Here is a 65,095-nt window from a genome sequence, read left to right as displayed (position 1 = left end):
TTTCGTTCTGAGTGTACTGCAGTACAGAGTGCAGGAGTACAGAGTGCAGTATTTCCCTTGAGTGTACTGCTGAGTACAGAGTGCAGTATTTCCCTCAGAGTGTACTGCAGTACAGAGTGCAGTATTTCCCTCAAGAGTGTACTGCAGTACAATGTGTAGTATTTCCCTCTGAGTGTACTGCAGTACGGTGCATTATTTCATTCTGAGTGTACTGCAGTACAGTGTAGTGTACTGCAGTACAGAGTGCAGTATTTCCCTCAGAGTGTACTGCAGTACAGAGTGTAGTATTTCCCTCAGAGTGTACTGCAGTACAGAGTGCAGTATTTCCCTCCAGAGTGTACTGCAGTACAGAGTGCAGTATTTCCCTCTGAGTGTACTGCAGTACAGAGTGCAGTATTTCCTCAGAGTGTACTGCAGTACAGAGTGCAGTATTTCCCTCTGAGTGTACTGCAGTATGAGTATGAAACAGTAGCACAAAAGAAAATGAAAATACTAGAGTAGAGTACCTCAGAGTAGTACCAGAGTAAAGTACTCTGTGGTAACAGTCCTCTGAATGTGGGTTCTTTCATTTTCAGTGTATTTAAAGACGTTCTTCAGAGAACCAGAAGAACCCTCAGTCTCTCTCTCTGTCTGAGTCTATCTCGGTCGCCCCCTCAGGGCCCCGATCCTGCTGGAGCCACCGAGACGCCTCTGAGATCACTGAGTGTGTGTGTGAGTGTGTGGTGAGTGAGTGAGTGTGTGTGTGTGTGTGTGTGTGTGTGTGTGTGTGTGTGTGTGTGTTTTTACTTTAATGTGGAGCCAGAAATCAAAAAAACACCACAAACATAATTCTGTTAGTGTGTGTGTGAGTGTGTGTTTGTGTGTGTGTGTTGTGTTGCCACCTGCTCCAACAACACAAGCGAAGTGGAACGGAATCAGGGAGCCCGAGGCGGCTCACACACACACACACACACACACACACACACACGCACGAAAACACGCGAACATACACACACACACACACACACACACACACACACACACACACACACACACACACACACACACACACACACGAAAACACGCAATAACACACACATTAAAACACACAATAACACACACACATTAAAACACAATAACATACACACACACATGAAAACACACAATAACACACACACACACGAAAACACGCAATAACACACACATTAAAACACACAATAACACACACACATTAAAACACAATAACATACACACACACATGAAAACACACAATAACACACACACACACGAAAACACGCAATAACACACACATTAAAACACACAATAACACACACACATTAAAACACAATAACATACACACACACATGAAAACACACAATAACACACACACACACGAAAACACGCAATAACACACACATTAAAACACACAATAACACACACACATTAAAACACACGATAACATACACACACACACTTGAAAACACACAATAACACACACAAGAACAAAGCAGGCGAGTGACAGTGAATGGAGGCAGAGAGACGAGGAGGAGGAGAGGACACACACTGCACACATCATTATGTGTGTGTTAACAGCGTGTGTGTGTGTGCGTGTGTGTGTGTAGGTAGCAGGTGGTGTGACTCAGGAGGTCGTACACACACACCTGTGGGCGGGGTCAGAGGTCAGATGCTGTACAGCTGCTCTGTACGCTGGGCTGCTGAACTCTGTCTGCAGGAACACACACACACACACACACACACACACAGAAACAACATGGCTGCTTGTTGTCGGCAGCAGGAGAATAAAATGCTGAAAACGTGAGCAGAGTTTGGCTCAGATTTAATCTGTCGGTTTGTTTAAAGCAGAAAATATTTTCAGACCAAAAAAATCTCTTCTGTGATTATGACACTTTTATGTATTTTTACATTTCTTACAAAAATATTCTAAAACTACAAAGTTCTTGCAATTTGCAAAAATGTTTAGTTATTTTGTTCTCACTGAAAGTTGAATCACACAGTGACACACGCTTTTTAAAATTTTTATTTTTGTCATTTTACTGACGCTGCTCATCTCCATGTGAGAAAACGTTCCAGTAAAAGACGTTTTCACCGTCATTGCTTAGCCCCGCCCATGACGACTGTGATTGGTTAAAACAAATACAAACAAGCTGGAGTGTTTTTTTACCTCCAGCAGAGGGACGATGTGGACGACGTGTGAGTCCAGATGTTTCTGTAGTTTAGGCGCATTGCTGTGGAGACACACGTGACTACATACATGTTCCTACATCTCGGTCTCGGTCTCCATCTCAGTCTCCGTCTCCGTCTCCGCCTCAGCCTCCGTCTCGGTGGTGTCAGTGGTGGTCTGAGTGTTGGAGTATTTCTCGGAGCAGAGTGCAGTAATTTGCAGCAGATGCTAAGTGACAATCAGAGCTGTCACAGCGTCTCTGGAGACATCGAGACAGACAGAGACAGAGAGACACTCGAGGTGTTAAAGGACCTTCTGCCAAGTGTACAGTCGCTGGCAGCCGCCGCCGCAAACGCCTCCATCTGCAGCCTGACTGACAGGTAACGGCAATGGAAGTGACAGCTGACAGAGACAGAGACAGAGACAGAGACACAGAGAGACAGAGACAGACAGACAGAGATGAAGAGAGAGACAGAGAAAGACAGACATTTTTGTCCACAGATTTTTTTTTTGACGCCGTTTCTTTTCTCAAAAACAAACTTTATCCCTCTCTTTACTGCTGGACCACAAACATATGAAAGGGTTCGTACGGTCATGGAAAACCTGGAAAAGCCCTGGAAGAAAAAAGAAAAAATCGGTGCTAATATATAGACAAAACAGACATTTAAAGTTGCGTGCCCCTCCCCTTAAGTCAGAATAAAAACATAAGTCCATCGCTAGTGCTTTAAAAACATATATTTTTCACTCTGTGATGTCGCTCTGTGATGTCTTCTGTGACATCCCTCTATGATATAGCTCTTTGATGACCTCTGCGACGTCGCGCTATGATGTCACTCTGTGACGTCGCTCTGTGATGTCTTCTGTGATGTCGCTCTGTGATGTCGCTCTGGGATGTCTTCTGTGACGTCGCTCTGTGATGTTGCTCTGTGATGTCTTCTGTGACGTCGCTCTGTGATGTCTTCTGTGACGTCCCTCTATGATATCGCTCTTTGATGACCTCCGCGACGTCACTCTATGATGTCACTCTGTAACGTCGCTCTGTGATGTCGCTCTGTGATGTCGCTCTGTGATGTCACTCTGTGATGTCGCTCTGGGATGTCTTCTGTGACGTCGCTCTGTGATGTCTTCTGTGACGTCTCTCTGTGATGTCTTCTGTGACGTCGCTCTGTGATGTTGCTCCGTGATGTCGCTCTGTGACATCGCTCTGTGACGGCGCTCTGTGATGTCGCTCTGTGATGTCGGTTTGGTGTGTCTGGGCATTAAAGGATTTCTTTGTGATTTTGGGCGAACTGCTCCTTTAAAAGCAGCAGAAACCTTCAGTTCAGTCAGAGTCTTTGAGTTTTAGGAGCTCTGTGTTAATATCAGTTTGACATCATCTTCATCATCATTTAAACCTTCATCAGGCTTATCTTCATCACCTGACTCCTCCTCCTCCTCCTCCTCCTGCTCCTCCTGCTCCTCTTTGGCTCTCAGCAGGATTTTTTCTCTGCAGCCATAAAGACAGTTTTTACCTCTGTGCTACTTTATATGTCTCTGTCTCACTGGACACACACACACACACACACACACACACACCACACACACACACCTACACACCGGGACGCCCTCTGCCCTCGTCACGCTCTGCCCTGCAGGGTCCAGGGATTTTATGACTGGCAGAGGTGTGTGTGTGTGTGTGTGTGTGTGTGTGTGTGTGTGTGTGTGTGTGTGTGTGTGTGTGTGTGTGTGTGTGTGTGTGTGTGTGGTGGTTTAACTGCTTCAGCGCTGAGGCAGAAAATGACGCAGCGGTCGGCTGAGCTCAGTGAGGTTTTTATGGAGCCAAAGGCCGTCCGTCCTCCATCGCTTCCTCCTCCTGATCCTCTTTACTCCCTCTCTTCCTCCGTCCTCTGTCCGTCTTTTCTCCCGACTCCAACTGTCCATTTTTGTCCTCCTTTTCTGTCTCCTCCTCTTTCCTTCACCTTCATCCTTCTTTATTCTTCCTCTCCTACTTCATACTTTCCTCCTCCACTTTCCTTATTCTCCTTTCCTCTTCTCAGCTTTTGTAAATAATAATTTCCAGGCCTGGAAAAGTTTTGGAGGAGGAGGAGCAGGAGGAGATAAAGCAGAGAGGTGATGAAGGGGGAGATAAGGAGAGAGAGAGAGGAGGAGACGAGTGTTTCCAAACAGACACTTGAGATGATACGGAGGGAAAAAAACCGTTTGGGTAAAGAACGACAGCATCTCTCCGTCTCTGCGCTCTTATCTCCTCTCCACAGTCTGAGCAGGAAGCCGAGGTGACTCAAGGTGAACAGCCAGGCGGCCATATTAAACACAAACCGGGGGGAGGAGGAGAGGAGAGGAGAGGAGAGGAGAATAAAGGAGAAAATATAGGAGGAGAACGGGTGAGGGAAGCAAAAATCACCGCCACAAAAGAGCTACAGTTTCCTCTGAGTCGAGGCAAAGACACAAAATAGAAATTTAACCCTTTAACACCTGGATCCACGTCTGCTTTTATGCTGTATGCAGACGCCGTCGACAAACATTCAAACCGCTGAAACCAGAGAAAACTGAGAGAAACTTAAATCACAAAAAGTAGCAAAAGGTAACAAGGAAATGACCTGATATGTTAAAAAATAAAAAAATCAAGCCAATTTGCAGGTTTTCAAAAGTTAAAGGTACATATGAAAATATACCAGTAAAATAGTAATAATAATATAGCACAATAATGAGCACATTGGTTTGGTTTCTTCTTGAAACAAAAACAAAGACAACAAGCAACTTGGTGAGAAATGTTTTATACATTTTTTATTCAGTTTTTTCTTTTTAAAAGCAAGTAAAAATTTTTGAAAGAACTATAATTAAAGTGATCATAATTATATTTTTAGAGTTTTTTTATGGAATAATTTTATTGTTTAAGCAGGTTTTTTTTAAGTGTGTGTGCTTCTTTGTTGGTTTGTTTGTTTTTACTCAGTTTCTGGTATTTTCTTGTCCTTTTTACTAATTTCTGGGTCGTTTCTTCTTAACTTGCCCTCTGCCTCTCCATGTGTTTGAAAGAATTAAAGCCCGTTTGCTCCGGTTTCAAAGGGTTAAAACAGTCTGAGTGAAAAACATATAAATGATGCACTGTGACGCTGGTGACAGCAGCATGTTTGTGTTGATCAGCAGCGGCTTTATGACACACGTGTGTCACACGTGTCACGGTGACGTTCCAGCTGCAAACTAACAGCCAGAGTCCAACGATCGAGGTCATTAAACGCAAACTCTGTTAACCCTTCACATGACCCACTTCTCACACATGCATGAGATTAACACGTTAATAACACGCCACAGTTCATTATCATGGCTGTATGTGTGAGAAGTGGGTCATGTGAAGGGTTAACAGAGTTTGCGTTTAATGACCTCGATCGTTGGACTCTGGCTGTTAGTTTGCAGCTGGAACGTCACCGTGACACGTGTGACACACGTGTGTCATAAAGCCGCTGCTGATCAACACAAACATGCTGCTGTCACCAGCGTCACAGTGCATCATTTATATGTTTTTTTCACTCAGACTGTTTTAACCCTTTGAAACCGGAGCAAACGGGCTTTAATTCTTTCAAACACATGGAGAGGCAGAGGGCAAGTTAAGAAGAAACGACCCAGAAATTAGTAAAAAGGACAAGAAAATACCAGAAACTGAGTAAAAACAAACAAACCAACAAAGAAGCACACACACTTAAAAAAAACCTGCTTAAACAATAAAATTATTCCATAAAAAAACTCTAAAAATATAATTATGATCACTTTAATTATAGTTCTTTCAAAAATTTTTACTTGCTTTTAAAAAAAAAAACTGAATAAAAAATGTATAAAACATTTCTCACCAAGTTGCTTGTTGTCTTTGTTTTTGTTTCAAGAAGAAACCAAACCAATGTGCTCATTATTGTGCTATATTATTATTACTATTTTACTGGTATATTTTCATATGTACCTTTAACTTTTGAAAACCTGCAAATTGGCTTGATTTTTTTATTTTTTAACATATCAGGTCATTTCCTTGTTACCTTTTGCTACTTTTTGTGATTTAAGTTTCTCTCTCAGTTTTCTCTGGTTTCAGCGGTTTGAATGTTTGTCGACGGCGTCTGCATACAGCATAAAAGCAGACGTGGATCCAGGTGTTAAAGGGTTAAATTTCTATTTTGTGTCTTTGCCTCGACTCAGAGGAACTGTAGCTCTTTTGTGGCGGTGATTTTTGCTTCCCTCACCCGTTCTCCTCCTATATTTTCCTCCTTTATTCTCCTCTCCTCTCCTCTCCTCTCCTCCTCCCCCGGTTTGTGTTTAATATGGCCGCCTGGCTGTTCACCTTGAGTCACCTCGGCTTCCTGCTCAGACTGTGGAGAGGAGATAAGAGCGCAGAGACGGAGAGATGCTGTCGTTCTTTACCCAAACGTTTTTTTCCCTCCGTATCATCTCAAGTGTCTGTTTGGAAACACTCGTCTCCTCCTCTCTCTCTCCTTATCTCCCCCTTCATCACCTCTCTGCTTTATCTCCTCCTGCTCCTCCTCCTCCAAAACTTTTCCAGGCCTGGAAATTATTATTTACAAAAGCTGAGAAGGAGGAAAGGAGAATAAGGAAAGTGGAGGAGAAAGTATGAAGTAGGAGAGGAAGAATAAAGAAGGATGAAGGTGAAGGAAAGAGGAGGAGACAGAAAAGGAGGACAAAAATGGACAGTTGGAGTCGGGAGAAAAGACGGACAGAGGACGGAGGAAGAGAGGGAGTAAAGAGGATCAGGAGGAGGAAGCGATGGAGGACGGACGGCCTTTGGCTCCATAAAAACCTCACTGAGCTCAGCCGACCGCTGCGTCATTTTCTGCCTCAGCGCTGAAGCAGTTAACCACCACACACACACACACACACACACACACACACACACACACACACACACACACACACACACACACACACACACACACACACACCTCTGCCAGTCATAAAATCCCTGGACCCTGCAGGGCAGAGCGTGACGAGGGCAGAGGGCGTCCCGGTGTGTAGGTGTGTGTGTGTGTGTGTGTGTGTGTGTGTGTGTGTGTCCAGTGAGACAGAGACATATAAAGTAGCACAGAGGTAAAAACTGTCTTTATGGCTGCAGAGAAAAAATCCTGCTGAGAGCCAAAGAGGAGCAGGAGGAGCAGGAGGAGGAGGAGGAGGAGGAGTCAGGTGATGAAGATAAGCCTGATGAAGGTTTAAATGATGATGAAGATGATGTCAAACTGATATTAACACAGAGCTCCTAAAACTCAAAGACTCTGACTGAACTGAAGGTTTCTGCTGCTTTTAAAGGAGCAGTTCGCCCAAAATCACAAAGAAATCCTTTAATGCCCAGACACACCAAACCGACATCACAGAGCGACATCACAGAGCGCCGTCACAGAGCGATGTCACAGAGCGACATCACGGAGCAACATCACAGAGCGACGTCACAGAGCGATGTCACAGAAGACATCACAGAGAGACGTCACAGAAGACATCACAGAGCGACGTCACAGAAGACATCACAGAGCGACATCACAGAGCAACATCACAGAGCGACATCACAGAAGACATCACAGAGAGACGTCACAGAAGACATCACAGAGCGACGTCACAGAAGACATCACAGAGCGACATCACAGAGTGACATCACAGAGTGACGTCACAGAGTGACATCATAGAGCGATGTCGCGGAGGTCATCAAAGACGATATCATAGAGGGACGTCACAGAAGACATCACAGACGAGTCACAGAAGACATCACAGAGCGACGTCACAGAAGACATCCCAGAGCGACATCACAGAGCGACATCACAGAAGACATCACAGAGCGACGTCACAGAGTGACATCATAGAGCGACGTCGCAGAGGTCATCAAAGAGCTATATCATAGAGGGATGTCACAGAAGACATCACAGAGCGACATCACAGAGTGAAAAATATATGTTTTTAAAGCACTAGCGATGGACTTATGTTTTTATTCTGACTTAAGGGGAGGGGCACGCAACTTTAAATGTCTGTTTTGTCTATATATTAGCACCGATTTTTTCTTTTTTCTTCCAGGGCTTTTCCAGGTTTTCCATGACCGTACGAACCCTTTCATATGTTTGTGGTCCAGCAGTAAAGAGAGGGATAAAGTTTGTTTTTGAGAAAAGAAACAGCGTCAAAAAAAAAATCTGTGGACAAAAATGTCTGTCTTTCTCTGTCTCTCTCTTCATCTCTGTCTGTCTGTCTCTGTCTCTCTGTGTCTCTGTCTCTGTCTCTCTGTCTCTGTCAGCTGTCACTTCCATTGCCGTTACCTGTCAGTCAGGCTGCAGATGGAGGCGTTTGCGGCGGCGGCTGCCAGCGACTGTACACTTGGCAGAAGGTCCTTTAACACCTCGAGTGTCTCTCTGTCTCTGTCTGTCTCGATGTCTCCAGAGACGCTGTGACAGCTCTGATTGTCACTTAGCATCTGCTGCAAATTACTGCACTCTGCTCCGAGAAATACTCCAACACTCAGACCACCACTGACACCACCGAGACGGAGGCTGAGGCGGAGACGGAGACGGAGACTGAGATGGAGACCGAGACCGAGACCGAGATGTAGGAACATGTATGTAGTCACGTGTGTCTCCACAGCAATGCGCCTAAACTACAGAAACATCTGGACTCACACGTCGTCCACATCGTCCCTCTGCTGGAGGTAAAAAAACACTCCAGCTTGTTTGTATTTGTTTTAACCAATCACAGTCGTCATGGGCGGGGCTAAGCAATGACGGTGAAAACGTCTTTTACTGGAACGTTTTCTCACATGGAGATGAGCAGCGTCAGTAAAATGACAAAAATAAAAATTTTAAAAAGCGTGTGTCACTGTGTGATTCAACTTTCAGTGAGAACAAAATAACTAAACATTTTTGCAAATTGCAAGAACTTTGTAGTTTTAGAATATTTTTGTAAGAAATGTAAAAATACATAAAAGTGTCATAATCACAGAAGAGATTTTTTTGGTCTGAAAATATTTTCTGCTTTAAACAAACCGACAGATTAAATCTGAGCCAAACTCTGCTCACGTTTTCAGCATTTTATTCTCCTGCTGCCGACAACAAGCAGCCATGTTGTTTCTGTGTGTGTGTGTGTGTGTGTGTGTGTGTGTGTGTGTTCCTGCAGACAGAGTTCAGCAGCCCAGCGTACAGAGCAGCTGTACAGCATCTGACCTCTGACCCCGCCCACAGGTGTGTGTGTACGACCTCCTGAGTCACACCACCTGCTACCTACACACACACACACGCACACACACACACGCTGTTAACACACACATAATGATGTGTGCAGTGTGTGTCCTCTCCTCCTCCTCGTCTCTCTGCCTCCATTCACTGTCACTCGCCTGCTTTGTTCTTGTGTGTGTTATTGTGTGTTTTCAAGTGTGTGTGTGTATGTTATCGTGTGTTTTAAATGTGTGTGTTATTGTGTGTTTTAATGTGTGTGTGTATGTTATTGCGTGTTTTCGTGTGTGTGTGTGTTATTGTGTGTTTTCATGTGTGTGTGTATGTTATTGTGTTTTAATGTGTGTGTGTTATTGTGTGTTTTCATGTGTGTGTTATTGCATGTTTTCGTGTGTGTGTGTGTGTGTGTATGTTATTGCGTGTTTTCGTGTGTGTGTGTGTGTGTGTGTGTGTGTGTGTGTGTATGTTATTGCGTGTTTTCATGTGTGTGTGTGTGTGTGTGTGTGTGTGTGTGTGTGTGTGTGTGTGTGTGTGTGTGTGTGTGTGTGTGTGCGTGTGTATGTCGCGTGTTTTGTGTGTGTGTGTGTGTGTGTGTGTGTGAGCCGCCTCGGGCCTGATTCCGTTCCACTTCGCTTGTGTTGTTGGAGCAGGTGGCAACACAACACACACACAAACACACACTCACACACACACTAACAGAATTATGTTTGTGGTGTTTTTTGATTTCTGGCTCCACATTAAAGTAAAAAACACACACACACACACACACACACACACACACACACACACACACACACTCACACACACACACACTCACACACACACTCAGTGATCTCAGAGGCGTCTCGGTGGCTCCAGCAGGATCGGGGCCCTGAGGGGGCGACCGAGATAGACTCAGACAGAGAGAGAGACTGAGGGTTCTTCTGGTTCTCTGAAGAACGTCTTTAAATACACTGAAAATGAAAGAACCCACATTCAGAGGACTGTTACTACAGAGTACTTTACTCTGGTACTACTCTGAGGTACTCTACTCTAGTATTTTCATTTTCTTTTTGTGCTACTGTTTCATACTCATACTGCAGTACACTCAGAGGGAAATACTGCACTCTGTACTGCAGTACACTCAGAGGGAAATACTGCACTCTGTACTGCAGTACACTCTGAGGGAAATACTGCACTCTGTACTGCAGTACACTCTGAGGGAAATACTGCACTCTGTACTGCAGTACACTCAGAATGAAATACTGCACCGTACTGCAGTACACTCAGAGGGAAATACTACACTCTGTACTGCAGTACACTCTTGATACTGAAATACTGCACTCTGTACTGCAGTATGCACTACTGCAGTACACTCAGAGGGAAATACTACATTGTACTGCACTCTGTACTGCACTCTGTACTACAGTACACTCTGAGGGAAATACTGCACTCTGTACCGCAGTACACTCAAAGGGAAATACTGCACTCTGTACTCCAGTACACTCAGGGAAATACTGCACTCTGTACTGCAGTACACTCAGAAGAATGCACTGTACTGCAGTACACTCAGAGGGAAATACTACACCTTGCACTGCAGTACACTCTGAGGGAAATACTGCACTCTGTACTGCAGTACACTCAGAGGGAAATACTGCGCTCTGTACTGCAGTACACTCAGGGCCGTATCATAAATGGGCCCCGGGCACAGATACACAAAGGGCCCCTTCACGTCTCCTTCAGACGAGCAACACAGACTTTGAGGTAATTTTGTGTCCATATGTAGTTGTTTGTGTCTTTTTGTAATTATTTTATGTCTCTTTGTAGTAAGTTTGTGTCTTTCAGCTGTTGTTTTGTGTCTCTTTGTAGTTGTTGTGTCTCTGTTGTCCTTCTGTCTATGTGGCTGTTATGGGTCTTTTTGTAGTCATGATTGTGTCTTTGTGAGGTATTTCTATGTCTGTCTGTGGTCATTTCATAGTAGTTTTGTACCTATTTGAAGCTGTTTTGTGTCTCTTTGTGGTGGTTTTGTCCTCTCTTGTAGTTATCTGTGTCTCTTTGTATCTTTGTAGTGAATCTGAAACAACTTCAGTCTGATTGGAGCTCGATCATCCTGCAGCAGTAGACTTCACTCAGACATGACGGTCTCTAAACAGAGGGGGACAGCTGAACCTACGGAGAACCCGTCCCTGTCTGTTAGCACACACACACACACACACACACACACACACACACACACACACACACACACACACACACACACACACACACACACACACACACACACACACACACACACACACACACACACACACACACACACACACACACACACACACACACACACACACACACACACACACACACACACACACACACACACACACACACAGGATTAGGTGGTGCAGAGTGATGTTGGTGTTCAGGAATGTGTGTTTTAGAGGGAAATAATGAGACTGTTCAGTGGGACAAAAGGTCCTTTGTGACCAGAGACAGACACAGCTTCATGTCTCCGTCGTACCTGTTCTAACCTGTGAAAACACACACATCTGAGCGGGACAAGACACCTGAGCGGGACAGAACACGGGGACGCTGCTGCGACACCACAGCACTACCGTAAAGTCGTCTCGTGTTTTTCTGTGGACTAAATATCAAGAAACTGTTGAGATGTTTGGACAGAAAAGAGACACACAGAGCGTCCTGCTCTGCAATAAGACAAGGTGAGACTAAAAACTGTCCTCCCCATCACTCTAAATGTCTCCAGCTGCAGGAGCGTCTCAGTACAGACACATTTCACTGTTTCAGTCCGTCGTCTGAGCTGAGTCTGTCTCATGTCCGTGTGTCTCTGTGTCCTCGCTACATTTGTAGCTGCTGCAGTGAATCACTGTAATTTTCTGTGGAGGAAAAAGGCTGCTAGCGCTGCGGCTAATGGACGGACCATTACAGAGCCAGACGGCAGAGACACAGGAAGTCCAAACAACAGAGACACAAGTTTTTGGCAGTTTCTAAAGAAAAAAATAATCCAATTTATTTCATTAAATTTTTTTTTTCAATACTATTCCTGTGAAAGTTTTTATGGTAAAGATCTTTAAAAAATTAAGGTTTGAGGGGTTTTTTTTTTTTCTTTTATTAGTTTTTCTTTAAAAACAATTTGATGTTTTTACATTTAAAAAAAAAGGTTTTAAAGGGCTTTTTTTTTATGTTATTCAAATTTGGTAGTTTTTTAAAGATTTTAGCCAGAATTCTGGTGATTTTTAAAGAAAAAATATTTTTTCTTAAGCTAAGTGAAATTAAATTTCATGACTTTTTCCAAAACTTTCAGGTAAAAAGGTTCGAAAAAAAAAAAAAAACTTTAAAAAGAGAGAAGGATCAGAGAAACACTTTGACCTTTTTCTGACTGTTTACATGGAAACATGAAACTGAGTCTGCTGCACACACACACACACACACACACACACACACACACACACACACGCGCGCACACACACAAGTCTCTTCATTGAAAGGGCAGAGCTCTCCATAGAAGGAGGGATTGTCTTGGATTGGGGGGGGGGGGGGGGGGGGGGGGGGGGGGGGGGGGGGGGGGGTATGAATCAGCACACACACACATACACACACACACACACGGTGGTTGTGTTACCATAGAGACAGCCGAGTTGGTCAGCGTAAAAGCAGGAGGGAGGCTGGCGGACTGTTAATGTGGCTCCTGATGATGAAGATGAAGATGAAGATGATGACCTCATTGACCTTTGACCTCGTCAGTCTCTGGTGTTATTAACAGTTTCTGAGTGATTTCTGACCTTTGACCCCGACAGCTCAGCACCTGCTCACTGACCTCAGTGTGTGTGTGTGTGTGTGTGTGTGTGTGTGTGTGTGTGAGTTTGCAGTTTGACTTTCTCTCCTGTGGTGTCCTTTTACCTTTAATTTAATTTTTTGTCTTTTTGTCAAGAAAACTACATTCATATATTTAAAATTATATTAAATAAAAATCAAATTATATATATATATATATATATATATATATATATATATAAATATAACATATATAACATTTTCAGTACCTTTTGTTTACTTTTTAATTGCATTTATTTATTCTCAAGAATTGTTCTTGTAATTTTTCTGCAAATATCATTTGTAATTTTGGGACCATGTCTTGTTTAGCTACTTGTTTCTTTGTTCTTGTTGCAAAAACTGAAACGTATTTGCTCTGGTTTCAAAGGGTTAAAAGTCCCTCTGTGATCATTTTCAGTCCAAATAAACTAAATCCAGACATTTATAAATACGGATGTTTGAAATAAACTGAACTCACGTGCTGCCGGTCTGCTGCTGGCTTATTGTTCCTCGCCTGTTGAGTCAAAAAGTGAATTTGGGACCCCGCCCCGTGTGTGTGTGACTCCGCCCATGTGTGTGACCCCGCCCCCTTGGACCACCCAGTGAATGCACAGAGAGCGCCGTTTCAACATGGAAGCAACATGTTTATTTTCTCTGTAAAAAACAAACAAACAGTGAACACGTGTTGACATGACGTGTGAATATGAAGAGTGACGTCCGCTCCGCGGCGTCCACGGACACTTCACCATGGTGATGACCATGAACATGCAGCCCTGTGAGTGTGAGTGTGTGTGTGTGTGTGAGAGTCTTTGGTGAGTCTTTAGGGTGTGAAATGCCCTGTTAAACACACACATACACACACACACGCGCGCGCGCGGTGACACACATGAACATAAAAACAGAAATCAAACATCTCTACGATTGTCTCGGGTTCACAGTGACTTTTCACAAAAACAGCTGACGTGGCGTGAATGCTCGTCACCATCACGCTCTTAATGACCCCCCCCCCCACCCCCCCAACCACCCTTTTGTACATTAAATAGAGTAGAGCAAGGCACTCTGGGTAAAAAAAGAAGGCGAAAGCGGGCGCCTGGAAAATTACCTGCCATTAATCTGTGCAAACAATTGACTTTTAAACCCGGCTGATTGGGAACACGGCAAAATTAAAAGTGGTATTTCAGCCGAGCTGACAGGAGGTGCGGAGGTGAAGAAATGCTCGTTTTTAGTCTCAGTGTACCTTTTCCTTTTTTACAACCCCCCCCCCCCCCCGCCCCTCTGCCTGGCTCCTGCTCCGAGCCAAATTACCTCAAATTGGTCCAAACTGGTTGGAAGAGTGCAGCTGAGCCGCACAAAGAAAAGCCCAGAAACAATAAAAAAGGAAAAGCTCGCAGTCACTCGTCTTTGTCACACTTCAACATCCGAGCACAAAGAGCCGCTTTCAAGCCTCCACACTCAGACTCAAGCAGCACGTCACAGAAACAAAAACTCATAAAAACCTTCATTTGACCCACAGTGGAAAAAAAGGTGGAACAGAAAATAAACAGAGGATAGACCCATATGGGACTCACCTTCATTTAACCAAAATATGCCCAAAATGTTTCAATTTTTTCTGGAAAATATCTTGTAATATTCCAAAAATCAAATACTGTAAGAATCAATCATTTTAAGGTGGAGCAGGAACGGAATATCGTGACAGTTTGTGAAAACGCCCCCGCGGCTCGTTCTTGTCAGAGTTCGTGTCGGGGTCGTTAAATATCGTCAGCCCATATTTGGTCTATCCCGTCATGTGACCAAACAAAATAAAACTGAACATAAAGGTGAACAAAACAAACCAAAACAAAAACAGTTTGTGAATCAGTGCAGCTCTGGTGGAGGACGGCGGCGGCGTCCCGTGTGACTACCACACCCGGTTGGTCCAATAGATGTCCCTGTGGTACATGGCGGTGTTTGCGTACTCTCCTACCTGTTTGCTGCTGTATTTGGGCGGGTTGGCCTTGTAGCTGTAATCCGAATATTGGTCGGAGCCCGTGGAGTTGTTGTCGCCCGTCCCCACGAAGGTGTTGGTGGCGGGCAGGTCCTGCACGGCCTGGTGCTTCTTGGAGGCGGAGGGTGACTGCGGCTGCAGCTGGATGGAGGGGAGCGGCGAGTTGGAGCGGTAGTGGCGCCCAAGGTCGGGGCTGCCCGGCGGGTAGTTGAGGGGCAGGTGGATTCGGGGGCTGTCATTGACGTTGTCGTTGATGAGGTTGAACTTGAGGCCCTTCTGTAGGCTCGCCTCCTCGTCCTCCTCAAGCGGCTTCGCCGGTTTCGGGGCCTTCCCCTTCTTGCTCTTCTTGCCCTTGCCGTTTTTGGGGCCCTGCTTGGGCGCGTACAGGTCCTTGCTCTCCTTCTTGCCGGCCTGGTAGCCGCTCTTCGTGTCCTTCTGCAGCCGGTGTCGGATGACCACCACCGCTACAATGACCAGAATGACGCCGGCGATCCCCGCCAAGCTGCCGTACAGGATGTTGCTGCGCTGAGCGAGGGCGTAATTGGGGTCTCCAGCGATGTCGCGGTCCAGCGGCGTGTAGAGGCTGTGTCCTACCAGCGCCTCGATCAGGGACACATTAGACTTGGTGTCGTTGACGAAGACGTGGACGAGGGCGGTGGTGTGGCGGGGAGGCTTGCCCTTGTCGCTGACCTTGACCACCAGGCGGTGCAGCCCGTTGTGCTTGCCAGTGAACTCCTGCACCAGCGTGATCTCCCCGCTGCTCGGCGAGATGTGGAACAGGCCGTACGGGTTGCCGCCGGTGATGGTGTAGACCAGCTCCGCGTTGGGTCCGGAGTCGATGTCCTCGGCCTCCACCACCTCCACACTGGTGTCCGGCGGTGTGACGGGCGACATGTAAGTGTAGGAGGAGTTGGCTGGTTTGGTCACATAGGGGGCATTATCGTTCTCGTCCAGCACGTTTATGGTCACACCTACGTAGGAGGATCGAGGCGGGTCGCCGGCGTCCACGGCCTTCAGACGGAAGGTGTAGGTGCTCTCCTTCTCGCGGTCGAAGGAGATGCTGGACAGGATGGTACCCGTACCATTCTGGATCACAAACTTGCCGTTATCGGGTTCCACAAAGAGCCGCACTCTGGCGTTCTCACCCTTATCGGCATCAGTGACGGTAACCACGCCCACCGGGTTGAGTGGCGGCATGTTCTCGTTGACAGAGAAGCTGTAGCCGCTCAGCATGAACTTGGGGTCATTGTCGTTGCGGTCCAGGACGTTAATCACCACCGTGGCGGTGCCGGTTTTGCTGGGAACGCCCTTATCCGCCGCTGCCACACGGAACTCGTACCGCTCCGTCTCCTCGCGGTCCAGCAGGTTCTTCACTCGGACCTCACCGGTGTTGGTGTCAATATCAAAGAGCCGTGAGGCGGACACCTCGATGATGTTGTAGGCCAGCTCTGCGTTGGTGCCGCTGTCGGCGTCTGTCGCCATAACGTCCAGCACCTTGTCGCCCGGCTGGTTGCCCTCTGCAAAGTCCACCTCCAGCATGGCGGGGGAGAAGTTTGGCGTGTTGTCGTTCATGTCCGTAACCTGCACTTTAAGGGAGTTGGTGCTGGACAGCGCCGGGTTCCCAGAATCCACAGCTACGATTTCAATCCTGTAATCCTTCACGCGCTCGTAATCCAGCAGGGTCGTCGTCTGCAGAAAGTACTTCCTCTTGCGATCGTTGGCTGACTCGCTGGCGGGTCGGAGCTGAAATGGGACGTCACCGGCGACCACACACGTCACCACTGCATTTTCCCCCTCGTCACGGTCTGACACCTGGACCAGCGCCACTGGCGTGCCGATGGGCATGTCCTCGGAGATGTTGGCCACGCCATCCTGGTGCGTCACTAGGCCGATGCCGCGGATCTCGATGGCGGGCGCGTTATCGTTCTGGTCCTTAACGTTAATGGTCACCAGAACTTTGGCGGTCTTGGCGTTCGGTCCTCGATCTTTGGCGACCACGAAGAACTTGAGGAAGTTCTCCTCCTCGCGGTCCACCAGGCCCTTCACGTAGATGATGCCCGTAGAGCGGTCGATGCGCAGCAGCCTCTGGACCGTCTCCGATGCCTGGTGGAGGTTGTAGTCGATCTCTCCGTTGTTTCCGGTGTCGGCGTCGTTGGCTCGGACCTATGCGGACAAAAACAAGACGATTACCTTCTAACACCTTCACAGTTTAAGTCTGTCTAATTCTCTGTCCTCTTCCCTGTTTTCATGGACGCATGTGAGGCAGATTCATCATAAAAGTTTTGATTTTAGCTCCCAAATTAATTTCTGTCAGTTCATAGTTGCTCGTTATGGAATCAGTATATTTAATTTAACCTTCATTACACCTGAATGTTTATGTACTTCCTCCTGCAGAGTTGCAGTCGGTCTGTTGTGTTTTCTGATGTCGTTTTTCAGCTGAAACATAATAGACGATCAAAGCCGAGCGCCCACGCCCACACAACAACATCTAACGGCCATGCAGCGGGTCAACGGCGTCTAATGAGCAGATGAGTGAATGTTAATGTCGCTCTCATTGTCAGAGCGGCTCCTCGCGGCCCATTACGAGCTGAGAGGACGGACCGCCATCAGACTGGAGACGCCTGCGTACCGCCAGACCTAAAGCAAATGGAGGAAATTAGTCAATTAGCGGGCAGCGTATCACTCATTAGGACGTATTTCTATCTGCACATCCGATACTTCGTAATTGCATTCACTGGATGCTGTGGCGATGGTGGCGGCGGCGGCGGAGGAAAGTAGGTCGCTGTGCAGCTTTAAACGAAGGAGTTGTTGAACAGCTGATTTAAATGTCCCAGGTGCTGCTGCTTCAGCGTTTTCTGCACGCTTCACTCGGGACTTACACTAATGTAATTAGGCTTTTTAAACTTTAAGGCCATTATTCCTTTAAAGCACAACTGGGACGTGAGCCAAGCCGGCACTAAATTATCTCCTAAAAATTTAACTCCTGAAAATACTGGTTTCTTCAAAAAATAACACAGGAAGAGGAATCAGCCTGTGGAGATTTAAACAAACAATAAAACTCAAGTTTTTAGGGTCAAGGACACAAGAACCAAAATCCAGAGGAGATGCCAACTGTTTTTAAAGGTATGCTTTGACATTTTGGGAAATGCAGTCATTAATTTTCTTGCCAAAAGTTCGATAAGAAGACTGATAGAAGATTAAATTTGCGCAAGGAAGTCTAATGCTGCCTTCACATGTTCCTCCGAAATATTGTATTTATGAGTTCTGAGCACATGAACCTCAAAAGTTGTAACTCAGAGTGAGAAATTGGGAAATTTCGATGATACCTGAAGGGTTGAGTTGTGAGGTTTGTGTGACGTTTCAGCAGAAATGTCAGAAATCACGGAAACAGCATCATCGACTGACGGTAAAAATGATATATTTGGTTATTTTGTTCCTCGTAGCTCTCATTGACTTTTAGTAGAGTCACATTTGAGTTTCTGCGTCTGTTAGCTGCAGCAAACTGTGAACTCTGCAGCAGCCAGAAAACTGACACTGACAACACGCTGACTTTACAGCACGAGGCGCCGACGCCACGTCACAAACGCACAAACACGGAGGGAAATCAATGTTTGATCAAACGGGAAGAAACTTTATATTAATTCATGTATTAAATGTATCATGTATCAATTTTTGATCACATGTATGTGTAATATGGTATTAATGTTAACTGCTGTTCATGTAGAGTCACTGAGATTATATATAAAAATATATAAAAAATCAAATAATATAAAAATATAAATAAACTATAAAAAGCTGTCAGCCTCTTGTTTGAACGCTCTCAGCATTAAAATGCTTCGATAACTGCAGCAGCTGACTGCAACATACGACCTGTGCGGAGTAAATCTAATCAATTTTGATCTGGAAATAATTGTATATTAAATGAACAAGAAAATGACCTAAACAAGTTGCATTTAAAAAAAAAACAAAAAACAATATTTTTTTCCGTATCATAATTTAACATATAACATGTTCAAATTCAAAATATAGTTTTGTGGACATTTTCTCTATTTTTGAGATATCTCTCCAGCCCACTGCCCTCTTCTTTTACAGCTATTTTTTTGGGGTAATTTTCTTTCAATTTCTTGCAATTTGTGGGCCACATTTTACCAAGTTGCTCTTGAAAGAAAACTGATGGTTTCAAATATTTAGATCAACCTGAGAATTGGGGATTTAACAAAAAAAGAAAGAAAACAAAGTTTTTCCCTTTAATTGGCCATAAAGAGACGCAGCGGGCGGTTGTAACGTTTCCCTCGGTGTAATATCATTATCAACGTATGAACATTTAATGAAAGATTTAAGGAGGAGATCGGCGTTTCAGAGGTTAAAGCAGCCCACAGAGTCTCTGTGGAGGATTTTCTTTCTGACACAGACCACACATAATAAATATCTGCTTTGCTGCTCTGATCACAGACTGTGACGGGCCGGAGCCCAGACGCTGAGCGTGGAAGTCACTGACTCACGTCGCAGAGGTTAAGGTTAAAGAAAGCATGAAAGTGAAATGATAATTTCTCCCGCTCATTGATTTCCTTTCCCGCGGCGTGGCTTTAAGCGGCAGACATCACCAAACAGCGGTGAATTATTGACAGCTTCTGAGAATTGTGTATCGAACAAGAGTCGAGCCGCTGTGATGAGGCCGAGCTCAGCCGGCTGCTCTCCAAGGCCGCCGCGCTCCGTCCAGCCAAACAAAACCCGTTTATCTCCCAGTTAAACATTAACCAGCAACACCTACTGGTTTCTGACAGCGAGACGTGACTCTCTGCAGGTTTCACAGCGTTCAAAAACCTCTCATTTCTCCTGAATATTTGTTAAAAAAGGCCCTCAGATTCTGCAGTTTGTTGACTAAAACATTAAAATCAGACGGCGGTTCAGAGTTTTCTGCTGCCTCTTTTTAATGGATCTTACTGAGTGATATTTAATGTGTTTATGGTCTTCTTTTGGCTGTTAGTCATTAGAGAAAATCAATATTCTCAATGATTGTTCAGCCTCTGAGTCTGGTTTAAAAGAGCTGCTTCATGTGAGAGGAGATAATAACAATAATAGTAATAATAATAATAAAAGTAATAATAATAATAATAGTAATAATAATGCAGGAGGAAAAGTGTGACAGGTTTTCATCTAATGAATCAGTCAGAGAAATCCTCCGATTATTAGTCCATTCAACTCTGAAAACTTGATTTCTCTCTGAGTTTCTGTTGAGTTTGTTTCTCAGGAGAGATTTCGGAGACTTCTGGGTGGTTTTATCAGCTGGTCTGACGTGGGCGCTGATGTCACATGATTCTGCGCACCAATCAGGAGTAAGAGCAACATTTGAATGAAATGTGAGGAAAATTTATATTTATATATTTATAATTTTCATAATTATGTAAATATTTAACAGATTTTTTAAAAAAAGTGGGGTCACTTTCTTTGTTCTTATTTTAAGGTAATGTTTTTGTAACTTTTAACTTTTAACCTTTTTTGGGGGGGGGTCATTTCTCATTAAGTTGCTTGTTGCGCTCTTCCCAAATAATTGAAAGAAATCAAGCCAATGTTCTCAAGAAATGAAGAGTTTCAATAATTAATGTTTTTGGCTCATTAAATCTGAAACAACATGACACCTGTGGAAAGAAAATCTAAACTCTTGATTTAGAAGCAAACAGGTTAAAATTTAAAAAACGCAGCGGACGGTTGAAGCGGGTCGGCGTCGCTCCTCAAACGCACGTTAAGTGAAATGAATTCTGCGGCTCTCTGAAATGCATTGAGCCACATCCGGAGCAATAATACCAATAAGCCCTGTGGATAATCTCATGACTGACTCAGATTAAGTCATGCACGCCACGCTGAAGGCTGGTTGGTCGCACTTGGCGAGGACGAGGAGGAGGAGGATACAGAGAGGTGTATTTGTTGTTTGCTCTGACACCCCCCCCCCCCGCAGTGCAAAGGTGAAGTTGAATCCGTGTTAATATGTGACTACACACGGAGATCCCACGCCCCGCTTCACCTCCAACGCACCATCTGTCCGTACGGATAATTGAGCAGCGTGTTCTGTGCAGCCCGCCGTGTTCTCCTGCAGCGTTTCACCCACAGGGACAAAAGGTTCCCTCGCTGCCGTCAGGGTCGCTGAACGGGAAACGCTGTGGAGGAGCAGCTCCTGCATCCTGAGCTGAACTTTAATGTGAAACACAACTGAAGATTTCCCCTTCAACCCACCTTAAGGTGAAATCTGAAGGCCTTAAACATTCACCTAAATGCTCACTGATCAGGTGTTTAAAAAGAGAATAAACCCGCCAACATTCAGTCCGTTTAAACAACATTTTGAGGGAAACTTTACGTCTTGAACACTGAAACCTTCAAACTTAATTTGGTTTCTGAAAACACGGGAGCCTTTCATGGACCTCCGGCCACCACCTGACCGGCTCCATGTGATCTGACTCTGTTTGGAAAGAGAAAACATATGTGTTGGGACCATGGCTGATTTATTTTATTTTATTTTATTGCATCATATTTGATTTTATTGTATTGCATTGTACTGTATTATATTACATTATATTTCATATTATTTTATTTCATATTATCTATTCATTTCTATATAGTTAACTTTTTTTTTCATGGTTCTTATGATCACTTCAGCCATCACTGAAAAAAAGAGAATAAACAGATTTATTCACATTAAACCTGAAGTCCCTTCACAGGTCCGGTTTAAGTGAATTATCTGAGTCAGTGATCTGGAAGAAGCACCTGGAGCAGGGTCTGAATGATAAACCTGCATATGAGCACTTTAACTGAAGCTTTGTGTTGAGTCCAGACTCAGAGGTTCAGATTAAAGACAGCAGCTGACGCTTGTTTCTCTCACATACTTCTTTAACACCAACTCATCTTTGGTTCTAAAAACGTTCTGAGAATGTTAGAGTGCAACCAATGCAATGTTTGAGTGACAATTTCAGTAGCCGTTTTTCTTTAGGTTCATGTAACATTCTCTCTAAACATCAAAAAATGTTAAAATTGTTTTTTTCTTGTTGATATATCACATTACATTTTCATTAAAAAATGTTGTGTAATCTGATTTCACAATAAAACGTTCTTCCTTTCTTCTCATGTAACATTGTGGGAACATTTCATATAAGAACATTCTCTGATCTGTCACCTCTCAACATCACCAACACATCACAATAGTGTCGCAGCTCAAATGTTACGGCTTATTTAACCTCAGGAACATTATCTGAAATGATAAAGATCCTTAAAATGTTGATCAATCATTAAAACTTGAAGGTAAGGTTAGACAATGTTGTGGGAGCGTTTGACAATACACACGACATCTGACGATTCGCACGTCAACTTACGATACGAATGTCATCTGACGATTTGCACGTCATCTTACGATACGAACGTTGTCTTACGATACGCATGTCATCTTACAATACACACGTCATCTGATGATACGCACGACATCTTATGATACGCACGACATCTTATGATATAAATGTCATCTTACGATTTGCACGTCATCTTACGATACGAACGTCATCTTATGATACGCACGTCATCTTACGATACGAACGTCATCTTACGATACACACGTCATCTGATGATACGCACGTCATCTGACGATATGCACGTCATCTGACGATACGCACGACATCTTATGATACGAATGTCATCTTACGATACGCACGTCATCTTATGATACGCACGTCATCTTATGATACGCACGTCATCTTATGATACGCACGTCATCTTACGATACGCAGGTCATCTTATGATACGCACGACATCTGATGATTTCTGTTTGTGTGTGTGTGTTCAGTGTGTCTGTGTGTGAGTGCTGACCTGCAGTACGGAGTGTCCCTGCGGGCTGTTCTCGGGCAGGTCGGCCTCGTAGTGGTTCCTCTCGAACTTTGGTGCGTTGTCGTTCTGGTCGGTGACGGTGACTCGCAGCAGAGCGCTGCTCGCCCTCGCTGGCTTCCCGCCATCCACCACCCGGATGTTCAGGTCATACGAGTCCTTCTTCTCGCGGTCCAGGTTGCCCATGATGACCAGCTGAGGCAGCTTCTCGTCCGTATCCACGGCGACCTGCAGGCTGAAGAGCTGGTCGGCGTCGGGCCCGGTGCTCAGCGAGTACTCAGCTACGCCGTTGGCGCCGGAGTCCCTGTCGGTGGCCATGGGGATGGAGAAGAGGGCGCCAATGTGTGTATTCTCGGGGATGGACAGGGTGAGGATGGGCGAGGAGAACTGTGGCGTGTTGTCGTTGATGTCTTGTACCTCGATGCGGCCTTCGATGAGCCGCGGCCCCGAGCCGATGCCCTTTACCATGTCTGTGATCGACACCTCGAACTCCAGGAAGCACTTGTCACCCTCGAACAGGTTGCGGCAGTCCCGCAGCGTCTCGCGGTCGATGGGGATCTCCGTGGTGTAGATGTCGCCTGTTTTGCCGTCCACACGCAGGTACGGCGAGCCCACCTCCAGCTTGTAGAGGTGTCCGGTGTCGGGCAGGCCCTGGTCCGCCGCCAGGCTGCCGATCAGCGTGTTGGGCGGCTGCTCCTCAGGAACCCGATACAGGATGTCTGTGGGTGCGGCGCCGCAGGAGACCAGCAGGACGACTACCAGAAACAGCTGGACCTCCCGCCTCAGAGCCGCCATGTCTCCGGCTGACAGCACCGCTCTGAAAGAAAGAGAGAGAGAGAACAGATCTGTGAGAACGCCACCAGGAGCAGACTGTCGAATCCGTCTCCTCGGGACACTGTCCCAAACACTTATTTGCAGGTCCTGAGGATGGCGTGGATTCAGACCTGGCGAGCGGCGAGCAGCACAGAGTGATGACTTCCTCCTGCTGCCACTCCAACGCTCTGACAGGAAGACGAAGCCAAGCGCCGCTGCAAGCGACACGCCACCAAAAATACTGAGAAGGAGCAGCGAGAGGGAACGGGACGCCAGCGAGAGTCCCAGAGACTCTGAAAGTTGTTTTATTCTGAATGGAAGGACAGACCTATGCAGAAACTGAAACTCTCGTCCTCCGTCCGCACACACCGGCTCATGTTTTGAGACAGTCTGCCTGCATTTGGGGTTTGGTGGGTGTTCGTTTTGGACCCTGCTGCCAGCGGAGGATCAGCACACCAATCAAGCGCAATCATTCAAAGCTTATTTAAGACCTACCGAAAGTCATTTATCCATACGATGTATAATTTCATCGTCTGCACATTGAGCTGGGTATCGTTTCAAAAAACTACAACAGCAGTACTCTTAAAGTGACATCGATAGCAGAGAATACTTCATTTAATAAACCGTCATGTCAATGGAAGCGTTCACTTCTGTGAAATGTTTATTTCTGAAATAATCTTTCCACGTTTTGCCTTCATTTTTACCGCCATATGTGTCACAACCGTGTAACTGTCACAACCGTCAACTCCGTCAAACACACGGCGCTCGACTTCAGACTGTCGCTGCTGCAGTAATGAGCCGATTAGAGGCTGACCGATTATGGTTTTTCGGGTCCAATACTGTTACAGATTACAGATTATTAATTGTTATTCTGAACTGATATTATATTTTTTTTACTTTAAAATGAAAATCTTCATGTCAACAATTAGAATTTGAAATTTAACAAACTCCATCTCAAAACTTTGTTTAAATGCTTTTAACAAAATATTTAATCGAAACTGAAACTTTCAACATCAAATACAGAAAGTTCCCTGCAACTTTTTGAAATAGAAAATAAATGAATAAACAAAGTACAAAGTAAAAGTTCTCCCCATGCAGATGCTTGCTTTGCACTTTTAATTAATTAAATTTATCAATAAAACACGGATACGGATAATGCTAAATATCAATCAACTGATCAAGTCAAACTACACCTGCTGCGATTGGCTGCCAGCAAAAATCTTATTTTTATAGATGTGAGCACAAAAAGGATCAGATGCAGGTATATTTTGAATGGAAAAGTCTCAATACTACCCGATACTGCGTTATTTGCAGCACTGAGTTTTTATCTGCACGTTGCAATGGTGGAAGCTCAGATCTGCACGCGTACGAATGTGTGCAGCTGTCTTTGTGTGCAGAGCAGAATTCAGATGCTGAGCTGTGATGAGTTTGTGGAGGAGAGCACACAGAGAGCAGCAGCAGTAACAGGAGGTCAGGGCGAGCGAATCAGGCCGACTCTGACTCATCGCACCGATGTGAGTGCGGCTGATTTACAGTCCAGTTATTACAGAACAGAAGAGGCTCATAAACGCTGCAGATCACAAGAGTTTAAAGGAGGAAAAGCTTCTGTTTTAGCGGCCAAAATGTCTGCATATCAGGTCTGAATGTACCGTTTTTTAAAATGCTGCAGTCAAAGAAGTTGAAAATGATCACAGAGGTACTACAGAATATTATGGGGTTTGCTGATCACAACTAGATTAGTGAATTTTAAAATCTGCCTTTGTAGAGATGAATGAGATATTGTTCTGATTTTAGCATTTAATAGTTAAAAATGCTGTAGTAAAAGAACAAAAAAAATGAAGTGTTTCAACAAACAAAAACAGAAAAAATAGATATTCTTTCAACAATCTTTGTGACCATTTTAGTCTAAATTACAGAGTTTACCAGCTGCACCTGAATGCATCATAAAACCGCTGTCCCTGTCATCGTCTCTGCCATGTCCCGAAGACACCAAAACATGGCAGAGACTCTCACCATCGTATTTATTAGGAAAACATTTCAGGGTTCCCACACATCATCACGGGCAGAATTTCAAAACTTTTCCATGACTTTTCAAGGATCCAGTGTACGTTTTGTGTTTGCCCGTCGTTATTCAAACATATCAGATTCAAAGTCTCGTCATAGTTTCAGCCAGCTGACACACATGAGGGGAGAAGATGAAGACATGTACGTGATGTCAAACAAAACGTTGAACATCGACGCACACGAAGGCTACGTTACATCAACAACTACAGACATTAATCATGTTACACAACGTGGAAGATTGTTGACAGAAAAATACCGCAATGTTTTCATTACACACAACAAAACTCCATAACTTCTCTAAATCTTTCAATGGTTTTTACTGATTTGTTGGTTTTTCGAGGCCTAAAAAAATGTGTTTTTCATCACCATGGGAACCTTATTTCAGTACTTACGTTTGAGATTTACTTGCCCAACACAAAACCTGCCTGCATTTGGCGTTTGGCGGGCGTTAATTTTGGACCCTGCTGCCACCGGAGGATCAGCACGCCAATCAAGTGTAATAATTCAAAGTTTATTAAAGACACTGTTTTTAAAACACTGCCATCACTTCCATTTCACCACGTCGGGTCGTCAGATCCGAAGGCTGTTTAAGAGCTTTAAATGTCACTTTAAATGTAAAATGAGGCTGAGTCTGTTATGAATGAAACCAAAGTCATAAAACACAATATGTGAGCGTGTCAGAGGCGTCGCGACGGGCTGGATTCGGCCTCGCCGCTTCACTCAGAGTCTGACTCTTCACCTGGCGCCCGGTGACGGCGGTGGTGGTTTATAGAAACTCTTTCTTCCTCTCTTTTCTCCGTCTCTCTCTCTCTCTCTCCCTCCCCGCACTCATTCATCTCAGACACACACTCTGTATTTGGTGCTGCAGGAGTTTCTCAGCTGCAGGTCGACAGGGTTAATCTGGAGAGCGCTTTTTTTTCTACTCACGTCCTTGATTTGGAGAGGAACAAACACACACACACACACACACACACACACACACACACACACACGGACCAGCATGCCGAGCAGGAAGTCTCAGTGTCGTCCTCCTCCTCATCCTCTGACCACTGCGAGGCCGAGTTAACTCTGTGTGTGTGTGTGTGTGTGTGTGTGTGTGTGTGTGTGTGTGTGGGACTCGAGGCTTGTGTGTTGGGAGCCTGTTAAGTCTCCTGCAGCGTGCAGAGTGAAGTCAGGTCTTGTCCACATTCAGTCGGTGACATGAAGTGAATGGACAGTCTGAACTCTTCCTGCAGCTCCGCACAAACCGACACAAAACATCATAATAACGTTATTTTAACGCTGCGCGACCCTTCACCTCCTCTGCTCGTCCACACACACACACACACACAAGCACACACACAAACGAATGCTGTATCATGGCGAGATGAGTCAGTGACTATTTCAAACCTTTCTCTCCTTTAACTAAAAAAATGTTAAATGTCGTCTCAACACAACCAGCTGAGCAGGAAGGACGTGATTTCAACATAAACTTTAACCCGAAAAACAGTCTAACCAACAACAAGCCAGATGATGAATCTGAAGACGTGAGTGTCCACATCTCTGTCCCAAGCCCCCTGAAGTCCGCCATGCATTAATGCAAAATGTATATAGTGGCTGAAAGTGGAATAAAAGCATATGAGTCGGTCGCGTGATGACACCGGCGCAGAAAGACTTTTCCCCGTTGACTAACATGGTGAAAGAGACGTCAATCAGTAAATAATTTTTTTGTGAGGATCAAAACCCGTGAAATGTCTTGTATCCCTGTCTGGATGTAAGCCATCCGGTTCTATAACATTTGAAAAGCCTAAAAGAGATGCAAGATTACATTTTTTAGACCGCCATTAGGCAGCTGTTAATCTCTACTGCACTGCTCTATGGGCCAGTAGATCTGGATATTTTACACTTTCACACAACCCGGAAAAAGAGTTTTCTCCGCTTGATGTGCCACTGAGCAGCTCTTATAGGACTGAACGAGGCTCCGCCCACATGGCTGTCTCCAGATTTATAATAGATCCATGCTCTGTCCTCACGCTCAGTCCGTCTCCGTGATGTTGGAAAAAGGTGAATTATTGTGTCAGTGTGGCTAAATCTGGACTTTTAAAATCCTGAAGGTCATGTCAACACCTCAGTCAGACTTAAACTGGACTCGGCGTTCTGAGCGTGCTCCAAGTCGCCGCGTCCGCCTCCCGCAGTGGTTCAGGTCAGGGACTGTTTGTTATTTATGAGGGGGTGAGTGGGTCACCGTTTCTTCTGTTTTATTACACAAAACAACACAAAGCTCGTGAGCAGGACGTTAACTTTACGCACAGTTCTGTCTGGAGGATAAAATGATAATTATCTCAACATAACCTTCACTATAGCCACATAATAAATGTTTGATAAATACGCCCGAAGACGGAGTTAACAGAAATGCCAGCTGCCGCCCGCCGTGAACCAGAAGAGGAAGAAGAAGTGATAGAGGACAAAACACGTGACCGGCTTCTTTTCACCGGCCACTGATGCAGACATCAACGTTTTATATGTTTTAAACCGCCTGCACAGAGTTCGACATGCACCTGTCCAGGTCTGGACGATATTTAGTTATAATATTTTTAAGCTGTATCCTGATACACGATATATAACTCTCAATATTTTGAAATCTCCTCTAAACTTCTGTAAACGACTAAAATACAAAATTATTTTATAAACTACAGTCACAAATAAAGTAGCTGCTGCCATTAAATAAAGTTACATAAACTGCTGTTATAACTCAGTTTAATAAAATACTGTCACAATGCTACATGAAGTATTACGTTGAATAAAGTACTGTTAAAAGTAAGTACATAAGTAAAAGTATTGTTATAAATGAACACTTGAAGCTTTCTGTCAACAGTTGGATGTTAGCAGGAAGGTAAAATGTGACGTTTGAGGATTAAATCCACTGCGAGCTGGAAACAAACTGACTGCTCTCCACTTCAGATATCAACAGTATTTACAGATCGCAGTTTTGCTCCGTGGTCAAAAAATGTATAAATATTCAGGAGCTCTGCAGAAGCCCTGCTCTGTGTGTGTGTCTGTGAGAGGCAGAGAGCCAAAAGGAGAGAGAGAAACCAGAACCTTTTAAAAACATGAGAATTTATACTTTAGGTATATTTGATGTATCGTGTGTGTATTGGACACACGGCCTCATTAATGAAACACCAGCCACTCTGACAAAAGAGATTTGGGTCGCACACGAGCACAACAAGCAAACAATCGACCCAAAGTAACATTACCCACACACGAAGGACCAAATACCAAAAAAGCAACTGAGACACTGTTAAAAAATCTTGATTTCCACGCGTCCAGACTACAACACAACTACAGAGCTTTCAAACCAAAAAGGGTCAACAGCGTTTTCAAAAGTCTCTGTTTTAGGGATTTGAATCTGTCGGAGCCGTAAACGTAGCAACAGCTGTGAATTTTCTAATGAAAAGTCTGAGTGTGAATGCAGCGACAGTCTGCAGGCTGAAAGCAGCAAATGCTCGTTTCTGTCGCTGCTTTTGTCCAGTTGTTTATCTCAAGTGTTTGCTGCTCCGCTCCCTGCTGGGACACACACACACTTAATTACCCCTGAATGAATGTGAATCACTGTGTGTGTGTGTTGAACTGTAAAAGTGTGTGTTTCTTTTCTCACATTTTTCTGCACAGCTGCCAAATACCCACAAACCACTGACCTCTGACCTCTGACCCCGCGGCATTTCACACGTCACCGTGGAAACGGAACTGAAACAACCCTGATTACTGGCCGACGTCCAGTCTGCTGACGAACCATCGAAAAACACAAAACGTTGGTCTGCACAACACCAAACAGGACACACAACACCAAACAGGACACACAACACCAAACAGGACACACAACACCAAACAGGACAACAACAACACCAAACAGGACACACAACACCAAAGAGGACACACACCAAAACAGGACAACACAACACCAAAGAGGACACACAACACCAAAGAGGACACACAACACCAAAGAGGACACACCACACCAAAGAGGACACATAACACCAAAGAGGACACACAACACCAAACAGGACAACACAACACCAAACAGGACAACAACACTAAACAGGACACACAACACCAAAGAGGACACACAACACCAAGAGGACACACAACACCAAAGAGGACACACAACACCAAAGAGGACACACAACACCAAAGAGGACACACAACACCAAACAGGACACACAACACCAAAGAGGACACACAACACCAAAGAGGACACACAACACCAAACAGGACAACAACACTAAACAGGACACACAACACCAAACAGGACAACACAACACCAAACAGGACGGGTCAACAGCGAGCCGTGCCGTCACAGCGGCCGTAAACAGACTTTTGTCAGGACGTGACGGTGACAATAGATCATTTTCTACATGTGTGATTTTTCGTTAGACGTCTGCGTTGTGCTGATGCTTCTTCAGTACCACGTCTGCACTTTGTCGGCAGAAAAACTCTTTAAATAAGTGATAGTTGTCGTATTTATAGATTATGTAAATCTAGCGAAGTGCATTTAGCAGACAACGCCAAAGTTTCCAAACATCGCCAAAACAGAAGCATCTGAACACCAACTTTTTCTAAAATTGTCAAAAATCTGGTTCTGTCTGATGACAGAAAAGTTAAAGGGATGATGCTTTTGATCAGATTTTGGAAACATCACAGATTTATCGACCTTTTGAAAAATGTCCTTTAAATGCTGGCAACGGTTCTTCTGTGAAACGTTAACGTTTGCTGCAGTTTGGCCTTTTCTTCACATGATGACGGCATTTTAGGGGCCTGAAAACGCAACAAAACTTTCATCGCCAGCTACTGGCCAGGCATACGATGTTATCATATGAACGCAGATTTTTCTAAAAGAGAGAGGGAACACCAAAGGATAAAAAAAAAGGGACACACAAGACTAAAAAAAGGTAAATTTGCTCCCCTCCCTGTTATCAGCCAAACACAGATTCTGATTTTGTGGGAAAAACCGAAAAACTCTGTAAAAATAAAGTGTGTAACCTGTTCTCCTTCATGAGTTTCACATGTAATTGACACCAGCTGCTCTGATTCAGCGTGTTTTCTCACCGCTGACATGCGAGTGTTGTGTCTGTAATGTAAACTGGAACATGTGAATCTCTGTGAAAAAAGCTCTCAGTTTGGAGTTCAGGGTCGAATGTCAGGAAACAGTAAAAAAAAAAAAAAATTAAAGTGCAGCAAAGTCCTGTTGACATGTTTGTTCACATGTAGTGTGTGTGTGTGTGTGTGTGTCCTCGGGGGGACGTCCCGGGTGAACCAGAGATCGTCAAGCTCGTCCTCTTTCCCACAGTCTCAAACTTTCTCACCAACCAGCCACCCGACCATGTGTGTGTGTGTGTGTGTGTGTGTGTGTGTGTGTTGTGTGTGTGTGTGTGTGTGTGTGTGTTTTATAAGTTTATGCACAAAGAGGCCAACGAGCTGCTGGTCTTTGTGTGTGTGTGTGTGTGTGTGTGTGTGTGTGTTACATGACAAAGACAGTGCAGGGCTGTTTGAGGACAGTAACATTTCCATGTGTAAAGAGCCAGCAGTCACTGTTTGACTCTGGATGGTCGAGAGACGAACACTGACAATGGAGGACACAGAGGAGAGAGACAGGGTGTGTGTCGTCTGTACATCACAAAGCAGCTCGATGGGCCCGTTACCACCCAGTGTGTGTGTGTTTGTGTTTGTGACTATTGATATTCAGAATGTGTCTCCGTGTTAATGTCCCACCTGCATCACACACACTTTATCTGCTGTACAGCACTTTACATTAGAGGGATGAGCTGTTACTCCACACACACACACACACACACACACACACACACACACACACACCCTCAACCACTCATCTAAAAATAAAATGAAAGATTTCTCTCCAGCTGTCACATTTTTGTAAAAAGAAATACTTTTTTTTAACAAATGACCATAAAAATTCAAATCTAATCTGAAATTAAAGTCAGAAACTTTTCCACATCTCTCCACAGCTCTTCTAGGAGTCCAACATTTAAATAGTCTTTCTATAAATTCTGGCTGCCTGACTATGGAAAAAATTATAATCTGGGTAATTTTGGTTAAAACTTAAATGAATTTGGAAACATTCTGCATTTATCAACCAGTATAACTCAACCAAAAAAACAAATAAAAATGTAACCAAAAATTATGTAAAAATCACCCAAAACCAAACAAATAAATCCCAAACCATAAATGAAAATGGCTGAAAAAAAAATCACAATAAAAATAAACCAAAAACAATTAAAAAATGAAAATAAATTATATGACCAAAACAAATTAATTAAAATAAATATAAAGTGTGCAGTATAAATGTAAACACAGCTCAAAGAGAGGGAGACCACACTGTTGCAAAAGACTGAAAACATGCATGGGAATGAAGTACAGTATAACATATTTAAGTATTTTCCTATTTTTCCCCCATATGGTCTGAATAAATCTGGCTAAATCTATCACTAATTAAAATTAAAATCACACAGAGGGTTTGAAAAGTCCCCAAATCTAAGAAGAAGTTGGAAACACATAGGAGTCGCGGGGTGAGCTGGATTTATAAATCACTACGAAAAAGAACGCAGCAAATTAATAGTTTAATCTCCATTATCATGTTTTTTATGATCTTTTCAAACCAGAATCAGAACTGAAGATAAAACTCAATAAATGGCCCGGCCCCGCTGTGTTACCTTTTAATATGTGGATTTCATTCTGAGTGTGTTATCAGTGAAACACACACACAGCAGTGAGCCCAAACACAGCCAGAGTCAACACACGCATGAAGCGAACACACACACATCACGCTCGCAGAGTCCAAAGTCTCACATCAGTGTGTTTCTGTACAAATACTCCATCATTTCAAAGTGCAGACACTTTTTAAACTGCTGCCACCAGTTTGTCAATAACATCTATTAATGTGAGAGATATTAAAGGAGCGAGGAGGAGCGAGGAGGAGCAGGCACCGCGATAAATCTGTATCTTACATTAACCCTTTGAAACTGATCGACATGAGTTTTCTGCTGCTGCTTTCAGACACCTGTCACGAGCTAGTTAACCCTTTAAAAACGAAGCAAAACGGTTTTATTTCTTTAGAAAACACAGAGAAAAAAGGAAACAACCAACTTTGCAAGAAAATCCCCAAGAAATAAGTAGAAGGTGACAAGAAAAATAACCCAAAAATTAGTGTTTAAAAAGAGAAAAAAAGATTATTAGAAAATGATCCCCAAATCCCTATAAAATAAATACCTTTTTGCCTAATTTTACTTTCTTTTGTTGATATATATATGTTTTGCCAATTTTTGTGCCATGTCTCGATAAATAGTTTGTTGCCTTGAATTAAATAAATGTAAATAAAACGGTGGAGCAGTGAGCAGTAAACTGGGCGACTGACCTGCAGATTGAGCCGGTTTAATTTTGGAGCTTCTGCACCTCTCTGATCTCTGTGGTGATCTGCAGATCAGCTGCAAGCTGCAGACGGCCTCCATCTCCATCACAAACAGCCCACTGGCTACTCGACACATGGACCCGCCCCAACATGAGGGGAGTAAAGCTGCCGTTTCACAGGAACTTCAATAAAACAGCATATTTGCAAAAAAAATCATATTGCAATTATTTAGGAATATATTGCAATTTTTCAATATTCTGATTTTTGTGGGAACGGTCATTTTTGAATTTCATTTTCACTGGATAAAAATATAAAAAAAGTGGCTGATCCAGTCTTCTGCTTGGGGGATAAAATCAGCTTTTTTTAATTTAAATTTCTGGGGCTTTTTTGTTTTTCCCTGAAATTTTTGGGGCATTTTTTAAGAAGACATTTTGGCCATTTGAAAAATTTTGTCTTTTTTTTCTTTTTCCCGTTTTTTTTTAAAGAAAAAAATTGGGGATTTTTTTTAGAAACCAATCAGGGTTTTTTTTAATCTTTCAACATTTTTGGTGTTCTTTTTTCTTTAAAATTTTTGAATTTCTATAGTTTTTTTAATAATTATTTGGAGATTTTAAAGGAACACACGTCTTCCTTCTATAAAAGAGTTTTTGTTATTTTCTTTTTTTTCCTGGAGCAGGCAGAGTGAAAGGAGCTGAGGCTTCATGGTGTGCATGGGATGGTGTATTGTGACACATTATACTTTCATCTAAAAATTGCAGCCCCTGACATTTGTATATTGCACTTACATTGTTATTTTGATAGTGTTTTGATAAATTGTGCCGCCCGGGTCCATTTTTAGACTTTCCTTGAGATTACAAATGGACATGTAAAGTGGTGAAAAAGGGAAAGTGTGCGATGAAATCTTCATTAGTATAGAAACACATTAACTGCTTCACATAATCACAGCAGTCTGTTTATTTCACTAATTAGCGGATCACTTTTTCTTTGTGAATATGTTAAATGTGAACGCAGAAACCAAATAAAAGTCACGTGTGTTTCATAAAAAGGTTACACAATCCTGCCTGGCAGCCGCTCTAATTGCAGTAATGCTTTCTATAATTACACACAAACATTATCAGACCAATTACAAACCATTAAAATATCAAAACTATCCGGCTCAATCTGGCAACCAAACACGCCGGTGGCCCACAGCCAAACTAGAAACCAGTTCTGAAAGTTTCAGCCTCACAGGTGTGTGTGTGTGTGTGTGTGTGTGTGTGTGTAGGTATGTGCAGGTGTGTGTTCTTTATATAAACTACAGTGAGCTAACCTGAATGTCCACTGCCTCGTGTTCACACATATCAGAGCATTCCTGAATTAAATATCACACACACATGCACACACACACACACACACACACGCACACACAGATAATCAAAAGACACTTTGATGTTTTCAGATCTCAGAAGGACAGGATGTTCATGGTGGAGCTGAGTGCTCCGGACTGTCCAGCATCTGTGTGTGTGTTTGTGTGTGTGTGTGTGTGCGTGTGTGTGTGTGTGTGTGTGTGTGGTCCCCCCACCCTGCAGCACAAAGGGGATTACTCTAATGAGTCCATTCACTGCCATTGTTTGATCCAGATTAGCGCGCACATACACACACACATCCTCCCTATTCAGATTTAGCAGCCAACTGTTGCCAGAGCCTCGTCACCTGTGTGTGTGTGTGTGTGTGTCTGTGTGTGTGTTTAAATGACCACACTGGATGATGGGGTGAAAACCCCGTTGTCATAGAGACTGGTGACGTAAACTGACTTTTTGGTCTTTCCTTATAAAAATACTCAAATTACACTGTGTGTACACATATATTTGTATTTTATGAGTACAGGTTATGTAAATTGTAACCACTTTCCTGATTATTGGTAAAATTAATGATCTATTAATAGATGAACCTGGCTCAGAATTTAAACTGTGCTGAGTTTGTATGATAAACTGAATTATTAAGAGATATAAAAAAGTAACTAACGTTTTCACTGGCCTCCATGCTGCTTTCTACGTTTGCTAACCTGTTTTCCTGCACAATCGTGACATCGAACGCAACATACCAGGAAAAAAAGGGAGGAGAGAAAGGCATCGACTGTAGAGCCGTCTACACAGCTCCGGTCTACTGGCAATGGGAAAGGAGTCTGTCTCCTATTTTAACATATTTTTGGTGTTTAAAAACCCCGTATACAGGTGTTTCTGTTAGTGTTAAAAAAGGAAGGAGGAAGTCTGTAAAACTCCAAATGTTAAAAAAAAAAACACAAAAAAGAAAACTACAGAGCCCCATACATCCTTTGTTTTTTTTTGCACACAACTAATACCAAGACAATAATGTTAGTGAGAAGTTGGTGCAAAATCCATTAAATTAGTTCTTCCAAAAAGCTCAAATGAAAATGTGGAGATGTTGGAAATTTTCAGAAAGCAGAAAGCATACTTATGCGAGTATATACCCAAGTTTCTACACCAATACAAGAGCTATACTTTTTAAATTATGCATTTTTTTTCTAAATGTTGAATGTCTAAACACAAGAGGAGCATTTTAACTGGAGTCAGGAACTATCTGATCAAAGACTACAAATCTGACAGGATGTTCAACGACAACCCTCTAGTTGTTAGTTCTTTTAAATCATTTTGATATCCACATTTGATAACCACATTAAGGTTTTTAGTTATTTTTAATCTCCTCCTCCTCAGTGTGTGAGTGTAGCTGCTGACAGTCTGGGATATGTCAGGGATCAGCAGCTACATTGACTGTGACAGGTCACCTAGTGGAAATAGCATGTATTTCCTCCATATGCCAAATATGGTCAAAATGACCTCATCAGGTGGAAAATAGTCAAAATGACAAATTCAGAGTCAAAAGCCCAGAATGACACCCAGAAATAATACAAGTCCTGTTTTTCTGCTCTGATGGCTGTGGGATCAAAAATGTCAGTTTGAATGGGTTTCAATGGAGCATTTTTTGACCTGAACAGTCTGAATGTAACTATTTAGTTTCCACAGTGTATTTGAGACTTATTGTAGGAGCTGAGCTGCAAATTCACTGATTACACTCAAATACACAATCTGGACTACATTTAGGACACATGCATCAACACACACACAATTATAATAACATGAAAAGTGCATAAAAAGCACCAAACAGTCCCTAAAGGGTTAAAGTTCAATACAACAAAGAGTGAAAACAGAAGATTCCAACAGGCCACAATCACTGCTCACAGGAACTGCTCACCTTAAATCCACCTGAGCTGAGACAATAAACACACCTGTAACACACCTGCAGCTCGGCTGCATCACAGAGTGTGAACGCGTCCACACCTTCAGTCAACAGCACAGAAATTAACCGGCCGGCAATAAAAGAGACACAAACATACCAGCTGACCGACGAGGCTTCCAGTGACGAACACTTTACTGTCACACAGGAAACAGGAAAACCGAGAGCTGACTCACTCGATCGAATGGTTTCAGTCTCTGTCTGCTTCCTGTTGTGTTGCTCAGAGGCACTGTGGCAGGACTGACTGGTTCAAGGATCAAACGTGTGACCTTTCTGCTGACAGGATGTGCTGTCTAACCACACACACACATGCACACGCACACACACACTGATCCCTCGCAGCAGCAGAAGGGGATTATGGGAGTGGATGGCAGATGAACAGCAGGCTGGTATGAAGTAAAGATCAGGCATCATCAGACTGCCGTTTTAAATCCACAGCAACATATTTATTCCACATGTCAGAGTACGGCAAGAGCAAGAGGACAAAATGAGAAAAAAACACTGCTGAACCAACAACCGGACCACCAACACGACCAGACTGACGCTCTTTACACCGAGAGCCAAACACGACCAAACTGAGGCGTTTCAGGTTCAATACTTGGATTTAAATTTGTCTGGAAATCAAACTTTAATCATTTTTATTACAGAAAATTTACATTTAATGGACTGAAAAAAGCAATTTATTTATTTTATAGACTATCACAACAGTCATTAGAATTTATAATATGAATAATTCATATATTCTTAAAAAAAACTCTACGGTGGTCGGTCGGGGGGCTTCGGGCGCAGACCAATCTGACGGAGGGCTGCTGGGTGAGGCCGAACACCAACACCCCAAAAAAACATTCCCCTAAAATAAGCAATCCGCCACAAAAACAAAGTTCAATTCAAATAAAATAATTCATCAAACAGTAACACTGAGATTTAACCAAACACACGGCAGCTGAAGACTGTGGTCTCTGCTGTCTACCTGCTCAGCTGACTCAACACACCTGCCAGCTCAGGTGATGCATTCAAGTGACTCAAGAAAATAGGAAACAAGAAGAGCTTCCTAGACATGGCTCTGACATCAGCTGACAACAGTTTACATAATCAATATTATTCTACATACATCTTTTAGTTTTGGGACTATTAAAACAGAACAAGATGTTTTAAAGCACAAATGAACCCTCTGAAACTTGAGCACATTGATTTGACCTCTTTCAAAAACATAATAGTAACATAATTTTAATTTAATAATTATAATAATTATTATTTTTCTTGATGTTTTTGACAGAAATGAAACCAGTTTGCTTTGGTTTCAAGGGTTAACTAGCTTGTAAAAGGCGCCTGACCTCGGCACAAGAAAACTGATGTCGATCCAGGTTTCAAAGGGTTAATTGGTGAAAACGGCTGCAGCCCTATCGGTGACAGCTGAAGTTAAAAATGGCGGCTGCGTTACGTTCGTCACATGACGGCAGCTCTTCGACCGTGAGCACGCAGAGATTTTGCGTGTGAAATGACACCTGGTGCTCCGAGCGCAAGCGGCAGCGACGGTCAAAGCGTTTAAACCAACCGTGACCCCCGTCTCTATCGACTTCCACGAAAACAAAATCAATACAGCAATATAACGTCGGATCAATGAAAGAGCTTTTAGTCCAGTTTTATGGCAGGAAACAACCTCATCCGTCCGTCTGTCAGCACCCACAGACAGATCCACACTGAGTCAGCTGTGGGTGCTCAGGATTCCCTCGGGGATCATTTGGTGACCTCGTGACCCTTGTTCTGTTTTCAATCACAGCGATCAGGACGACGACACCTGGCTCAGGTGAGTGACATCACACCTTAACTGCTGTCATGGCAGCTAGCTGATGTTTCACTCTGAGTCCACTGTGAATTTTATGCATTTTGGTGATGCATTTAGCACCACATGGAGTAAAAAACATAAAATATGCAGTGCAAAACATCTGCACAAAAGTGATGACAACTTTTCCAGATTTGACTCAAATTTTTGGCTTATTTCATCTAAAATTATGAATGTTTTTTCTCCTCAGACTTCTGAAAAGTATGCAAAAGAAACAATTTTATGCATTTTGGTGTTTTATTTTTGCACTACACTCAAAAAAATGAATTAAAATGTTGCGTAGAATAAGAATGCAAAACAAACAGTGTGATTCAGTTGTAGTTCTTGTAGTTCAGTTTTCCTTTGTTTTAAGGATCTGATTGATGATTTTTTTATGCATTTTTGTGTTATATTATGCAGTAAATGCGAAAACTGGCTTAAAATTATGCATAGCTTTTAGTAAAACATCTATTTTTACAGATTTGTCAAAGATTTTTGATTTTCTATTCTAAAATTCTTCTAAATTCACTTTTTCATCCTCAGACTTCTGACAAGTATGGAAAATAAAGAATTTAATTCAGTTTTACTGCTTATAAGTCAGTATAATTGTATTTTCAGGAATTTTAGCCAAAAAGGTGAGAGAATGACGTGACTGCAGGTATTTAGTTCACCTGTGTCGGTATGCAGGGTGTGTGTTTTTGAAGTAGATGAATCAACAGAAGGCCATAAACTGCCATCGTCCACTGAAGGAAAATCCAATTAAATCTACTTTGTTTGACATATTTTGGATTTAAGTTGAAATAAAATCAGTTGTTTTCACCCACTAGTGAAGATCTCATCAAACAAGAGAACAAAGTGTGTTTGTGAATATGTTTTGGATGCCACAGGCGTGACTGTTTCCCAATAATGACTGACTCTGATTCTTTGTAAAGACTGATTAATGGTCTGAGCAGCTTTCCGAGGAATCGCTGCCTCTCCTCTCCTGCCCGCTCATCGTCACACCTCAACTCTCAAAAAAGAGAGAAACCTGCCGTGAAAAGTCTTAAATGGGAAACATGGACGGCTGTTACTCTGCAGAGCGGGATGTGACTGTGTGTGTGTGCTTCCATTTCACACACCAAACCCATTTCCACTCTCCCAGCTCCCATTTTAATGACGGGCATTAACAACACGCCGTGCTCAGATCCCCAATTTTTACGCAGAAATGTGCAGAACGGACTCTGCTCGACCTCCCTCCTCCTCCTCCTCCTCTTCCTCCCCCGCTGACTAATCCTCCACCTCCACCCCCTCAGCCCCCCGCAGAGACGTGGATGACCGAGACGTGTGTTTTATCTGGTCAAAATTGGACGGCTGCACCTCCAAATTAAAGGAGGCAGAGAGGAATCCCACAGCTCGGCGTCAAACCTCCGACCTCGCCCCTCGACACCGCAGCGGCAGAAGCTCGGTGACAGCGCGGCCACAAACCTCAGAGAGTATCTCAGCTCATCACCTCCAAACGAAGCTGAATATACGTTTACAGCAGCAGGAACCTGAGCCCGCGTCTGATATAAGCACCGGGGAAACCCTCCACTTTGACCAGAAACCACAATCTGAAGCTCTGGGGCTTTAATGAGCTTTTTATGTGTTTGTACAACATTATTTCATGACGACAATGTAAAGATGTTTAACTGAGACTCCAAGCCACAACAGCAAGACTACAGCTTTTTTAAATACCAGAGAGAGGCTAAAAAAAGCCAAAACGCCTGCTGCAGATCTGCATTTTTACTGCAAATAACGATTATTTTCACTGTCAGTGAATCTGTCCATTAATCCATCCATTGTTTGGTTTATTAAATGTCAGAAAATAGTGAAAAATGTCCCCCAGTGTGTCCCAAAGCCCAAAATGACGTCTTTAGATGTCATGTTTTGTCTGCCAAATGCCTACTGCTGAATTGCAATTTTAAATGAGCTGCAAATATTGATTATTTTTTATTATTGATTAATCTGTCTTATCGATTATTCTACAAGTTTTTTGGTCTATAAAATGTCAAAATATGGTAAAAAATGTTGATAAGTGTGTCGCAAAGCTTCATGTGACGTCTTCAGATGTCTTGTTTTGTCCTCCCAAACGCCTGCTGCAGATTTGCATTTGCACTCGAGCTGCAGATAAAGACTGCTTTCACTGTCGATGAATCTGTCCTTTATCTTATCAATTCATCTGTTAGTTTAATGGTCTATAAAGTGTCAGAAAATGGTGAAAAGCCCAAGATGACGTCTTTAAATGTCCTCTTTTGTCCACCTAAACACCTGCTGAGAATTTGCATTTTTACTGGAGCAGCAGCTATTGATTATTTTCATTGTCAATGAGTTTGTCGATTGTTTTGTCGATTACTCGATTCTTTATTTGATCTATGAAATATCAAAAAATGGAGTAAAATGTCGATCAGTGTTTCCCAAAGCTCAATATGATGTCCTCACATGTACAAAGATATTCAGCTTCTTGTCACAGAGGAAAGAAACCAGAAAATATTCACATTCAAGAAGCTGCAATCACAGAATTGAGGCTTTTTATCTTCAAAATGACTAAAAATGATTGATCAGTTATCAAACTACTTCACTAGTAATCGATTAATCATTGCGGCTCTAATTTTTCCCCACAGCCCCACCGACGCCGACGGTGGAAACCCTCGTTACTCCAGGAAACACACCGGCCCCCGCTGAGCCTAACATCTCCGTAAAAATGTGATTGCGACGCCGTTTCAGAGCCGATTTAAGCGTCTTCATGTCGCAGGAAATGATCGGAGCGACATGACGGGGGGGTGGGGTCAAAGGTCAAGAGAAGGATCGGGTAACACCGCCCGTTTCCCATGAGCGCCCACGCAAACATCACAAGAGCGTTCACAAGGCGTTCCTGAAGGGGGACGACCACAGTGGCGGTGGTGGCGTTTACTACGACAGCTCAGTCTCTGTCAGGGAGAGGCAGATGCAGTTTGCATGTAAATACCCGACTCCCCCTCCCTCCCTCCCCCCTATGTAGAGCAGGTTGAACGCCCATCCTCTCTCTCTCTGGGAGCTGCAGACTGGAGGGACTGGACTGACTGGATTCCACAGCAGCGGATTGTCATCATCACCTGCTGGTCTCACCTTTACAGTTTACCCTGAAACTCCACTGCCTTTATTTGGGCTGATGTTAACAGCAAGCACAAGGAGTGTGAGTGAGTGTGTGTGTGTGTGTGTGTGTGTGTGTGTGTGTGTGTGTGTGTGTTTGTTAAATGAGATGCTACAGGTGCCCAGGAGGCCTCAGGTGCGTCTGTGTGAGAGCTGACATAGAAATGGAGCTGATGTGGACGCCGCCTCGCCTCCTGTGTGAGCACTTTATGAGCAGATGAATTGTTGCTTTAAGCAGCGCGTGGAGTCCCTGCAGGCACATTAGCTCCAATATTACAGACAAACCTCTGATTGTAACGACGAGCTTTTTTACTGCCATTTTATCTGCTCCTGTGTGGACTGAGAGTCCCTGCAGAAGTGTTGAGATGGAGAGGCAGCTCCTGCAGGGAGCCGTGCAGCTTACTGTACTCGGCTCCTGAAGCACTGTACGGGATTACTGTAGTGATTTTTCAGTTTGGGAGAGGTTAGGAAACCCGGAGTGACCCGCAGGAAGCTGTATTTTATTACTGACATGCATGTTGAGGACGGAGGGATCGATACGGATCAATAGCTCTGTAGTGTAATGTAGGTAAAATACCCATCAGCGGGGATTAGACGCTGAATATGAACATGCAATCGGTTTAAACGCCTTTATTTCACCAACAAGTGTTTTAAAAGCAGCTGGCGGATCGTTATAACCGCCTCTGGGGGGTTTATCATCCATCTATCCGTGTGTGTTTTTAATGAGGAGCGCATCCAAAAGGAAAATAAAGTGAATCCTCCTATTTGTGGTGCGTAAAGCGTCTCCTACAGACCTGCACCCTGACAGGATTTACATGTGTGACATATTCAACATGCATGTTGTCATGTAAAGATTTAGGATTCAGTATGAGGAGAAGTTCCTACCTGGACCGGGTAAAAGCCGCGCGGTTCCCCAGCTCTGAGCGCTCCAGCCCGGCTACAGGCTCCGCTCCTCCTCGGTGCCCAGGCGGAGCTGCTCCGGGAGAAAAAAAAATTAACAATCCACAAGGATGAAAAAAAGACCTAAAAACAAATGAAACAATCCACACAGACTGCGGTAATTATTCCTCCAATTCCTCTCACTGTTTCTGTCCGGGTCCACTGTCGTGACCAGCGCTGCGCGTCAGCCCGCCGGTGCCTCCTCTCTCCGGGGGAACGGCTGGAGACCAGCCGGGGGAACACCCGTCCGGACCGGGGTCACTCTCTGCTACTCCGTGAACGTCACCACCGGGCGGTTTGTACCGACAGCATCCTCCGCTGATGACACGCTCGGGGAGGCAGTGGGGTGGAGGAGGTGGCGGCGTACGCGGACGGAGCACCGGGACGGGGAGGGAGAGGAAAAAAAAGAAAAAAAATGGTTACAATTCACCCAATCAAGAACCACTAGGTCCGGTAGGTCCGGGAGTTGCCAGCAGCGGTCGTCCGGTTAGTTTCCACCCCGACGCGCGGTCGCCGCTCTGCCGCTACAAACTCTGTCCGCCTCCCGGTCCGCACGGAGCAGGTCGCGCGGCTGCACTGTGTGTGATGAGAAAGTGGAGTGATTCCAAACGACTGCGCTCGCGCTTCCCTCCCTCTCTCTCTCTCTCTCGCGCTCCCTCTCTCCCGAGCTGTTCCCCCCACTCCTCCTCCCTCCCTCCCCTATACACTCTCTATACAGCGAAGCGGGGGGGAGGAGGGGCGGGGCGAGCATCCACCCCAACAACTAACTCTGAGCGGGTTCCCCAACACTTTCTGTCATTTTTCACAGATATGGCTGCCGTTTCTCAGCGACCGGCTCCTGTTTCTGTCTCTTTTTTTTATTAAACTGTAACTGTATGCGGCAGCTCGGAGTCACAGGTCACTTCAAATTAACTGTAAAACGAGTTAAAGGGGCAAAACTCTGCTTTATTTCGGATTCAAACGGTCAAACTGTCACTCTAAATGCCTGTACCTCCCCGGCTCTCAGCCTCCCTCTCCCCGGCTCTCAGCCTCCCTCTCCCCGGCTCTCTGGCTCCATCTCCCCGGCTCTCTGGCTCCCTCTCCCCGGCCCTCAGCCTCCCTCTCCCCGGCTCTCTGCCTCCCTCTCCCCGGCCCTCAGCCTCCCTCTCCCCGGCTCTCTGCCTCCCTCTCCCCGGCTCTCTGCCTCCCTCTCCCCGGCTGTCTCCCTCCTTCTCTCCGGCTCTTGTCAGTGGCGGGAAGCTGTCGTCTCTCGCGCTCTGAGCGCCACCTACAGGCCAGGGGCGGCACGTGACGGGCAGGTGGAGCGGCAGAGAGCTCGCGCTGTGTTTTTTCCCGCGGCTGAGGAGCACGGAGACAGCGGGGGGACATGCAGAGTAAAGATGGAGTCTATATACGGTACAAGTGTGGCCTCACGGCTGTTTATTACCGCCGTGTGTGCTCTCAGCATGTGGCGGCGGGAATCCAAAGCTGCTCACTGTACTCTGATATTAAACATATGGATCATGTTTTCCTGCATATGGCCGCCTCAGTTTCATTGCATTGAAAGAGCTAATCCAAAAACATCATTCAAAAACAATTACGACGCTCTCCTTTATATGTATATCAGCTTTGGCTTTTTTTTAAGGAATAGGCCTACTGTTAAAACTAAATACATCCTGTCAAGTATTTCAGATTTCAAATCTGGAAAGTAAAACTTAATTTTAAACAAGATTGGGTGTCATTGATGACTGTAAGGGGGAACATGATGTAAGGGACTGTTCGGTATTTATGAGGGGGGTCAGGGGAGGCATGTCAAATCAGTCACCACTGGGGAGGGAGTTTTGGTATTTTTTTTCTCAAAAAACTTTTTTAAATAATAAAAAAATATAGATATTTTTTGTCTTGTTGGACCCTTTTCAGTGACAGTTTTGTTATAAAAATGTTTGGCTTTTTTTCTACAGAAATGTTAAAAATGCTGGTTATTCTTTTTCTTAAATTTTTCTTTCCTTTATTTTTTGGCAATTTTTATTTCTATTTCTAGTTCTTGTTTTGGAATTTTATCTCTTAAAAATCTTTGGCAAATTTTTAACTTTTTGTTTCATGGCAATTGTTAAAGAAAACATGCCTAGCAAACCATTTGGCAATCATTTCCTCTTTTATTTCTTTGGTGTATTTTTTCTTTAAAAAATGCTGGCTTTTTTAAATTAAAAAATAGATATTTTTAGTAAGTAGTTTTAGTTCTTGATGATTTTTTAAAAGAAAACATGCCTTCCAAACCCACTTGGTGACTTCTTTTTTTTAACCTAAAATATTTTTGGAATTTATTTTCTTGAGATTTTTTTTTTTGCCCTATTAAAAAAAAATAATTTAGTCCATTTTTTTCTTTCTCAGTTTTTCTTTTGGTGATTTTTTTGAGTGATTTTTTTTCTTTAAAAAAATCTGTTGTTTTCTTTTAGTTAATTCTTAGCAATATTTTATAAGAAGACACACCTTGTTAAGCCTTCCAAAGTCTTTGCCTTCCAAACATGCCTTTCAAATCCAACGTTTGTTAAAAACCATATTGCCCCCAAAAAGGTAAAGAAAAAAATGGTCAAAATTTTTTATTTATTATTATTTTATTTTTATTCTTTTTTTGTTGTTGAGAAAACATACCCTCCAAACCCCTAGGCAATATTTCTTTTAAAATTGGCCATCAAATACATAAAACCTTAAGTCTCTCCCCAGTGCTTAAATATAATTCCACATGCCTCCTTCATAAATAACAAACAGTCCCTCTAACCATAAAACACTTGTCAGTCAAATCAACCTTTTGGCTCCTTTGGTTTGTTGTTGGTACTCCACTCTGATTTTGTGGTTATAAAAAACTAACAAAAACACAGCTGTTTGGTAATAAAAATAACTTTATTTTCCATCATATAAAAGTGTCGTGGGGCGTCTCCAGATGATTTTCTTGTCTTTAAAATTTATGGGCCTTTTTGTGCCTTTGAAAGAATTGGTGACTTTTTATTTTTCTTTTAAAACGTTTTGGTGATTCTGTCATCACAGACTTCCAAATCTTAAATTAAAATACAGCTGACTCATTTATCTATGAACCTGAAGTAACACTGTACAAATACTTGTTAAACTATTGCATTTAAAATATTACATTTAAAGAAGCAACATCAGCAAACTGTACCGACAGTAATAAAAGTAAAAGCACTTTAGGACACGATGCTTTCTGTTTGTTGGCCTTCCTGCATATATATATATATATATATATATATATATATATATATATATATATATATATATATATATATATATATATATATATATATAACTCTCTGAGATGATATTTATTTTATTTTGTGAGCAGTGTTTACTGTGGCTCTTTTCCTCCACACTGATGGAGGTCTGAGTAAACAGCAGTTTGAGTTAATTACAGAGGGTTGGATGGGAGGACTGGGAGCACTGGTGAGCATAGCTGTGGCTCATGTGTTCACACGCCCGTCATTCACCACCACATTCCTCCTCACACAGGAACACGTGAACACGTCCTCTCATCCGTTACCGTGTGCCTGTTAGCATGTTCATGTTGTTTGGGGTCAGAGGGCTCACCTACATCTTTTTTGGGGTCACTGTGTTTTTGTTGTTTTTCATCAGATTTATTTTCTTTTGGGTCCTGCGTTTCAGTCTTGTGCTTTTGTTTGATGGAAATGATAATCTCTTCTTTTGGTGTGTTTTGCTTTTATCTTCAGGAAATGAAACAGACATACTGAATGTTTGCACCTTTTGCTTGTCAGATAAAATTACTTTTATATATATATTTTCTTTTTTTTTGTTATATAATATCAGCACATGAATCCCCTTTCAGACTGTCGCTGTTTCCTTTTGACTTTTCGTCGTTATTCTCAGACGTGTCTCTGCGACTGTTACAATGAGCTCAACAGATTGTGAAGGACACACACACACACACACACACACACACACACACACACACACACACACACACACACACACACACACTACACACACAGAGAGAAACTGAAGAGCAGACAAAAGGTGATTTTATATTCCTGAAGGGTGATTCAGAGCTTTATGATCGTGCTGCTAAGAAACGCTTCAAATGTACATTCCTCTTCTGCAGCACAGCAGCAGTGCAGGGTTTGTACGGTCATGGAAAACCCGGAAAAGTCATGGAGTTTGCAAATGGCAATTTACAGGCCCGGAAAAGTTTTGGAAAATTAAATATACCCTCAAAGAGTCCTGGAATTTTGTTTCACAAACCTCTGTAATATTATATGATGTGTTTAATGACTATTGGAAATTTGAAAATCCAAGAATAATTTCTGTTTTTACAGTTTCTGGATGATATTTGAAAGAATTTCCAAAGTAATTTCAAGGAAAATAATTTTTTTTTCTAAACAAAACATACCTTCCAAAACCAGTGTGTGTTTTTGTTGTTGTTGTTTTAAATAGTGACATTTTTCTAGATTTTCTTTAAAGGAAAACAAGCCTTCAAAACCCAATGTTTGTTAGAGAAACAAATTAAAAAATTTGGAAACAAAATCACCAAAAATGTTAAAAGAAATTGCCCAAAGATTTGTAAGATTTTTAACTTAAACTTAAACTAAGAAAACATGCCTTCTAAACATGCATACAAGTCAATTTTTTTTTAAAGAAATAAAATTTTATTCTTTTCTTTGTTGAGAAAACATACCCTCCAAACCCCCAGGGAATATTTATTTTAAAACTGGCCATAGAATAAATAAAACCTTAAGTGTCTCTAGTGTTTAATATAATTCCACGTGCCTCCTCTCAAAAATAACAAACAGTCCCTCTAACCATAAAACTATTGTCAGTCAAATCAACCTTTGGTTCCTTTGGTTGTTCAGGGCCGGTTGGTACTTCACTCTGATTTTGTGGTCATCAAAAACAAAAACACAGCTGTTTTTCATAAAAACAACTTTATTTTCCATCATATAAAAGTGTCTTTATTTATGTGGAGTTTGTTACAGATCAGCAGCTACAGTGAAACACAGTTTAAAGCTGCATCAAACAAAATTAAGAAATGAGAACGCCAACATTAAATCTGACTTTATTTCAGATACATTGCTGTCAGTGTCGTTGTCGTTGTTGTTGTTGTTGTTGTTGTGTTTAACTCCAGCCACCTGGCAGCGACACAGAGTTAAAGCGAAGCGGCCCACAGTGCTGTCGATACCGTTTAGTCTCTGTCTGTGTCCTCCATTTGTTTTTCCTCGCCGTCTTCCTGAAGACATGCGGCGGCAGGTTCGTCTCCAGAGGAGCTGAAACCTCCGTGGTCGACTTTGTCTCCCAGCATCCCTCGCTGCAATTAACCCTCCGGCCCGCGTGGACCCGGACTGATCAGCTGTAATATCTTATCAATATTCTGGGTCTGTCCTCTGCAGCTCGCCTCGGCTGCACCCACATTCATAATCACAGCCAGTTAGTTTCCTCGCAGTCTTTAAAAACTTGTTTTCATAGTTTCTGCTTTTTCACTGCTGTAAACTGGAGCTGAGGTTATTATTTTAACAATAATTTATATATATATATATATATATATATCTTCTCACATAGTCACACACTCCCACAGACAAAGAAAATAAAATGGACAATAATAATAATAATAATAATAATAATAATAATAATAATAATAATAATAATAATAATAATAATAATAATATAAATGTATTAGATTATAAATAAATAAATTAATGAAAAATAAAAAAGTAAATGGTACTAAGATTTTTTCTGTGTGTTTGATATGAAGTTGTTTCAGTCATTATTATACTTATTGATCCTTTTTTTACTATATATCATTTTAACCCTTTAAAACCTGGATCGACATCACTTTTTTTCTGCATTCAGATGCTTTCACAGAAATTTAAATGCAGGTAAATCAGTTTGATTTCTGTTGAAAAAAAAATGGGGAAAAAAGGCAAAGAAACTGAAAACAACTTGGCAAGAAATTTCACAAAAATTGCAAGAAAAAAGTAGATTTTATTTTTTTAAAAATGGATGTCCAAAGAAAATGTGTAATTCCCATTATTATATATTTGATAAAATTCATAATTTTAAGCATTTGCAATCAGCATTGCAATCAAAACAGCTTTTCCCCAGCTGAGCCAATCATGCAAACTTTATTACATACTGATATTAGATTTATATTTACAAACTAATAGTAAAGTTGATGATGTTTAAACATTAAATATCTTTGGACTGTATTCAGCTGAATACAGGTCAATAAATGAATTATATTTTCAGTTTTAAACAGCGTTGCAAATTTTTTGGAAGTGGGATTGTAGTTGCTAACGAGCCAGGGGTGACAAGGAAATGATCTGAAAATTATCTGGAGGATTAACAAAATATAATCAAAAACGAGGGAAAGACATCCAGAAAACTGTATTTATAATTCTCTGAATTTTCTATTTAAAATATGTTGCAGATAAAAGAAAAATGTGTTTAATTATTTATTTGATCATTTTCTTGAGGTCAGTTTCTTTTGTTGTTTTTTGCTTGTTCACTTAAAAAAACCTTTTTTTCAAATTATTACTTCATTTTTGGGCGATTCCTTGTTAATGTGCTCGTCGCTCTCTTCCCATGTTTTTGAGAAAATTAAATCCGCCTTTCGCACAGACATTAATGGAAAACACGAAAGCAGAAACAGAAAAGTAGAAAGGGAAATGTGTTTGTCTTCTGCATTTTAAATGAAATTAGGGACCAAACTCCGACCTGGCCTCCTTTTTATTCCTTTGATTTGAAGCGTGCAGGAGTCTTTCTGAGTCTGTCTGCAGCTTCGGACCAAAGCAACACGTGAAACACTCAGACAGGAAGTGCAGCTAATTATCCCACTCTTAAAAACAACAGGAGTTTTTCTAATCCTCTGCAGATAATCATCGTTAATCATGAAGCAGAGAGGAACTGCGCTTCTGCTCCGCTGGTTTAAAACAGAGTTTAGTTCAGCAGAGAAGTTCACTACGAGTCCCACAGAGCCGCTTTGTCAGAAACGTCCAATCAGAGCCTCCACAAAGTTAGAGAGCATTAATCCAGACGGTCTGCAGCCAAGGTGTCGAGGGGGCAGGGACAAATGGAAAGACGCTGATAACAATATTAATTATTGAACTGAATTATTGAATTATTAATGCGAGCGAATGAATGAATGAGGTAATTCGATGGTACAATATGTGAAAGAAAATCAAAAAATAAAGAGTCCCCGATGAGGAATTCAGGGAATGATTTGTAATTGCAGAGCACAAATGAGTCACGTGAAGGAAATGTTATTAAAATATTTCCCAGCAGACACCTGAAAGGACTGGAGGGACCCCGGTGACCCAAAAGGCCAAAAGTACGTGGACACAGTCTAATATTGAAGGTGCAGCATTCAGGTAGGGTACACTAAAGTGTGTGAAAAAGGGTGTCCATATACTTTTGGCCACATAGTATACCTAAAGAAATGGCATTAGGTTTTCTTTTCTCCCCTGATTTGGTTTCTGTGAGATTTTAGTAAGGCTGCTCTGAGTAAATCAGAAAGACCTTTTGCTCCTCTTCTGATGGGGTGACGCTAACAGTTTCCCTCCGCTTACAGTCTTTATGCTAAGCTAAGCTAACACCGCCTTGGACGGTCTCTGTCCTGGAGACACTGAGACGGACATGCCGTCCTCCCACACAGAAAACAAGACAATTTTCCCTAAAATGTTGAAGTCCTCCTCAATGAGTTGCTCCTTTGACCTCTGAGTCCAGCAGGAGGAACCTGGAGGTCAAAGGTCGTCGGGCAGGAGGACAGACAGTCTCTTCTTCTTCTCTTCAGCAAGAAGCTGTTTGACATTCAGCGTCTCGTCTCGCCGCGCTCTGATGAATCGACTGTAATCTGTAATCTGCGGCGGCTACCTGCTGCTAACGAGCCAAATTAATTAGACAGCGACAGTAAACATCTATCGATAAGATCAGATGAAACTTTATTGATCCCTGAGGGGGAATCAGCTCGCTGTAGCAACAAACAGGAAACCACAGAGGAAGAAGAAGAAGAAGAAGGGAGCGGCGAATGAAGAAATAAAAGCAGAATGAAGTGAAGGAGAGATTTTGGTTCAGAGTGACAGAAAAAGAACGACGAGATGAAGCTCAGACGATAATGAAACAAACACACGCAGTTTACAAATCAGATGAACCTGCAGAGACTTCTGTGTGTGAAATCATGACGCTCTGCTGGAGCTGGAACTGGGAGCACTGGGGGACCATGGAGCACTGGGGGACCATGGAGCACTGGGGGACCTGAGCCGGGAGCACTGGGGGACCTGAGCCGGGAGCACTGGGGGACCTGCAGATAGTCCCCCCAACACTTTGATCCAAACTAAATATTTGCAACCACTGCATGGTTTGGTATCAGTTCGGTTCAGACTCTCAGCTGACTTTGTGTCCCTCTGAGGTTCACACTCGTAGTTTTGACTGAAATATCCGACACGTTTTCATCTCAACTCTGTTCCATCAGATGCAGTGACATTAACCAAGGATGTAGAGGAAAAAGTCAAAATATTCCATGTAATTTGTTCAGCTGTGAGTCGAGGAAAACTTGCAACACAATCTCATCCCGACTTGTCACATGCTGACGCTTCACAGTGGACTTCTGCGTCTACATAACACTTTAGCTATTAAATCCCTGTGAAAGCAGGAGTGGTGGACTGTAAGGTCTTTGCACACTGACTCCGTTTTTTTAGATGCATTTTTTAAATCCATCAAATGAAAAAAACAACAACAAAAAAACGTTGTTCACAGAAACCATTTTATTTATTTGTTGCAAAAATTCACAATACAATAATTCAACCTGCAAATTTAAATCCACAATTCCTCTGTGAAATCGTGGACTACATCTCCCAGAAATCCCTCATACGTGTCCACTCCCACGTATAAGGGACTCACCTTTCCATCATGGCTCCATAACACGCCTACGTGGCCTTGGATTGGAAATAATGACGGCTAGTTTGGTGGCTGCAATAGAAATAAAGCTGCTAATGTTTTGAACATCCGTCGCCATGGTTACTGGGATGTTATCACCAGAGGAGAAGTCACGTGACATCACTCAGAGGAAACACAGTCAGCTCCATGTTGAGTTTATACACATTTACTAAATATCGATAAAGTTTTGCACAAATCTGTGATGGAAACCCTCCCGCTGAGAGGAGGCGTGCACGAACAGAAGATGACCAAACACATCGTCCAGTGAAGAGTTGTGTTTGTGTCTCTGATTCTCTCCGTCTGTGTTTCAGAGCTCGATCACTCTGAGGAATAATCTGCTCTCTCTGATGTAAAAAAACAACAGTTGAAAAGGTTCCTAATGAGTCACATCATAACCAGCAGTAAACTGAGCCGCAGCAATCAGCTTTATTCTTCCTCATGTGTACATGAAGTGAGCGTGACGTCATGGCGTGCTGACTGAACCCGATAACGTGGACTGTGTGTGTGTGTGTGTGTGTGTGTGTGTGTGTGTGTGTGTGTACATACATGTGTTTGACTATTTCTTTATTATACAGCCTCAAAGAAGCTGTTACAGGGCTGCATTAATGGGCTTTTAAAATAATTTTAATGAATTATAAACAGTTTATGCACCGGGGTGTTTGGTTTGCTGTTTGAAAAGAATAATCAGAGAGAAAAAACACTCCAGTTGTCAGATTTGCATGTATAAAGAGACGCTAATTTGCTTTGTGTTCACTCGTAGTGTGTGATGGGCGTCCATGTACAAAGTGGGACAAACTCTCTTTAGATTTGCATTTGGATTCTAATTTTATTGTTTCATCCATCAAATTAAATTGATGCCTTCGATGCCAAAATTTGCTTTGATTATTTTCAGTCAAGTCTTAACACACACATATCAAACACACACTGCTGGAATCCACACAACTCACTGTTTAAGCAATTATGGTCTGGAAGGTGTTTTAAAGCCAGATAAACTTTATCGGATAAAAAAATGCGCTCCTCGCTACTTCAGATCTCGTCCTCTTCAGCGACAAAATCCAGCTGATTGTTTCCTCCACGCTCATGAACACCAACAGGAACGAGTCGTTTCTGATGCAGAGCGACTTTTGATGCTGCACTCACCAAAATATACATTTTAGATAATAAAAGTGGAGCTCAGACCAAAGATTAACTGACTTCACAAAGATGATCTCATCTTCAGGTCCATTTATGAGCTTTCACTGGAACTTTCTGCTGCTTCTTACTCTTAGTTTGGTCTCATTAAACTGTAATGAAAAGTCATAAATTAACTTTTATGTAAGAAAAAGTCTTCTCCAGTCTCAAAATGAATTTAAACAAAATAAAAAAACCAACAAAGCTAAACAAAAAAAACCAAACAGGAGCAACCAGATTGATGAAAATGACTCCTTGAACCGATGCTGTTGTTGTTGACAGAGCTAAGGCTCCAATCAATAACATTTTGGGCAATGTTGACCAAAACCATAGTTATCTCCTACAGACGTGATTTTATCTCTTATGTTGCGGCTTATATCTCTTATGTCAGAGCTATTATCTCCTTCAACATGTTATTTCTGATGTAGAAGATATTATGTCCTATATCGGATGTTATGTCTCAAGTCGGAGCTATTATCTCCAATGTACTGGAGGTACCCATACTGGTATACTGGTATCTTCTAGGAGATATTAGGGATGTTATCTTTCATGTAAGGGCTATTATTTACCTACGTATGAGAGGCTATCTCCTATATGTCAGCGATATTATCTTCTTCATACAGGATGTTATCTCAGTTATCTCTCATTTAAGAGATATTACCTCCGTACGGGATGTTATTTCTCATATAGGAGACATTATCTCCTTCAAATGGGATGTTATCTCTCATGTAGGAGATATTACCTGCTTCGTACAGGATGTTATCTCTTGTGTATAAGCTATTATCTCCTGTGCACAAGATGTTATTTCTCATTTAAGATATATCTTCTACGTATGGGATGTTATCTCTTATGTCAGAGATATGATCTTCTGAGATTGGGAGTTATCTCTCATGTAGGAGATACAGCCTTCTTTGTGCGGGGTGTTATCTCTTATGCAGCAGATATTATCTCCTACGTACATGACATTATCTCTCATTTAGAAGATATAATGTCCTACCTACAATGTTATCTGTTATGTAGGATATGTGTAACACCTTCTTTAAAATTTACATTAATATATAATGTATTTGAATCTTTTTATCTGATGCAACAGCATACGACCACGGTTCTGATCTGTTGTTTCAGCACCACGGACAGCGCTGTTTGCTGTTTGCTGTTTGCTGTTTGTTGTTTGTTGTTTGTTGTTTGTTGTTTTTCATCAGGAGGTTTATTTGTTGGATTTGAACCTCACAGCATGGTGTGATCTTACTGATGATTTTGGGCTGAAGACTGAAGACGTCTGAAGACGCTCAGAAAGAACTCGGCTGGTGTTAATTTTTTCAACAGAGAGACACTGTTCACTGTTCAGCTCCTCTCGTGGTCCTAAACATAACTTTAGGCCCTTATTCTTTTTTTCCATTGTAGCATCCACAGAAAGGAAATATAGGAGAAAAACCTTCTTTTTTTTTTTTTCAGCTACACTGGCTGCATACAATGTTTGTTTTTTCACCTTTCCTCTCAGACTTCCTTATAAAGTGACCAAGTTACAAAAAACTAAATCATGTTCAAGTTTCTCTGACTTTTCTACACTTCTTGTTTTGTAAAGTCAAACTTCTACCTCTTCGGGCCTCTACAAATCTGAAGTTAAAAAATATCTTTAGTTGCACTGCAAAAAAAAAAAAAAAAAGAAAAGAAAAAGACCAAGGCCATAACCTGAGTCAAGGTGAGTCAAAAGTAAACTGTGTTCACAAGTCACAAGCCTCTCCGCTATCACTCTGCTTTAATATAAACAACTGATCCGAAATCTGTCTGAAAACAAATGTTGGTTTATCTTCAGGGGAGCCGTCTGTTCAGAGGATTTAATATTTTTTTGTACAAGTTTAAATTTGACTTTGATGGTGCAGTGGAGGTCTCAGAGTTTATCCTCTGAGGATGATGAGCGTTTATGGTCCTGTGAATCCTCTGGTGTTGTGGATGATTCGGATGGCGTCCCCAGAGGGACACTCAGCAGGTTTGGATCGTCCTCTGTGGAGCATTAATATGAATTTTGAGAAATCTGTCAGAAAACTGAATCCTTTGGGTTCTGGGTTTTCTTCTTGGAGTCTGATATTTACATTTTGTCTCTTTCCTGCAGGACCTGCAGAAACAGGAAGTGAAGACTCCTCTCTGTGTCTCGTTGCGGTTTCACGCTGGTTGAGCGTTTGGAGTGTCTCAGGGGTCACCGGGTCCATCAGCGGCGGCGGGAACGCCTCCACCTCAGCCCGCCACATGAGGCGTCCCTGGCGGAGGCCCACACTAATGGGTCCTGGGTGACATTTAGATAAAGGTGAGAGGGAAGAGGTTCAGTAAACCCGCCGTCGACCGTTCACCTCCCGTCCAGGAAGTCAAACTGCAGCCATCGAGCCTGACATTTCCTCCGCAGAGCGCTTCATTCGGCTAATTAACCCGTTAGCCGCATGACCTGCGGCACAAAGGGAGGAGGAAGAAAGGAGGAGACGCAGAGAGAGAACGAGGAGGACAGACTCTGCAGCTTCCTGTTGATTCATTTAACTCTTTCAGGTGATTTTACCTGCTGAAGCCCGATAAAAATGGGGCTGATTTCTGTCAAAAACACAAGAAAAACATAAAATGCAACTTTAGAAGAAATGTCAAATAAATTGCAAAAAAATATTTTACTTTTATTTTATCTTTGTTTCTGTTTTGGCTCATTTTCAGGGTAATTTCACCTGCTGAAACCTGAGAAAATGGTTTGATTTCTGTCAAAAACACACAAAAAACATAATGAGCAAAATTAGTAAAAGGTGCAAAGAAATAACCTGATAATTAGAGGAAGGGGAATATTAAATATGATCAAAAACTGGGATAAAAGCTTCAGAAAATTGAAATTGATTGTTGTGTTGTGAGGTTTGATTGTTGTGTTGTGAGTTTGACTGTTGTGTTGTGAGGTTTGATTGTTGTGTTGTGAGTTTGATTGTTGTGTTGTGAGGTTTGATTGTTGTGTTGTGAGTTTGATTGTTGTGTTGTGAGGTTTGATTTTGGTGTTGTGAGGTTTGATTTTGGTGTTGTGAGGTTTGATTTTGGTGTTGTGAGGTTTTGTTGCACAAAAAAAGAATAATTGATTATTATTTCCCTTCATGGCTGCTGTGACTTTATTGCGCTCGGGGCAGAAGACAAAGTGAGAGAAAAGCCATCTCTCCTCGGCGGCCTCTACACTGTGAAAGGACTATTTTATTTTACAATAAAAGACGACTCAATAAGGTTCCACTGGAGACGTGTTTCCTCTTTATGTTGGTGTTACTAATGTTTCCTCCATGACAGCTGCTGCACATGATTGCCAGTGTCACAGTTCTCCTTTATTCATCTGCAAGGTAACTATTTATTTTTATTATTTGTATTTGCTGACTGCTGCCATTAACCACGCCGCCGTCACTTCACCTCACAGTGTTTGTCTCCATATAATCCTCCACAGTTTCTATTCGTCATTATTATTTGAGTTTTTTTATGTTCCTCTTATTATTTATTTGTCCTCTTGCTGCTGCAACAACTGAATTTTCCCTCCGGGGATCAATAAAGGTTTAATCTTATCGTATCTCATCTGATTTTTTTTCAGTTTTTGAGAGATATAATTGTGTTGAGCTTCTTTTGTGTCTGCAGCACCGACATCACTGCATCCATACACACATTATTCTCTGCCGTCAGCAGGAAACTTCTTTTATTTGTTTCAGACTCAAAGAGACAACAATGATGATAATTATTCACAGTTTCTATTATTACTATTATTATTATTATTGTTATTATTAATTTCATGATAAATGTTGATAATGGTTTGTATGTTTATTTTTTACAAGAACAATTTAATTAATACTTTTCGAAGATAACATGAAAAGAAGAGTTTTGTAGCTGCAGCTATATTCCATCTCTATAAAGAAATTACACAACGGAGCGCAACACAAAGAAATTAATGTTTTTATCTACATCTACACTGGTGATAGCCGTGCTCAGAGTTATTATGTTTTCAGGTTCAAGTTTGGCACAAATGTCCAAAATCCACTAATAAATGAATAAGTAAGTGAGTAAATAAATAAATAATTAAATAAATAATTAAACTTTTCTTTAAATCTAATCAATCAATGCACATAAATAGACAGAAATTAATAGATAAATAAACAAATGACACAATGCAAAAAAGACGAATTATGGTCTTTAAATTTGACCAATAAATTAAAAAATAAATAAATAAATGGTGAAACAGTGCAAAATAACCCACAACAAAACAAAACAAACAGAATTTTCCTTTAAATCTAACCAGTCCATGCACATAAGTATATAAAATAAATATACATAAATGAATTAACAGATAAATAGAGAAGTGAACTGATTAAAGAGTGCAAACAACGACCCTTATGTTCCTTTAAACTTGACTAATAAACAAATAAAAAAAAAATAAAAAAACTAAATAAATAAATGTGTGATAGTGTAAAAATCATCAGAATAACCCTTTAATCAGCTGCTCTGCGGTCTGACTGCAGCGGCGCGGCTGTGAAGTGGCGTTTTAAATCTCAGGTGATGAATAGATGTTTGTCGATACAGTAACCATGGAGACGGTGGTTGTCCCCTGCAGCGGGTGGTTTGTGTGTTTGAAAAGTGCTTTTAAGTATGTAAATCAGCGTTAATTGCCGTGCAGCGAGGAGACGAAGTGACTCCATTAACACCGGCCAATCAGACGACAAGAACATCAGCAGTGAGGTGGGCGGGGGCGGGGCCACGATCGCTGCGTCTGACTGGAAACACAGATGTTTGTAAACACAGCGGGCGACCTGCTGCTGTGTGCCAGGTGACCTTTGACCCCTGTACAGCAGACGCTGGTTATTATCCCATTAGTGTGCTGGGAACAAACAGGCACGTTCACTGACTGCAGACACACGTTAACCCTTTCACACCGCTGCCTTTCACGAGTTTTTAACCCTTTCAGCTTTGAGCACATTTGTGAGGTTTTTTTTCTTCACTACCTTCACTTATCTCGGGATTATTACCTTTTATTTACTTTCTACTACTTTTACATTTCTACTGCTTTGTCATCCCACTGGTCACTTGCTGATCATCAAAGAGGTTTTGAAGTTTTGACAACTCTTGGGAAAAAAATAGAGATATATATCGTCTGTTTTCTGTTTGTACCACCTGCCTATTTAAACTAAATAAAAAAAGAAAATATAAAATGTAGGGGAAAAAATAAAAAAATAAAAAAACTAGGGGAAACTATGCTTGTGTTACAGAATTAAAATATTAAAGCACGTTTCCAGGCCATTTTCACATTTATTCTTTTTTATTGTCTTATTTACTTTACTTATTTATTTTTTTGTTTGGTTACCAGTTTTTAGGTAAGTTTTTAATTTTTTTCTTGCAGATTTTTGGGTGATTTCTTCTGCCATCGCTGGTTGTTCTTCTCATGTTTTTGGATAAAATAAATCAGGCTTTAAAGGGTTAATACCTACTCAGGTTAAATAACACCGGCTCTCCTGCTGAGGGGAGACGTCGCTGTATGAAGACTCCTGATGTGTCCACATATAGAAAATAACGGACTTCCTGTTGTGATCTTTGATTTTGTTATTTTCGGCGTTTCTCGAGCCGTCAGAGCGCCGTCCAGCTGTGACGTGTGTGTGATGTGGCACTCTGTTATCAATACAGGTGATCGGATCGATCGGCTGCAGCAGCAGGATGACGGCTGAGAGATGATGCTGATCGATACATTAACTGGATCCGACTGTCGGAGACGATTCTGTGTCTCTGTCTCACAGGAGGACAGGAAATACTGTCGTAAAAGACCACAATTTCAAATAAAATACTCTTTTACTAGCAAAAATCCTGCATGAGTCAAAGTACAAAAAGTATTTGTTATACAGAATGTATTTACTATGTATTGATTTATTATACAGAATGTATTTATTATTTATTGATTTATTATATATAATTTATTTATTATATATTGATTTATTATACATAATTTATTTATTATGTATTGATTTTTATTATGTATTGATTTATTATATATATATTTATTTATTATATATTGATTTATTATACATAATTTATTTATTATATATTGATTTATTTTACAGAATGTATTTATTATATACTGATTTATTATACTGAATTTATTTATCATATATTGATTTATTATACAGATTGATTAAAAGTGTTCAAACAAACAGGAAGAGATGTGATTTCAAAATAAAAACCACTGAGTACAAAATGAGCTCCATCTCTCTGCTGCTCAGCATTTGTTACCATGGCAACCATTGCTAAATACAATCAATCACACACACACACACACACACACACACACACACACACACACACACACACACACACACACACACACAACACACACACTCCTGAGTATTTAGAGAGCTGTTTACTATGTGTCATTAATGCAACATACACACACACACACACACACACACACACACACACACCACTGTGCTGTGAGCTACAGAGCCACTCCGCTCGTCTCACATGAAACACACACACACACACACACACACACAGCTCTTTGTGTGTTTTTTTTATTGTGTTTGCCTGTTGTGGTCTCCATGGCAACAGCAAGGTCAGCCACCAACAGAGCGCTGATTACCATTAATTATTATTTCTAATTATTCAAGAAGGTTTCAGCCACCGTTCTATCTATCTATCTATGTATGAACTGGAGACCAGACCAGAGAGCAGTGAAAGAATAAATGTGTGTGTTTATGTGTTTATTATCATGTTTTGTGTGTTTGTGTGTTTATTGTTGTGTTTTGTGTGTGTGTGTTAATTAATAGATTGACTCTCTAACTGACAGACAGACTGACTGACCGACTTTTAGCACTTTCTTCAGGTTATTTCCTTTTTTTCCTCCTTTTTTTAAATTTTATAATATAATATAATATATTTTGTAATTTAATGTAATTTCCATCACTGATGATGAACGCTCGTTGATAACTGCGACATCTCTGGACTCAGTTTGTATCATTTTCTCATTTTCTGCGTTTCCTTCACACAATCACAGAGGATTTAATGAAATTATCACTGAAGCGACTGCAGATCAATAACCATCACGTTAGAAAGCGTCAGTCAGAGCCGCCGTCATGTTTATCTCTGCTGTTCCTGCGTGTGTGAAATCATGTTACTGTGTGAATGAACGCTGCAGACAATTCACACCAAACTCAGAGAGACATCTGACCCCAAATCCGCCTCTTCTCAAGGGTTCAACCCTCCCGTCTCACAACCAGCTTTATTTAAATCTGTCTCACTGTGAACTTTATCTAAATGTGTCCTGCTGTCTTCAGCAGCGTCCTCTTCATGATGAAATGTTGATCACAGCACACCGACAGAAAGAACAATGAGACGGTGTGTGTATTTGTGTAGAGTCAGCGGTTCAAATGAAAATCACAGAGGACGAGGTCATGAGGTGACGCTGTGCAGTGACACAGAGCTTCCGGAGAGCAGCTCTTTATGCCTTTAGCCCCGCCCACCTCTCAGGTGCAGCCAGTTTACCTGACGACACACCTGCCTGCTGCAGGGAGAGCACGGAGCAGCACAGCACTCAGCCGCACCTTCACCTTCAGTTTCAGTGAGGTTTAAAATTAACCCGTGACAAAAAAAATAGAGAAAATAAAGCTCACGATATAAACTTAATATTTTTTCTCTAAAAATAAACACCTGTGAATCGTTTCAGAATCAGAAAATTATTTTTTTTCCAAATAAATTCCCACATAATAGGAAGTTTTGGTTTTTTAGTATTTTGGTGCAAACATTAAACACACAGTAAACACGTGATAAAAAATGATAATGATAATAATAATAATAATTTGTGCAGATGTGCAAAAATATTTATCAGAGATGTGCAAAAGTTCACAGTAAAGCAAATGTGCAAATAAGTTTTTCTCATAAATGGAGGTTTCATACACTTACAGTATATGAGTATTTCTGCAGATATTATTGATATTACTGCAGATTGTGCAAAGTTCAATACAAACAACACTTAAAATCAGACATGTAAAAACATCAGTTTGCATTTTGCGGAGCGACGGGTTTCAGTTTTCTGATCTGAACACTAGATTGCAGAATGTACCACACACACACACACACACACACACACGTCTCCAGAAGCCATTTTGTTTCAGGGCTGCTGTTAACAATCTGTCTGTCAGGATGAGTGACGGCTCGCTGTGAGAGGACAATTGAGGCATCAGGTGAAAAACTGACAGAGTGTGTGTGTGTGTGTGTGTGTCTGTCAGGAGGTGACATGTCAAGATGCACTGACAGTGTGACACAGTGATGTGCTGTGATCTGTGTGTATGTGTGTGTGTGTGTGTGTGTATGCGTGTGTGTGTGTCTGAGTCTGCACTTTGGTTGAAGGTCTTTTTTCTGTGTAGAAAAAAGACTTCATCTCCCAGAATCCTCAGCAGCAGGCTGACACCATGTGCATGAAACAACCAAATACTGGTGTTTACAGTCACTGAAAGGCGGGTGGATGCAGCATTTAGTGTCCAAAAACCTGAGACGATGTGAAATTTGAGCTGTTGTCTGTGTGTCTCTGTAAAAAGAACAAAAAAATCACCTAAAAATCAAACCACAAAGAAATTTAGTTTTTAAGAAGTGTTTAAAATTTCAACAACTCTGTAACATAATTTTTATGTATTTTTTTATTTTAATTTTGATACTTTCAGTTACATTTTATTTTCTCCCCAAGACATTTTCCCTAGGTCCTTTAAAATTTCTAAATCTAGTTTGTTTGTTTTTTTCCAATTTGCAGAACCTTTCATACCAAGTTGCTCCTTGACATTTCCCTGATGTTTTTGAAAGAAATTGCACCAATTTGCTTGTAGTTCAAAGGGATAAATTCTTGTGAAAGGCATCTGAAAGCAGCACAAGAAAAATGAAGTAGGGTTAAATTAATTTCCTGGAAGAAGTCGTGAAATGGCCTGAATCTGACGGTATTTATAACTGAAGCCTGAGCAGCCAGAGCTGAGCGGACCTCCGCGGTTTCACCGTCCAGACACGGAGATAATCTGAATAATCCGTCCCGTCAGAGAGCCAGTGAAGTTTTGAGCCGCGTCTGAAGCTGCGAGTGTTTCTGGAGAGTTTGATCTGTTTTTCTTCCAGAGAAACGAGCTGAAATGTTCCTCCTGTTGTTTGTGAGTCCTGAAGGATCCAAAGCGTCCGGCTGACGTTGTATTTATAGACTCGACAATCAGCCCAAACAGGAAACCGCCTCTCTGCGCGGCGCTCCCAGGTGCCCTGAATGCATCATGAGCCGCAGCTGCTGGAGGTGCGAGGGGGGCATGATGGGAGATGGAGGCCGCGGCGCCCGCGGCCCTGTGAGAGCGCAGGTCTGTAGTTCGATTCCCACGAGCGCTCATTAGAGAGACGCCACTCAGAAAACACACCTGCCAGCAGCCAATCAGACGCTGCCCCGCAGCCCACACAGGTCCCGCCTACACACACACACACACACACACGCACAAACACACACGCAGGGTCTGCTCAGAGTTCGTCCTCCCAGAGCTAATCTGGTCTGTCAGAAAATAAAATCGGACGATTAGAGAGACGAGGAGGACATCTTCATCACAGAGCGAGGAGACAGTCTTCCTCACACACACACACACACACACACACACACACACACCCTCATCCTCACTCGATAATGAACCTTAACATGACTCAGAGTTCACACGGTTTCAAACATGCGTCTCCATGTGAACGTCCTCCTCAGCAGCGTTCCTCCTCGCCGCTCGGGACCGCCTCCTTGTTTGCTCCTGTCAGCGTGTCGGTCACATGATCGCAGCCTCTCTAAAAGTGTGAAATATGCACAAATTTGGGCGTTTTCATATTTTGTATGGAAAACCAGCTCGTTGACACTCCGACCTCTGTCAGAGCTCTCTGCGTACGAGCTTGACGCCATAAACTGCCTTCCACGTCAAACTGGAACGCAGCTGGACGGCGTCCGATGAGAACGCGCTCGGACAGAACAGGTGACGTTGACACAGAATGTGAGCATGAAACGCTGAAGGACCGCGTCAGGTGACCACGGTAACCACGTCATTTAGGAGCGCCAGCATGTTGTGCAAACAACGGACTTTAGTGTGGGTGTGTTTTTTGTCATGTGCCTCTTCTGCCTGATCCTAACCATCATGACGGTCCGTGCTGCTGTGTGAACATAAGGTCCGTGCTGCTTTCTGCATGCAGTGACATCACGCGTAAACAGCTGACGCGGAAGGAAACCTAAAACGTCATAAGTAGATGCAGAAGGTCACTGACAGAGCGGCGCCGTGTGGCGAGAGCATGTCGTCAAAACGTAGGAAGAGTTTGAGCGGCTCAGAGGTCAGCCGGTAAATCTGAAGATCCTCAGATGATTAATGCACGAGCAAAGTTCTGATTCACACATTTAGATTCATTGTTGGAGCTTTAACTTTGTGGTGTGAAATATTCGATGATACGTCTCTGTTACATTTCTTCGTCTGTGTTTTTGTGTTTTTGTTTCGTGGTTTGTGTTTACATTGCTGTTTCCTGTCACCTCTAAATTCAGCCGACGCGTAAAAGCTGAAGCAGAAATATTTTCGTTCTGTTTTCTTTACGTCTCGACTGTTTCTCAGAAACAAAGCCGACTGTTATCACGTTTTTAACTCTAATTAAAACCTTATTCATGACATTTTACTGACTGTTTTTAACGATTTTTATGAAGTCAAAGGTGATGACTTTATAACTCAAACATATTTAAATTAACACATCAGTAAAACTGCGTGAGAGACACTGATCTCTGCCTGAGAGGAGGACTGAAGGTGTGAGGAGGAGAGGAGGTGAAGGAGGGAGGAGGTCACACCTCCTTTCATCTCCACTTCAAAGGCGACATCGTTGCAGCTTTGATTCATCAGCACCTCCTCACAGAGGAGGAGGAGGAGGAGGAGGTGCATGTCTCTTTGTATTATCTTGTGCGTCTTTATGTTTGTGTAATTCTTCAGTTTTCAGCAGCCTTGTGCTCACAAAGCCGGCTGTGTCTGCTCATAATGGCGTCTTTTCTCTCGACGTTCATCCTGCAGGATGCTTCTCTCCTCGTCTCCTGACTGATGTGATTACAGGAAGGACGACGAGTTTCGCATCGTCATCAAGGCCGCCGCGCACATTTCCTCCTACCTGCTCTCTGCTTTCACTTCAGTTCATAAAGATAATTAGCAAAAACCCATTCCTCACAGAGAAACAAAGAGCCGCAGGTCTTTGACTGCAGGCCTTGAAAGAGCGAAAAAAAATTAAGATTTTCATGTAAAGTACATGATTCAGACTGAACAACCAAACTTTATGTATATAAAGTTCATCTGCAGATTATATAAATACTCTCAAAACTCTACAAATCGAACTTCTGTCTTCGCTAAATCGTGAAATAGAAATGTTCGAACGTCCTTGTGGATGAGAAGAAAGAAAAATCAGCTCATATTTATGTGCAAATCTTTTCTGTTCATCTCATTTCATATATATTTGTTTTTGTCATGTAAATGCACAACAGTCAGATTTCAAAACCACCTAAAAACACATCCAGTGACCGAAAACGGAGCAGGGAGAAATCTTACTTTATCTGCTGCTTTCTATAGAAACAAAACTTAACAAACAACACTCACAATAAACTCAAAAAGAAAAAAAACGAATACACAGAAAAATCAAGAGCAAGTAAATAACCTCCAACACGAGGACAGATTTAGCTTCATTTAGTGGGATTATTTTGTCTTTATGCATGAAAAATATTTCCCTACACGATCAGTCACTGGGTGAAGAACAGTTTGTGAAACACTCACCTGCTTTTAATACGAGTGCACGTCCCTTGTTTCAGTCGAAGTGATGAAATAAAAAGTCGCCCTCAGATATTCAGACACGCTGACCTCTTCAGAGGAGACGTTTCAATAAACTGCAAACTGTCCTCAGCACTCATTCAGACGCTCCTCCAGCTCATTTTAAAGCTTCACAGTTATTTTTAGTCTTTTGCTCGAGTTGAATTGCGACTATAAATGTTATTTAAAGGTCCAGAAGAACCTGATTTTAAGTCTTATTTTAACCCTTTAGGGATTGTTGCATTTTACATGCCGCTTTTCATTCTTCCTGTTGTGATAACTGTGTGTGTGTTGATGCATGTGTCCTAAATGTAGTCCAGATTGTGTATTTGAGTGTAATCAGTGAATTTGCAGCTCAGCTCCTACAATAAGTCTAAAATACACTGTGGAAACTAAATAGTTACATTCAGACTGTTCAGGTCCAAAAATGCTCCATTGAAACCCATTCAAACTGACATTTTTGATCCCACAGCCATCAGAGCAGAAAAACAGGACTTGTATTATTTCTGGGTGTCATTCTGGGCTTTTGACTCTGAATTTGTCATTTTGACTATTTTCCACCTGATGAGGTCATTTTGACCATATTTGGCATATGGAGGAAATACATGCTATTTCCACTAGGTGACCTGTCACAGTCAATGTAGCTGCTGATCACTGACATATCCCAGACT

At 42.2% G+C, this 65,095-nt stretch overlaps 1 protein-coding gene across 3 annotated transcripts; it reads right to left on the bottom strand.

The window, feature by feature from the left end:
• Positions 1–14,024: 14,024 nt before the first annotated feature.
• LOC121947741 (protocadherin-1-like) lies at positions 14,025–43,083 on the bottom strand. 3 transcript variants are annotated; one of them, XM_042492843.1, is made up of 4 exons: positions 42,634–43,083; positions 42,436–42,523; positions 22,994–23,825; positions 14,025–17,308 (listed from the first exon to the last, which is right to left on the bottom strand). In XM_042492843.1, the coding sequence occupies exons 3-4, from the start codon at positions 23,801–23,803 to the stop codon at positions 15,059–15,061; spliced, it is 3,060 nt and encodes a 1,019-aa protein (XP_042348777.1). In that variant the 5' UTR covers positions 23,804–23,825; positions 42,436–42,523; positions 42,634–43,083; the 3' UTR covers positions 14,025–15,058. The 3 variants fall into 3 exon arrangements, with proteins under 3 accessions (XP_042348777.1, XP_042348776.1, XP_042348778.1); XM_042492842.1 differs by having other exon boundaries at positions 42,436–43,083; XM_042492844.1 differs by lacking the exons at positions 42,436–42,523; positions 42,634–43,083 and adding an exon at positions 33,294–33,709.
• Positions 43,084–65,095: the final 22,012 nt, after the last annotated feature.

Source organism: Plectropomus leopardus, chromosome 9, assembly GCF_008729295.1.
Source record: "Plectropomus leopardus isolate mb chromosome 9, YSFRI_Pleo_2.0, whole genome shotgun sequence".
NCBI lineage: Eukaryota > Metazoa > Chordata > Actinopteri > Perciformes > Serranidae > Plectropomus > Plectropomus leopardus.
This window is presented reverse-complemented; position numbering and strand designations above follow the sequence as displayed.

Excerpts from the sequence above, each read along its gene's own strand:
- LOC121947741 (XM_042492842.1), bottom strand. The coding sequence starts at position 23,803 with ATGGCGGCTCTGAGGCGGGAGGTCCAGCTGTTTCTGGTAGTCGTCCTG. Across the intron at positions 17,309-22,993 it reads AGGGACACTCCGTACTGCAG|GTCCGAGCCAACGACGCCGA; the intron begins GTCAGCACTCAC and ends TTGTCCGCATAG.